We start from the raw sequence: 63,618 nt of genomic DNA, 5'->3' as shown, positions 1-63,618 counted from the left end.
GATTCCATTGGTCGACTTCTCTGTTTTTATGCCAATACCACACTGTTTTCATTACTGTAGCTCTGTGATAGAGTTTGAAGTCAGGGATGGTAATGCCTCCAGAAGATCCTTTATTGTATAGGATTGTTTTGGCTATCCTGGGTTTTTTATTTTTCCATATAAAATTGATTATTGTCCTCTCAAGATCCGTGAAGAATTTTGATGGGACCTTGATAGGAATTGCATTGAATCTATAAATTGCCTTTGGTAGAATTGCCATTTTTACTATGTTGATCCTCCCAATCCAAGAGCAAGGGAGGTCCTTCCATTTTCTGATATCCTCATCAATTTCTTTCTTCAATGCTTTAAAGTTCTTGTCAAATAGATCTTTTACTTCCTTGGTTAGAGTTACCCCGAGATATTTTATGCTGTTTGTGGCTATTGTGAAAGGTGAAGCTTCTCTGATTTCCCTCTCTGCTTCCATATCCTTTGTGTATAAGAGGGCGACTGATTTTTTGGAGTTGATCTTGTATCCTGCCACATTACTAAAGGTATTTATCAGCTGTAAAAGTTTCTTGGTGGAGTTTTGAGGGTCACTTATGTACACTATCATATCATCTGCAAATAACGAAAGTTTAACTTCTTCCTTTCCAAGTCAAATCCCCTTGATCCCCTTATGTTGTCTTATTGCTATTGCTAGAACTTCAAGCACTATGTTTTGAAGAGGTATGGAGAGAGTGGACAGCCTTGTCATGTTCCTGATTTTAGTGGGATGGCTTTAAGTTTCTCTCCGTTTAGTTCGATGTTAGCTGTCAGCTTGCTGTAAGTAGCTTTTATTATATTTAGGTATGACCCTTGTATCCCTAATCTCTCCAAGACTTTTATCATAAAGAAATGTTGAATTCTGGCAAAAGCTTTTTCAGCATCTAATGAAATGATCATATGGTTTTTTCTTTCAGTTTATTCATATGATGGATTACATTGATAGATTTTCGTATGTTGAGCCCGCCCTGCATCTCTGGGATGAAGCCTACTTGATCATAATGGATAATTTTTCTAATGTGTTCTTAGATACGGTTTGCCAGTATTTTGTTGAGGATTTTTGCGTCGATGTTCATGAGTGAGATTGGCCTGTAATTCTCTTTCTTGGTTGAGTCTTTGTGTGGTTTTGGTATCAGAGTGACTGTAGCTTCATAAAAGGAATTTGGCAATGACTCTTCTGCTTCTATATTGTGAAATACATTAAGGAGTATAGGTATTAGGTCTTCTTGGAAGTTCTGGTAGAATTCCGCATTGAAACCATCAGGTCCTGGGCTTTTTTTGGTAGGGAGGTTTTTGATAACAGCTTCTAGTTCTTCGCGACTAACAGGTCTATTTAGGTTGTTCACCTGGTCCTGGTTTAACTTTGGTATATGGTATTTATCTAAAAACGTGTCCATTTCTTTTACATTTTCCAGTTTTGTGCCATACAGGCCTTTGTAGTAAGATCTAATGATTCTTTGAATTTCCTCTGTGTCTGTGGTTATGTCCCCCTTTTCATTTCTGATCTTATTAATTTGCATATTCACTCTCTGGCGTTTTATTAGTTTGGATAGAGGTTTATCAATCTTGTTGATTTTCTCCAGGAACCAGCTTTTTGTTTCATTGATTCTTTGGATTGTTTTCTGTGTTTCTATTTTGTTGATTTCAGCCCTCAGTTTGATTATTTCCAGTCTTCTACTCCTCCTAGGTGAGTCTGCTTCTTTTTTTTCTAGAGCTTTCAGATGGGCTGTTAAGTCTCCAATGTGTGCCTTCTCTGTTTTCTTTAAGTGGGCACTTAGTGCTATGAACTTTCCTCTCAGGACTGCTTTCATAGTGTCCCATAAGTTTGAGTAGGTTGTTTCTTTATTTTCATTGAATTCAAGGAAGACTTTAATTTCTTTCTTTATTTCTTCCTTGATCCAGGTGTGGTTCAGTAGTTGACTGTTCAGTTTCCATGAGTTTGTAGGCTTTCTGGGGGTAGGGTTGTTGTTGAATTCTAACTTTAATCCATGGTGATCTGATAAGATACAGGTGGTTACTAATATGTTTTTGTACCTGTGGAAGTTTGCTTTGTTACCGAGTATGTGGTCAATTTTCGAGAAGGTTCCATGAGCTGCAGAGAAGAAGGTATATTCTTTCCGATTTGGGTGGAATATTCTATAGATGTCTGTCAAGTCCAATTGATTCATTACCTCCATTAATTCTCTTAGTTCTCTGTTAGGTTTCTGTCTGATTGACCTGTCCATTGGTGAGAGAGGAGTGTTGAAGTCTCCCACTATTAGTGTGTGCGGTTTGATGGCTGCCTTGAGTTTTAGTAATGTTTCTTTTACGTATGTGGGTGCTTTTATATTAGGGGCGTAGATATTCAGGATTGAGACTTCCTCTTGATGAATTGATCCTGTTATGAGTATAAAATGTCCCTCTCCATCTCTTCTGATTGATTTAAGTTTGAAGTCAAGTTTGTTAGAAATTAGTATGGCCACACCTGCTTGTTTCTTAGGTCCATTTGCTTGATAAGCCTTTTCCCAGCCCTTTACTCTGAGTAGGTGCCTGTCTCTGTGTTTGAGGTGTGTTTCTTGTAAACAGCAGAATGTTGGATCCTGATTTCGTATCCAATCTCTTAGCCTGTGCCTTTTTATAGGTGAGTTGAGCCCATTGACATTAAGTGATATTAATGACCAGGGGATGTTAACTCCGGTCACTTCTTTAGTAGTAGAGTTCGTGTGCGTCCCTTCTTTGAGTTGCGCTGGTGACGGGTCTCTAGATGTCTGAGTTATTGTGGTCATTGTTGGACTCCTTGGTTAGAGATTTTCCTTCTATTACTTTCTGTAAGGCTGGGTTTGTGGCTACGTATTGTTTAAATTTGTTTTTATCCTGGAAAATTTTGTTTTCTCCATTTATGGTGAATGAAAGCTTGGCTGGGTATAGTAGTCTGGGCTTGCATCCATGGTCTCTTAGTTTTTGCAGTACATCTATCCAGGACCTTCTGGCTTTCATGGTTTCCATAGAGAAGTCAGGTGTAAGTCTGATAGGTTTACCTTTGTAAGTAACTTGGCCTTTTTCCTTTGCGGCTCTTAATATTCTTTCTTTATTCTGTATGTTTTGTGTTTTGATTATTATATGGCGAGGGGGTTTTTTTTTTTTTTTGATCCAGCCTATTCGGTGTTCTGTATGCTTCTTGAACCTTCATAGGTACATCTTTCTTTAGGTTGGGAAAGTTTTCTTCTATAATTTTATTAAATATATTTTCTGGGCCGTTGAGTTGCACCTCTTCTCCTTCTTCTACTCCAATTATTCTTAGGTTTGGTCTTTTTATTGTGTCCCATATTTCCTGAATGTTTTGTGATGAGAATTTGTTGGTTTTGCTGTTTTCTTTGATCAGTGTGTTTATTTTCTCTATGGTATCTTCAGTATCTGATATTCTTTCTTCTATCTCTTGTATTCTGTTGGTAGTACTTGTCTCTGTAGTTCCTGTTCGTTTACCCAGATTTTCCATCTCCAATCTTCCCTCGGTTTGTGTTTTCTTCATTACTTCCATTTCATTCTTCAAGTCTTGAACCGCTTCCCTTAACTGTTTGATTGCTTTTTCTTGTTTCTCTTGGTTTTCTTGGGTATCTTTGAACGATTTATTCATTTCCTCTACCTTTTTGTTTGTAATCTCTAAGTGTTTATGGCAGTTTTTCACCTCCTGTTTAAGGTCTTCTATTATTTTCATATAATTCACTTTTGAGTCGATTTCTTCTATTTCTTCTGGAGTCAGGTGTTCAATTCTTCTTGTTTCGGGATCCCTTGATTCTGGTGATGTCATGTTGCCTTTCAGGTTGTTGGAGGAATTCTTGCATTGGCGCCTTCCCATCTCTTCCTTCAAATGGATCCAGGAGAGGCCTGGTATCTTGGTCCAGTCTTTGCTTTGACTGACTCTCTGGGTGTATCTCTTCAGTGTAGAAGCAGGAACTGTCCCGTCCAAATGGAACTCCTCAGCACCAAAACATGGACGCCTGGTAGTCCAATGACCCGCGGACAAAAGGTTGAAGTTGGGGGGCAGGGCAGGGAACACAGGACACCCTGCTGCACAAGCTGAAGGTGTGCATGCTCTCTTTTGGAGGGTCCTTGAGGCCTGCCCAGTAGGCAGGCACTCACAGCTCTGGGTGGGTAGCCTTAGTGTAGGAGCAGAAAATTGTTCCTGAGCAAAGGACCTTGCAAAAAACGCAGGCTTGGGGGTGGGGGGTGGGGGGGTCGTGTGTAAGAAAGACAGCCCTGCAGAAGGAGCTGGGGGAGGGGTGTTTGTGCTCTTTACCGGGACAATCTGCCCCTGGATAGCACACACTCACCTGTCCAGCTGGACCTCCTCAGCACCTAAACAGGGCCGCCTGGTAGCCCAATGATCCGGGGACAAAAGGAAGAACGTGGCAGGCAGGGCGGGGTACAGGAGAGCACAGGAGACCCTGGAGCACAAGCTGAAGGTGCGTTTGCTCCCTTACAGGGGACCTTGAGGCCTGCCTGGTAGGCAGGCACTCACTGCTCTGGGTGGGTAGCCTTAGTGTAGGAGCTTAAAACTGTTCTTGAGCACTGGTCCTAGCATACAGCAGGGCAGGGTTGGGGGGGTGCTGGGGGGCTGGGTCGTGTGTAAGAAAGACAGCCCTGTAGAAGTAGTTGGGGGAGGGGGGCTTGTGCTCTCTTCCCTTCCAGGACAATGGATAGCACACACTCACCCGTCCAGATGGAACTCCTCAGCACCTAAACAGGGCCGCCTGGTAGCCCAATGATCACAGATTTTCCCTTCTTGCAGTTTTCTATATTCTTATTTTATAATTAACGTGTATCTTTTTATAAAAATGTAAAAATCATTCTAAAAACAGAGTTTTAAATAAATAACTGTAAAAACATTCTTGACTCCTATAGCAATACTGACGAATATCTTTCATATCACCATAGAACCTTCATCTGGTGATGGATGGAGATAGAGACAGAGACCCATACTGGAGCACTGGACTGAGCTCCCAAGGTCCCAATGAGGAGCAGATGGAGGGAGAACACGAGCAAGGATGTCAGGACCACGGGGGGTGCACCCACCCACGGAGACAGTGGGGCTGATCTATTGGGAGCTCACCAAGGCCAGCTGGACTGTGACTGAAAAAGCATGGGATAAAACCGGACTCTCTGATCATGGTGAACAATGAGGGCTGATGAGAAGCCAAGGTCAATGGGAAGGGGTTTTGATCCTACTTCATGTTCCGGCTTGGTGGGTGCCTAGCCAGTTTGGATGTTCACCTTCCTAGACATGGACGGAGGGGGAAGGACCTTGGACTTTCCACAGGGCAGGGAACCCTGACTGCTCTTTGGATTGGAGAGGGAGGGGGAGAGGAGTGGGGGGAGGGGGAGAAGAGTGGGGGGAGGGGGAGGGAAATGGGAGGCTGGGAGGAGGTGGAAACTTTTTTTTTTCCTATTCTCAATAAAAAATAAAAAAAAAAAACATTCTTGAAAGTCACTGAGCAGCCCTCTTCTCTTGCTACTCTGAACTCTTTTTCCTGGGCCATAACATTAAATTCCATAGCTTTCACCAAAGTAAATGGCTCGCAAACCTAAATTTCAATTCCAGTAACTGTGTTATTGGTTCCAAGCATAAATTATTAGAAACTAGTCATCCCTTCTTGGATACTGCAAAAAAAAAAAAAAACAGTTCAAATTAACACATTCTAGCCAGACTTATCAGTTGCTCAGGAGCAGTCCTCCTCAGTGCTTCTTAATACCAACTACTCGTGCCATCTGAATTCACAAACCAGATCTCTGTAACTTGTTTTTCATCCCTTCCCTTCTCTTGCCCTCTATGTCCAATCTATCACCAAGTATATACTCCTCCTAAAATGTATGCCAAATCTGCCTCCTTATCTCCATTCCTGTCACTATCAAGCCATTGGCATCTCTTATGATAACCTCTTTTAATGTTTTTTGTCTTTTTATAATGTACTCTTTTGAAAGTACCTAGAGAGATATTACTAAATATAAAAAGAATTCTGCTCGAATCTCTCAGTGAATCCTCATTGTTCTTAAAATAAACTTCAAGCCTTTACCGTGACTATTGAGGCAGAAACTGCAGTTTTAATATCCAATATGTTTCCCCAGTTTATAGAAAAACAGAATATTGTTAGGAATAGTAATAAGGTGGGTAGATGATAAAACCTCCTCACAGTATTATTATTATAGCTGAAATGGCCATCCAACACAGTTCTGGCCAGCATAATAATAAAAAATCTATAGGATAGTATTTCCTGGAAACATTGCTTTCCTGATGGAAAGGGATAAACTCAGCTGCCACATGTTCTTGATGCCCCTTGCCATACCTTTTCTCCCCTCTGGAAGTGAAGAAACCGTCTTGGAAGATAACAATCGGAGTCACACAAAATCACAGAATAAAATGACAGAAGCTCGGATCCCTTACACTTGAACCAGCCCTGCCTGCCGGGGTGGAGGTTCATCTTATATGAGAAAAACTGCTACAACTTGCTTTCTGTTCTGTGCCCCTAAACAACCCTAAAAGATACAATTTTGGATGATACGGCCCCTGCCTACTTCTTTACTTTTATCCCAAACAGTTCTTTTCCTCTATTAACAGCCACAGTGACCGACCAGGTCTCTTTTTGGACTACTCCAATCATTTTCCTTCTTCGAGGTATTTGCATGTGATAGCCTTTTTACTTGAAATAATTTTCCTGTCCTCCTCTCCATCTTACTCCTACTGTTATTGAGCTCTGAGTTTAAGGGGCATCTTCTTAGTGTGGACTTCTCTGAGCAGCTCAGGCTAATCTGAATATTTTCAGAGCACCCTGTGCTTCTCTTTTGTAGCATATTTTTTAACCAGTTACATTATTTTCTGCTTTTAGCTTAATACTTGTCCTCTCACTATATGCTGGCCTCTCAGGCACTGTGTTTGCTTGTACACTCCTGAAACGCATATCTGTCCTCTCTAACAGTGACTGTCACATAGGGAACACTAAATAAACATATACTTGTAAATGGCAAAACTACTGAAATGTCATGTCCTTTGTGACATTTTCTTTGCTCTGCTGAATCAAAATTTATCATGACTCCTTCTAGGTTTCCATGGCATTTTGTTTTAACTCCTATTTTAATTCACTATTTTTAACAAAGAAGGGATGTCATAAAGGGTCTCAAGGAAGCATGTAGGAACTACTTATAATACAGTATTTGCAGGGCAATGGTTAAAGCACCAGCAAGGCACAAAGATGACCCAAGGAAAAGACGAGTGACCCCAATGAGCTGGTAGAGATAAGACAGAGGAAGGTAGTCCAGAAGTGGGAAGATCTAAGCCACATGTTGAGAGCTAACCAGAAATTTCCCAGCTGAACAAGGAGAAGAAAGGAAATACAGGCAATGAAGGTAACAAACAATGAGCTATGGTGTGAAGAAGCTGCATATGGTTATGAACAGAGTACTAACTATGAGAGGGGCATCAGAGATACAGTGTGATTGACACATTGGAGGAAACCATCTATCCTCATGAACATAGGCTCTCCATGGGAATGCTCTTATGACCTTAAAAAAACTTGACCAAAAAATTGCAGAGCAAATATAACCATGATCTGCTTTTGTTTTGTTTTGTTCTTTAGAATCTGTGTGATCAACTTCAGGTATAATCCTATCTCCATTTTCCTTTGAGACATTAGAATGAAAATAGAAGCCATATGTGCCTGTCCCACTACCCTGCCCATCTGTGATCACAACTGCCTCCGTGTCTGGAGGAAACTGTCCAGAGCCACAGCTAGGGAGATATAGAAACTCCAGAGCATTCTCTATCACCATTAGTGATCTATCAAATGACTTCAAGCAGAGGCGAGATTGTCCTCGGTTTTGAATGTTAAAACTTTAAAGGCAACAGAAAACAATTAGAACTATATTTAAAAAAATAAAAATAACTCTAGAGCCTTGGCTCCATCAACTGAGTCACAGTTGACTACTGTGAGAGTCAACATAGTAGAATTGTGGAGAAAATCCAGACGCAAAATTAACTGGATGTCGTAATTGATTAAGCGTGGAAGTAAGTAGAAGAGAAAGAGATCATGAGCCCTGGAATTACTGGTCTAGAGACAACCCATTGTGTCCTTCTAGTAAGACAAGAAATAGATAAGGGAGAGTGTGGTTTAGAAGAAGCTACAACTAATTCAGGCTTGGTGATGTGGCATATAATATCTTCAAATGGAGGTATCCAGCTTGCTAAACAGGCACATGGGTCCGGACCTCCAAGCGAGTAGCCCAGATGAAAGGCATAGCTTTGAGACTGGCCTGAGAGGATAACAGTCTGAGCCAGTGGGTCTCAAGCTTCCTAATGCTGTGACCCTTTAATACAGTTCCTCAGGTTGTGGTGACCCCCAACCATAAAATTATTTTCATTGCTACTTCATAACTGTAATTTTGCTACTATTAGGAATTGTAAAGTAAATATCTGTTATGCAGGATGTCTGATACGCAATCCCCAAAGGGGTCACAGCTCATAGGTTTAGAACCGCTAAGGTAATGGCCGTGACTATAGCAATGTTATCCAGTGAGGAAAGAACATCTTTGAAAGGTGTAAGAATTTAGGGCACATAACAGCCGGTGATGATGGGACTAAAATAAACATTAACAGATGGGGTGATTGCAAGGCAAACACATGGTTTCTGGTTTGAAGGCGGGGTTATTGCTCCAATGGCATGACTCAAATCTCATATGATGAAACCCTAATTTCCAGCGTCTTAAAATTTGAATGTGTGGTATGACTTAGAATTTGGAAAGTAATGTTGTACAGATGACCCTTTATTCAGTGTGACTACCTGCCTTATACAAAGAGAGCAGGGGCCTGCTGTGATAGGGCACACCTTCAATCTAAGCACTCGGGAGGCAGAGACACATAGATCTCTCTGAATTCAAGGACAGTCAGGACTACACAGTGATACCCTGAAGTGAGAGTGAAGGGAGGGGGAATGGAGAGAAGGAAGAAAGATGGCAGACTAGGATACCAACACAAAGAAATGCAAGTACCATGTGACCAACAAAATAACTGTCTAGAAGCAAAGAGAGAGAGAGAGAGAGAGAGAGAGAGAGAGAGAGAGAGAGAGAGAGAGAGATGAAGAAACAAATATGGAGCAGGCAGAAAGATTGTAAGATCCAGAGTGGATGGAGGACAGCAGGGAAAGCGTGTCTTCCAGACACAACAGGACATGCACACATATGAACTAATAGAGACTGTGACAATATTCCCAGGTCCAAACCAGATGGGCTCCCACTACTGAGATGGGGAAGTAGACAGGAATTCCCATCCCCCAATCTAGATACTATCTCCAGTTAACAACCACTTGCAAAGGAAAACTAGATTTCCCCAAGCTAGTCTCAATGGATATACAAACCACACTTAAGACCAGCCCCATGTAAGCACCAGATGACAAACAGAAAATGAATCCAATGGTATTTCTGGAGTATTTTTCCTCTCATATTGCTTTGTTTAGACACTTTTTTTTTTATCTTACTTTGCTTGTACATTGTGGTTACCGATTTTGTGTTTTTATGGGTTTTGTTTGTGTATGTGGCAGGGTATGTCTTTGCATGTGTATGAGTTCCTCATGGTTTCTTTATTTTTGTTAGTTTGTTCTTTTTTATCCCTGTTTGTTTTTGTATTTGCCTGTCTGTTTTGTTAAGGGAGAAAAAGGTCCAGGCATATGGGAAGGACCTGTGAGGAGACGATGGAGGGAAAACTAAGATCAGAACATATTCTACGAAAATAGCTTCATTTTCAATAATGATAAATTAATAAAAAATTAAGTGAGATATATGTAAGGAAGGAAGGAAGAAAACTTCTTGATCTTGGATTGTAGCCTCCAGAAGTATAAGAATATAAGTGTTTTATTTTTTTTCTAAGGAATATATTTTCTATATGCAAGTCAGTAATTCAGCAGTACTTTGTTATGGTAGGCCCAGAAAACTAATTGTATTCACCAATCAAGATTAGGATTATGGGAAAGAAAGTAGGTTGGGGGAAAGAAGTATTAAAAAAAAAAAAAAGAACGAGCTTGATAGATAGCATACTGAGTTACATCCAGGTAGAGATGCTTGCGATGTTCAAATGGCTGTGAAATTAAAAGACAGAACTGAGTTACAGATACAAATTTGGATGGCATTTCTGTATAAGTAATTTATTAACTCTAGGACTGGATGAGGTCACTTAAGCAGTTTGTGTAAAGTGAGAAAAAAATCATGAAGCAATAGAATGAATACCGGCACTGAGGGACCACCTAAAAAAGAGAACCAATCATAGAGATGGGATGAAGCAGGAAAGTTCACCACAGTTCTTCATTGTACCCTGGTTTTAATTATAATTAGTTGACTACAGAATGGTCTTGGCACAGAGAGTGATTTTACATAGTGAAGCACACATCTTAGTTATTTCTGCCTCTCCGGCACCCAGGAAAGTACCTGATACTTAATATCCCTGCAATAAATGTTTGCTTAATTGAATGGAATTGAAATTAGAACTTTGTTCTCTCTCTCTCTCTCTCTCTCTCTCTCTCTCTCTCTCTCTCTCTCTCTCTCTCTCTTTTGCTCTGTTTGCTTATTTCTGGAGTGTGCGGCATGTATTGCCACTGGTATTTTAAGTTCATAGTGAAAAATCATTTCAATGTGTCCTAGGCTTGATCCCCTTCCAACCCAACCCCCAGGACAATAGTTTTCATTATAACCTGTCTTTGCCATTCGGGATGGAATTCTGTGCACAGAAGTTATATACATATATGGGTATATCTATGTAACAAATCGCAGCCCAGGAGCCCCCTGGGCTCCCTCCGGCTCTGGTATGACATATTTGAGCCATATAAATTCAGCTTCTCCTCTGGCATCTGTTAGCCGACTCACTTGCAACTCGACCTCAGCAGTGGTCTCTCAGTCCTCTCAAAGCAGGGAAAGAGCACTGTGCACTGGGAGACTATGGCAAAGAATCCTCCAGAGAACTGTGAGGACTGTCACATTCTAAATGTAAGTGATTCATATATTTTCCCTTTTGCGCAGAAGCATGCTCTCACAGATTTATCGTATTGCAATGTGAACATTAGAAAGTGAAATCGAAGGAGACTTTGAATTACGGCTCGCTATTTTCAGGGTTATTGTGTATTGTTTCATTCTCTCTGTTCTTTGCTTAGGCAGAAGCTTTGAAATCCAAGAAGATATGTAAATCGCTGAAGATTTGTGGACTGGTGTTTGGGGTCCTGGCCTTAACTCTAATTGTCCTGTTTTGGGGGAGCAAACACTTCTGGCCGGAGGTATCCAAGAAAGTAAGTAACAGACACTTAACCCAGTGCTTCTTTTGATTGATTTTATCTAGTGACTAACATGTAAATTAATATGTAAATGAAAACTTTTAATCCTTTTTGTATTCAGTTGGAGGAGCAGAAAATGAAATCAGGGTTCTTTCGTTTGCTTATTGAGGTGAGGGGAAATTGTCTTCTGCATTTTGGTTGTAGTGCCAGGAAGCAAATTTACACACTCTTTTATGGTTGACTTTAAAGAGTTAAATCTCCCGGAAGCCTTTTCTTATGTAAGAAAGAAAAACTACTTTCCATCTTTCTTTCCATTATCTGGGCAGAAACTGATGGCAAAGTAAGCAGACAGTCACATAAGAAGGCACCCGAAAAGGCAGCAAATGGTTTTCAGGGATTATTGTTCTGGCTTACCGCATCTGCTGTGAGGACAGGCAGCGAGACAAACTCCTTTTTAAAAGAAGCAGTTCTCATACTTGAGTTCATAATTATTTATTTGTTACTTACCGAGAGTTAGAGCCTTTCAGCTCCTCAGCATTCACAACCATTGTTCCCGTGAGATACTACTGCCACAGTAAATACAGGCACCCCTAAGTCATTAATCACAGGTATCTCCGAAAGCTTCTGATATTGCGCTCATTTGGTGAGCTTTGGTTGCTACTGTAGTTTGTATTCTCATGCTTCGATATTATTGTTAGTCCTGGGCTCACATGCAATAGACAAGTTTAGATGTGACCCAAATAAAATAATAATCCTTTCTTGCTAACAATTTCCATTTCAGTGAGAATTAGATGGACAAGAGCCCATGAAGATGGGCTTTTGGCCTTGCCCTACTCTTCTCTATTTGTGGGCCGTTGTTGCTGCTGCTACTACTGGTGGTTTTGACTCTTTTGTCATGAGATGCTCATTTCTACTTGGTAGCCCATGTAGGGAAGAAAAGGCACAGATCCAGGAGGGAAAATGAAACGAGAAGAAAATAGGTTGGCATGGACCATTAGGAGCCAAAGGAGCAATAGGAGCAAAGAGTTCGTGGGGAAAAGTAGCCAAAGGGGGAGGAAAAGTAAATAAATTGGCTAACTGTCCAAATGAAAACAGAAAAGTAAAGCATAGCTACTCCGGGATGCTCACCTCTGCTACAATACCTGCTTGCATTTAGTCTCAAGGGATACCTTGCAAAGTTTAAGTGGGAGGAAGCACAAACAAGCCTGCTTATTTGTTTGCCTTTTTACTTCCATCATGTTCCAGAAAGGTTTTCAGGCATCACCCACTCCTATTAGCCTACTCCACTGCCCTACTGCTTTTGAACTACTTACTGTTCAGATGGCTTTCTAGAGAAGCCAACTATGTTAAGGCTAGCAAGGTGTGCAAAGCAACCAACATAAGAAAAGAAATTGAGAGCTAACATGCATTCCAGAACACTTACTTAGAATACCACTTAGCTAATTTCTAAAGGGATATGCTACTCCAAAAGTTGAATCACTTATTCTCTTGAAAATTGTATGAGTACAGGACCATAAATCATTTTAGTTGCTGGCTGTGAATATAATACCTTCACTGTGTGTGGTAGGTGGCTAATCATTTTGACCATTCATAGACAGACACCTGTCTGAACAAAGACAAGAAGGCCTTTTGTGTTTTCTTGTATCTATTGGCACTATAAATGCCATTCTAGCCACATTTGTGTGTTTTTCTAATCTTCCAGTGCTATTTGCTTCAGTGCAGTAATAAATGACTAGGGGTGTGGCTCAGGGCGATCTTACCTTTACCTTGTAAGAATTCACGGTCCCTAGCCAAGTTCATGATCTCCCCTACCTTCTCATTATACTAGCTTTGTTTCCCATTTCAGTTCTTGTAAATATGATTTCCAAAAATCAACTCTGTAATTCCTGAAACTAAACAAAACACTTCACCCGTGCACACATGGAAAGGGTGGGGTAGGCCACTCATTAAAGTGTACTTTAAGAGAAAAGACGAAGTAATGCATCTTAGGATATAATTTTCAGCAAAAGGAGTATAAAGGAGGGGCCAAAGTCATTATGGAAAACACATAGATAAAAAGATATTATATATCTCCTACGATAATTTTTTCTACTGTGGACAAATACTGTTTACTTGCTGTTCCATGGGGAGTTACAATATACTACCTTTCATATTTAAGCCCTGGCCTTCACCATGAAATCAGCTTGGAGTCACTGAAAATCAGGAGATCACGTAGCAATATGGAGTCCTTATTCAATCAACTACTCCATTCTAAATCCCACATAAAGAGCCTGGGAGGCTATCCATCTTCCTAGTGACCAAGACTCTGACTAGGCCTGCATCAGAGCAGTTAAGAATCTGGGGAAAATAAAAGTAGTCAGAATAGCCTGGGAAGAATATTTCTAGAGGAAAATGATCCAAGCATCTTGTACAAATTTAAGACTCTCTCTTTAATAGTATGGGCTGGAATGAAATGGTGATTAACAAAATAAAGCCCATAGTCTTCTGGACTTTGCTTTAGTCGCCTGTGGGATTTGTGAGAACTGTCGGGCCTTTGGTAGAGAGAATGACTGATGTTTTGGTGCGTGTTGATTGTAGGGATACCTTTGTTTTCCTGGGGCTGTCTCCAGGCTTTCAGTGTTTGCTCTTCCAGCCCTCCCAACACTCCTTCTTGTTTTCTTTTTCAACATCTGTTTATAATAAACAGTGTTTATTTAACATCCTACATCTGGTGTTGACATTTCCATGCTACTAAGTCTTTCCTTTCCCTCCCACCTTGGTATGCACAAAAGATCCAGATGACTGATTTCAAATGGGAATAAGCAATATTTGACTCTTTGTATACCTCAAGCATGCATGTGAGAGCACACGCGCGCGTGCGCGCGCGCACACACACACACACTTATCCAGGAGAAAAAATAAATCAAAATTAAAAGAGGATCAACTCTGAGAGAGCTTCTATACTTTCCAGGCCCCATGTTTCCTGGAAACTATACACCTAGGAGACTTGAAGAGGCTTGAGGAAAGCCAAGTCCGTAAGGCTCTGTGTTCAGCTTTCCTAACTGAGCCAGGAAAACATACTCAGTTTGAAAGATTTCGTGAGGTTGCCCTATTGAGGGTCCACTTCCAAGCAGTAACTTCCTTAGGAACCATGGAACAGACTTACTGGGGGGGGGGGAACAGTCCTACTTAAAGTTCCCTGTGTTCCACATTGAACTTAAAGAATTAGAAGCCAACTCCTGAACTAATCAAAGCAACACAGAGAAAACAAACAAGACAGGCTGCCGCTCCCGAAGCAGCAGTTTGTAAACACAGCCCAGACTTTGTACCCTGCGTTTCCAAACCATTGTGGAATGAGACAGAAACACAGAGTTATGTGACTGAAATGGCGTGTGCTTCCTGCCGTACGTCAGAACTACGTGGCAATTTTTTTTAGGACTGCTGGGAAGTAATCGCCCCCTTCCCAGCAATCAACGTATTCCTGGGGATACTCCTTCAGACTCCACATTCTAGTAGCATGAGATGAGAGGTCTGGAGAGAAGCGAGCGCTCTGTCCTGCCCATGCAACTCCAAGGGCAGGAGATCACTGACACAGCTTCATTTATGTTCCATGCCCAAGATCATCCTAGGCAGAAAATCCTTCGCACAAAAGAATTGTTTTCTTGCCAAGTCTGAGTCCAGCTTTCTTCATGACTATTTTTCTACTACTAGCATTAGCCCCAGACTTTCTTTGCTCGTCTCTAGATACACAAAGGGACAACTTTTCCCTCTAGGTTGCCTAGGTTCTTATACACACCAGTCTAGTGGGTGAAACCTGGGACTGGAGAAGCATTTATACCCTTAAGGCAAAAGCTGGAAATGTATCTGGAATCTCTTAAGGGGGGGGGCTGAGTTTCACCAGATGCTGCCACATCAGCATTTTGGGAAAGAAGGCATCTCTTCATTGTCTTTTCTTTACAAGGCCCAGGGTTATCCTTTGCAACAATTCTTACTGAACCAGTTGCTATTTTGGACTACTCAGGGGTATGTCTTACAAATTACACGATACTAGATTCGGATTGCTAAGGGTATGCTCTTACTGCTTATTCCTAATGTTGTATGTACTGAGTGCTTTATGGGGCACATGAAAGTAGAGCCTCCAAGCAATACTGAGCTCTAGGGAGAAGGAGCCCAGGTGATCAACAAGCAGTTGTAATCCAACAAGCAACCTGAAAGCTACCAGACAAATGTAAGAAAATTGTGTCTGCCAACTTCTCAGCATTGCAACCAGAAAGGGTATACAGCTGGGAGCTGAACCCTCAGAGGCATTCAGTAACTTGTCCAAAGTCACACGGCTTGTAAGGAGAAGCACAGACATTAACATTAGAACCTTTTCTGACGAGTCTTTCCTGTTTTCCATCTGAATTTGGGAATTGAGGAGAGGATTGTGGATACAGGAAAACTTCCCACCTAGTTCAAGTTTATAAATGAAGGAAATGTCCAACCTTCCTTCCTACATTCCTACCTTCTTAGCTTTTTTCTTTCCTTTTTTTCTTTCTTTCCTTTTATTCTTTCTTTTTTGAAAGAGGAATATCTGGCCCCTTATGCCAATTTTTTTCAGGGCTGAGAACTGGTGATTGAAGATGCAAAAGTCCAACTATGCATAAGAAATAGTCTGTCAGCACTGTGTTGGTAGAGCAATCCCCAGAGGCCCTTTAATTCTCGCAGGCTAGCTCCTTAATAATATGGTACAGTGCCTTCCCTTCACTTCCTTCCAGCCTAGCACCTGCTAGCCAGCTATTCCGAGCATGTATTTCACCTTTGGAGCATGTACCTCATAAACAGACAGTAAAGGATGAAGGTAGGGGGAAAAAGACCAGCTAGATTAATCACAGGTTTCGAAAAAACAAACCTAAGCCAAATGTCCTCAAATCCCTGTCAGGACAGGCTAAAGCTGCTTGCCCCCAAACAGATCCATCACACCAACGTGTGAGTCAGCTTTATTCATTATAAAAAGCTTTCTTTTCTGGTCTCAGAGACTGTCACCAACAGAGACAAGAAAGCAGGGTAAAGTGTTCACATTGCAGGAGGAAGTTAGGGCTTATCAGCTGCCCTGAGTGGAGGCCTTAGCTGGCCTGAGGACAGACATTCTGCACAGGGAAGAAAGATGGATTTGTATTTCCCCCAGATTTTGCCAGTGTGGTCTCCTTACAGATTGCCTGGGTTTTTACCACACACCCACTATTCCACTGGCCTCTCTTTCCTATTCCAGCATTTTACTCCTCATAAAGCTAGGAAGAATCACTTTGGATGGCGTGGGGAAGATGCCCCCCACATGCAGGCTCCTGGAGTCGCGGTGCCTAAAATGCCCCCATTACAACTGCATTCCTTTGAGGGAAGCATTGCATTCAGTTTCTCAGAGCGGCAAATGTCTTTTCTGTTGCTAATATCTAAATGAAAACTCATTGGTCAGATTAGTTTCTTCTCTTACATAAGATCCCTACAGCGTGGGCAGATTCCTGGTTGTCTAGACAAGAGACAAAGGCACAGATAGAAATGAGAAACGCATGGAAAAGGCTAGGAGGGTACGCAGTGAACGGGGTATGAAGATACCAGAAAGGGGGCTCATGGATTTGCTAGTTTGGCAAGGGCACATTTCATGTCACATGCGATCCTTTCTCTGTCTCGCCTGGAATAATGCTAAGTTGGGGGCAGAGACTGAGGAGAAATGCCTGGAGTCCACTCACACCTTTCTACAGTCAGCCATTCTGTCTCTGCTTTAGTTTGTTCCTGGACAGGGCAAAGCCACTTAGTTCATCTCCAGAAGGCACTTCAACCCAGGAGCCAGAACGCTTAGTAGACAGCAAAGTACTTCTGATGCCAAGGGCATGAGCTCAGGCTTCATATGGGCCAGTGAAGCTTGCATAGCCATTACCCAAGCAGTGTGCTCCACGGGGACCTGAGTGAGACAGTATGTCTGGATTTACTCAAAGCCATCCCCACACAGGCCAAAGTAAGTCATTGGCATCATCCTCCTAGACAAAGGACAGTCTGTTTCAAAAGGACACCTTTGATAGCAGAATTCCATCTGGGTGAGTATGTAGCTCCCTAGCCTACACCCTCCCACACACTAAGGATTCGTACACAAATGAAATCATTGTGATCTCACTCTATTTAAGAAGCTACCGTTGCGAACACAAAATCAACAAGCTGATTAATGGGTACAATTAACGCGGACGCCTCTTCCCTCGCTGAATAACAATAACAACAACAACACAAACAAACCCAATTCCTTGCAGAGCTGTTGAAAGTAATGCAGATCTGCTGACCTTGGCAGTTTCCAATAGTACTCATCCAGAAAGGTGTCCAAGTAAAGTGCCCTGCCAAGAGTGCAGGAAAACTCATTCCACAGAAGTACACTCAAATTGTAAATGTCACCAGCACAGTCCCATCGTCTTCTACTGATGGTTGAAAATGCAGTCTGCATTTTCTCGTTCTTTTGCCCACGTAGGCCACAGTCCAATATCCCCCAGTCTCTAACCCAATTTTTCCATTCACTAAGCCATCAGTGGTGCTACTGATGAAACAACCCCCCTAGCCCAGCCCCTGGTGGCTAGTACTGTCAACATTTGCCTCCACAACGGATAGTATTTCTGAAGAAACTACCCCCTATTGGGAAACCTGACAAGGCTGTGTCTGAAGCGGATGCCTTTGTCCTCTGCTTAAGTCAGCTGACTGAGAACTCAATATTTTTTTTTTGTCATACTTAGAAGTTTCTCTTCTCTAGCTGGCTGCAGAGCTAGAACGGAGAGAATATACGCAGAAGCAATTAGCAAGCCTAAAGGAGTTTTCTACCTGCCAAGGAACAAGGCCAGCCTTCCTAAGTTAACCCTGCAGTTACTGGAGTCTTCTCCGTACTCTGATCCTTGACCTTAAATGACCAATCGTCAAGGCACTGCTTTAGGAAGATAGGAATTGCCATTGGGGTCAGTACTTAATAACAAATAATCGCTATCCCTGTCTGAGGCACCACAGAGCCACAGGGAGGTAAACTGGCTTTGCCTCTGTTTTTCTTTTCAACAGCTCCATCCGACTTTTCATGCTTGAAGTAACACTTGTTTCTACAAACCCATCCAACTTGTTTTTTTACTTGGGTTGGGAAAAATTTGACCAGGTTAAACTAACATGCTGTCGCAGACAACAGCAGACACTAAAAACAACACAAACCAATGCACGCTCATGGAGGAGGACGCCACTAGGAACTGTGTTATTAGAAAGCAACACTGGCTCTGTAGGCAACTTGCTTCTTCAGAAGGACAAATGAATACAGAGAAATCTAACAGACAAAGGTCTCCAAGCAACGGGGAGAAGACACACTTGCAAATGGCACCATCAACTCTGGCATGGTTTGCAACAGAGATCAAACTCCTTTGGAATTGGTATTTATCTGTACCTATATGTCCCAAGTTATAGGTTAGATGCTTAACCCCAATATAGAATAAATCACAGAACTGGTCCTCTTTGTCTGTAGTGAGAGAATTGTCTATGAAAGAGCAGAAGGAAGTTTGGGGATTTGTTTCAGGCACTCAAGAAAGGCTTGATAAACAGCCTTTCAGGCACACTCTCCTTGGAAGAGTTTGTTAATTTATGGTATCATAAATTAACCAAAGTTAATCTGTCTCCACAGCTTATCTATGCAGAGGAATCTAGAGAAGCTGAAAACAATGGAATCAAGTTTAAAAAAACAGAAGCTAGCAATAACCTAAGTGGGAATAGTTGACCTATAAAATATAAGACTAAGGGAAAGCAGGTGACTGCTAGATTTTAAAGAACAAAGGAAAATAAATCAGTATAGGATAAGACTATAACTGAATATTGGCCAATAACATCTTCAGTTCCTAAAAAAGGACAAACAAGATACTATTGAGGCACTATTAAAATTCTGATAGGTATGGGAGTAGAGAGTAATAGCTAACTGCTCTTAATGTTTTCAAGTCGCTGTCCTGGATGTAATGGATTTCACAGAAGGAATGGGAAGAGTAGTCACAGAACACTTAGACTCAGAAGCAGTAGCTTCAGGAAGCAGCATAGGCTTGAGGTGATCCCTAGGCTTAACACAAGGGGAAAATACTTCACAGGCTGATTTGCAGAATATCATTTGCTACTTATCCAAGGGTGCCAAGCAAACCACTGGAATTCTTCTTAATTAGTTCAGCTACTTGGCTTCAATACAAAGCACTGACTCTGAAGGATCCCTCTATCAGTCTGAATGCCAAAAAGCACCTCAGTTTAATCACAAATGTTAAAGAATGTCCAATGGCAAGATGCTGAGATGACCCCTCAGGAGGTTCTGGAAAGTGACCCAGGTATTTCCCCAATTAAAGCACTTTAAGAAGGAGTACACAGACTATCTTAGAGATTGTTTTTTCTTCCTCTGCTCTTCCAGACCTATGACATGGAGCACACTTTCTACAGCAATGGTGAGAAGAAGAAGATTTACATGGAAATTGATCCCCTGACCAGAACGGAAATATTCAGAAGTGGAAATGGCACTGATGAAACATTGGAAGTCCATGACTTTAAAAACGTGAGTTGACTGCTTCCCCTAATAGGTTTTCTCTATGAATTCAGTCTGCCAGTCTGAGGCTCTGGTAGGTCATGGAACTCATTGTGGCTATTATAAGAAATTGACTGTATTATTGTTTTGTCTGGTTTGTAGGGATACACTGGCATCTACTTCGTAGGTCTTCAAAAGTGCTTTATTAAAACTCAAATCAAAGTGATTCCTGAATTTTCTGAACCAGAAGAAGAAATAGATGAGGTATGTGAGAAAAATGATGACGGTACAAAGAAAATCATTTACTGGCCAACCATTGGACAAAGTGCTCTGTCCTCATTGAATCCTCAGTCTTGTAAATGGGCACTGTTGTTGTTCTAGTTTTCGGATGTGAGAACTGGCACTTATGACGAAGAGTGACTTGCTGAATGTACACAGCTAGTGAGTGCACAGTGAGGTCTTGGACTGCGACCTTTTCAAAAAATTAAGTTCATGCTTTGGGGTCTTATACTCTACATTTTACAAAAATACCTACTTTAAAAACAAAAGCAAATAAGCCAAGAAAGACCAGGTGATGGTGGCTCATGCCTTTAATCTCAGCACTTAGGAGGCAAAGGCAGGGAGATCTCTGTGAGTTCAAGGCCATCCTGGTCTACAGAGCTAACTCTGTAGTCCAAGACAGCCAGGACTGTTTCACAGAGAAACCCTGTCACCAAAAAAAAAAAAAAAAAAAAAAAAAAAAATTGAAAACCTATGTACTTTTGCTCTCGAACTAATGATTTCTAGTGAGAGGAGTGAGTCGGAAGAACAGAAGCAAGCATATCTATGAGAAAGACTTTAAGAAAATTATTCTGGGGATGGAGAAGATGACTCAGGGATCCCTAGTTCAATTCTCAGCACACACATCAGTCATCTCATAACTGTCTATAATTCCAGTTCCATGGAATCCAACACACCTGGCCTTTATTCTCAGGCACATAACCCAACACCGATACATGTGCATACACATAACTAAAAGGATAATAAAAATAGGGGCTAAAGAGCTGGTTAAGAGCACTGATGGCTATTCCAGAGGTCTTAAGCTTTCAATTCTCAGTACTCACCCGATGACTCACAACCATCTGTAACTCTACCGACAGGAAATACAGTGCCTTCATCTAATGAAACAGACTACATGCATGTAAAATACCTTACACATAAAATAATAAAAGTTAAAATAATAAAAATAAATTGCACTTTAAAAAAAAAGAAACTGGTCCTAAGGCTACATAGGGGATATACCACTTCTGTCATGCTCCAACATCCACCTACTTTAAAGGTTCCTGTTTATTCACCTTACCATTTTGTGCTGAGCTGCTAGCATCATAACCCACAGTGCTCCTCACAGTGCTCCTCACAGGGCTCTTCGCAGTGCTCCTCAGGAGAAGCAAAAGCGAAGGTGAAAACTTCCACATAATATGGATTCTCTGAAAACACTGCTAAACTAAGATGCCTAGGCCGCTGCTCCTTCAGTGAATGGATCACCCCAGGAAGCCATGGGAGATGGGTCATCACTAGCTAAAATGCAGCAATCCTTACAGCCTTCAGGTTCTTTTGATTTAATTTAGTTTGTTTTATATTTAAAACTGGAAAATCTAAATTGCGACTGTGGCCATGGCATGATGAACTCTGTATATGTTGAAATATCTTTCTCTTCTTTCTCCCTTGTTCTTTTTCATGTTCTTCCAACTGCTCACTTACATGTTTTTTTTTCTTCTTTTCCTTTTTTTTAAATCTGTTCTAGCAGATTACACTATTTTGCCTATTCCTTACACAGGACCCTCAGAGCTGTTGCTAGTTCCCACATTACTTTTTCATGCTATTGCTCTCTTCATGGCTACAGAAGTTACAGAGCCCTGTTCCTAGAATACTCCTCCTCAGAAGAAAATATCTCCAGAGAGGATGCTTTGCTGCCAAGGTCTATGGCAGTGATAGATTTTTACAGAGTTTCATTTCATTTTTGATAAACTTACATTAGATTTTTCTGAAAAACAGATCGACTTAAAAGAAACTTGGTAGCAGTATAGGGGGCAATGATAGCATGAAAGGAAATTAGGATTTAAAGGATATTATAGAGCCAGGGAGAAGGGTCAGCAGGTGAAGGCACCCATGGACAAGTCTGATGACCTAAGTTCAATTCCCAGGATTTATCTGAAACAAGAAGAACCAGTTCTTGGGTTGCCCTCTGACCTCCACATGTACATTATGGCATATGCCTGCTCCTCCAACAGACAATAAATAAAAATGTTTTAAAAGGGACTATATGAAATGCCAAATGACAATGTTTACAGAAAATAATGTATCAAGCACAGACAGGCAACAGTGAGAGCCTAAATTGATGAAATGGGATTTAACCTAGATGATATAGAAGCCCATGTCTTCTCTGTGGCCTAAGTTTTTCCTCAGATAACTTGGTGGGATCTTTTAAATAACACACATATTGGTCACATGATAGTAAAATTATTTCATCTCCAAGAAAACAGAATTTCACACTACGCGTCTTTTTTAGTGGGACAAATTTGTGGTTGCAAATTACAAACCCTCCCTTCCTCTGCACTTCCCTCACCACTGTATGTACAGTGTGTGCAAGTAAAGCATGCGGATCCAGCATATAAATAGCTCTGGGTTTGCTAACAAAGCTAGTCAGCACACCAACTCATTTTATACAACCCCTTTCAATGTGTTCCAAGGTCTTAAACACTCAAGGGCAAAAGAGCCAGGGCTTGAAAGTTGTGAATGGTTCAGAGGGAAAAAAATTATACAAAGACATATTTTGTAGAATAAATAAAATGCACTGAAATCGTAAAGTCAAGAAGAAACAAAAGAGGTATGAAAAAGCCTTTTTAAGAGTAGGGCTAAAGTGTTGAAGCTTTATTGACAAGTTGCTCAGAACTAGGTATTAAAGACAACTACTCCCAGCACTAGAAATGGAAGAAAGGGGATTTTTAACAACACTGAGAAGCTCTGTGAACCAGAGTCCTCTGTGAGATAATCCTTAGGTATCTAGAATGAATGGAATTAATGAGTCCATGTTCCATAAACTGAAGACTTTAAAACATGAAAAGACAAATTTCTTGTAAATCCAAAATGATAGGCTAACTGGCTATTTAGCTGATCTGGTTAGTTTAGATTCTAGGTGGATATTTTTGTGGGGAGGGGGGAACGTGGACTGGGGTTTGTGCTGTGGGAGCTCCTTCTGCTCCTTCAGCAAATAGCCTTTAAGATACCAGACCACTTGGGCGTGGTCTCTTACACTATAAACACAACTGTTGCTCTCTTGCTCCCAGCTCTTGCTTCCAGCTGGTGGACTCCCCATCAGGGAATCGAACCCGGGTCTCCCACTCTTAAACATGCAGACATGCAGGGGGGGTTGTTTTGTTTTGTTTTTGTTTGTTTGTTTGTTTGTTTGTTTGTTTTTGGAGAATTTCTCTGTAGCTTTGGAGCCTGTCCTGGACCTAGGTCTTGTAGACCAGGTTGGCCTCGAACTCACAAAGATCCATTTGTCCCTGCCTCCCAAGTGCTGGGATTAAAGGCGTGTGCCACCCTCGCCCCACTCGTAGTGGCCTCCCTTCCCCAACAGGGTTGTTTGTTGGTTTATTTTTCATCTTGCGGTGAAATCCTGTGTTAAACCTTAGCTATACACCTAAACAAAGCATTTAAAGGGGAGAAATGTAACTCACTCATGTTCCAGATGATTAAAACTTGCATGGCCCAGGGAGTTCCCAGAACATGCTGGATAGCCTTTCAACCAAAACGATGGTAGACAATGTTCGTATTTTAGTGAGCAACCTTGCTGCCAGACCCAGAAGGAAAGGACCAGTTAGCTCCTCTATGGGCATCTACTGTCAGCATGACATGGATTCAGCTCTCCAGCAGTCATGCCTAGCACTGCAGCTGTTACTCCAGCTTAAAACATGCTGTTTGTCAGTACTTCATAATATCTACTTCGCTGTACTAATTTCTCTACAATTCCTACCCTGAACTACTTTCTTCTTTCAGAACGAAGAAATCACTACAACTTTCTTTGAACAGTCAGTGATTTGGGTTCCTGCAGAAAAGCCTATTGAAAACAGAGATTTTCTGAAAAATTCTAAAATTCTGGAGATTTGTGATAATGTGACCATGTACTGGATCAATCCCACTCTAATAGCAGGTATGGTATCCTATTCCCAACCTCCTGCTCTTTCCAATGATGCTAACATGCTAGGCACAGTGATATACCTCTGTGTTCCCAGATATCCAGGAGTCTGAGGCAGGAAAATTTTGAGTTCAAGGCCAACCAGAGCAATATAGTATCTATATTCTATATACTTTATGGATATACAGGTGTGTGTGTGTGTGCTATTATAGCAATATACAACAGAGCAATATACTATCTCAAAGAAAAGATAGTAACAGGTTAATGTTTCCAGCATTGAAAGACCACATTTCTATGAAAAAAATGATCGGTTTATACCTTCTTGGATGAAACTGTATACGCTGACTGTGGTGAAGAGGGAATTTTTCACAGCCAAGTTATAAATCAGATAAATTAATGCTGACAGGCTTTTAAAATATCTCAGGAAAGGCAACACCACCCTAATGTGACCAGTGATAGCAAAAAGCTAATCTATCTTTCTTTGTACATCGATATTCATTGCAGCAGGGATACCAGACTATTCCTCAAAACCACAGTGGACCCAACCCAAGAACTGGGGAGAGATGAGACCAAATAGTGCACTGCTGTCTCAAGAATTCTCATGTCAAATGGCACTCCCCCCAGAATATATGACAATCGTGGCAGGACAGCTTTTTTAGGAATGTTTGAGGAATCACTATAAATGGAATTGAAGGTTAGAGGCCCAGAGCAGAAAAGCACAACCTTCAATTCAAGAAGACAAAGGTCCCTAAACACTTTATTCTGTCTAGCTGACACAGATTTTGGCCTCCCTCACTTTGCACAAAGACTACTATATTACTCAAGACAGGACAGTACCAACAATGCAGGCCTCTACTGGTATTATTTACAAGTATTTTTTTAAGCTGACAAAACACAATCTGGTATCCTAGACTGAATGCTACAAAACAAATAACATGAATGAAAATATTGATAAATAAAGCTGTAGTTTAGTTAGTGGCAATTAACCAATATTTACGGATTAGTTTTGACAATTGGACCATCGTTGTGTAAGAAAGCAAGAGGAACAGAGTAAAAAAAAAATGCATAGGAACCTATACTTTCACCAAATCTTCCACAGACCTAAGTTAAAAATAAATAATACATATCACCCTATGACTCAGGAGTTAGAACACTGGTCTAGTAAAAATAACTAAGACACTGGGGGTGATAGAGAGATTTCTCAGTGGTTAAGTGCCCTTGTTGCTCTTGCAAAGGACCCAGCTTCAATTCCCAGTACCGGCAGGAGATTCACAACCATTTTCAACTCTACTTCTCAGCTATCTGATACCCTCTTCTGGCCTCTGTGGGCACTGTATGCATATGGTGCCCAGACATATATGCTGGCAAAGCACCCATGTATGTAAAAACATAAATAGAAAAATCGAGACACAAAAGAGAAGAAATGGGAGGGAAGCTGAGACCAAATCAAATCAGGCAATGAGGAAATATTTTTGAGAACTTGTAGCTAAAAACACTGAGGGAGACAGCTATCCCTTGTCTTGTTGCCAACTGACTCTACTACTAAGAAAAGGGGTAAGTGTTTCATGGCAAACGAGCAATGAAGTTGGTGAGAAGAGAAATGGCCTCTGAACTATCCACTTAGAGAGCTAGGAAATGCAGCCCACACATGCTTAAACTACAGCAGTCGAAAGACAGACAAAAATTAGCTCTCCCTAACTTTGTCCGCCTAGACACTTCTCTCAGAAGTGTTCGCAAAGTAATGGTATCACAATTTTGCGTTTACTATCTCAGTTTCTGAATTGCAAGACTTTGAGGAGGATGGTGAAGATCTTCATTTCCCCACCAATGAGAAAAAAGGGATTGAACAGAATGAGCAGTGGGTGGTTCCGCAAGTAAAGGTGGAGAAGACCCGTCACACCAGACAAGCAAGTGAGGAAGACCTTCCAGTAAATGACTATGTGAGTTCTGGCCACTGCATCATTTTCAGGGAAGAAACAAAGAACGCTCATAAAGCTTACTACCTCTCAAGGCAGTCGGAAAAATTATGACTTTAACAAGCATTTAAGAAACTTGACCTTTCCAGGGAGTACATTCACAAACAATTTTGATGCCTACGTCTCCATGGCCTAGCTAAGACATTTAATTTCTCACCAGCCTCCCAACTCAGAGTGGAATAGTCTTCTCCTGTTTGATGGGACCCCTCCCTAAAAAGTTTTTCCCTCCAACACTGTCTTCTTCTTCTTCCAGACTGAAAATGGAATCGAATTTGACCCCATGCTGGATGAGAGAGGTTATTGTTGTATCTACTGTCGTCGAGGCAACCGTTACTGTCGCCGAGTCTGTGAACCTTTACTAGGTTACTACCCATATCCATACTGCTACCAGGGAGGACGAGTCATCTGTCGCGTCATCATGCCTTGCAACTGGTGGGTGGCCCGCATGCTTGGGAGAGTCTAATAGGAAGTTTAAGTTCAAATGCTTAACTTTCTGTTAGCCGACATATAATAAATGCATGCTATCCAATGACTTTCTGTCTGTGAGGCATTTGCCTCCTTGTAGCCTAGTCTCCAGAATTACTTTTAGGTTATTCCTCTCTTCCTGTTCTAATAAACTTCTACATCATCATCAATGGCCTTGTTGCTGATGAACACAGTGGGTAAGTGTTTGCAGAGAATAAGCCTGGCAATTGGAATAGATCCACCTAACATGGACGACAAAAATGTCAGTTTGCACTACATCAACAGCCTTAGGTAAAGCATAGCAGTTTCCAGCTCCCATATTTTTACTATTTAGTTTTAACAAAGTTAAAATGAAGGGATGATGACAAAATGGCCCCAGAAGCAATGAATAAAAGCATAAAATTGTGTGCATTGTGCCAGGGCTTAATTACCTGAAAGGCATGCTGTGGACTTGCTTAAGTGTCCATAAAGCTGCTGGTCAGGCAGCTAGTCACAGCAGGCCCGTGCTAAAATATGCTAACTGTGTTAGCTCAGACTCAGCAAAGGAGAAAGGTAACTTAGCAAAGGGGGTCCCGGGTCTTCTTCCTGAGAATGGGAACTCGACTTTGGACAAATTCAACATCTTAGAACCTTGACATCTAACTTCTCTTCAGATCAGCATCTGGCTATATAATGTTCCAAGGCATTTTCTGAAACACAAAGACTAATGAATAAAATTCATAGAAGCAGACTTAAGAGATTACTAAGGTTAAGAATCAAATGTGTTTTTTTTTCCTCCCAAACTACAGGGAACTAGCAATTTGCTACTTAAAGGAGAAGTAAGACCTAGTTCCCAATCACCCCATATTTTCCTTAGGAATGGAAAAGAGCATAAAGGGGAAAGGAGAAAAACGGTTGGAGGGTAATGTTAATTTCAATGTCCCTGCATGGTTGTTTCAAAGCCCATGCTCTGCCAGCCTGTCACCCATTGCAGTTTTATTCAGAGGTAACACTCTCCATCACCAAAGCATCTGTAGGCCAGGAAGTCGTATTCTTCCCCTTCACCAGTTTAGAAAATACATACAAAGACCTATGACCAAGATTGATTTAAAATTAACAAGTTACTAATTATTAACATACGTACCACATTAGATTATTAATAGTGGCAAAAGGAAAGTACAATCAAATATATCTAGCAATACATAGCATTGAAATGTTTCCCCTTTATTAGTGACTTAAAAGGCACCAGACCTTTTTGAATTACTTCAATTATAACAGGGATTAATATATGTTTGAAATAGACAGATGAGAAAGATGTGATCAATTTTAGGCTTTATGAACTTAGTGATATTAATTATCATTTTTAAATAAATTACTCTTTTTAACACTGTTTCCAATGATTAGCCAGTAACTTTAGTTCCTGAGACATTCAAAATTGGGTAGTCTCTAGGATGCTTTATGCACGTGTGGTGTGTGTGTGTGTGTGTTTTCAGTGAAGTTTTCACAGAGTCAAGGCTGACCCAGAACTTCGTGTAGCTGAGGCTGGCCTTGAGTTCCTGATCTTCCAGCTCCCGAGTGTGTGGTTATGGCATGTGCCACCATGCCTAGCTTACTTATTTGGGTGAAAGGACAAATGATCACAGTGTCACCAGACAGACTGGTTATACCGCCACCATCCTGTCCAGGATCAGGGACTTCAGGAAAGTCTGAGCCAGTGTCATCCTCTCCAGAGTCAGCTTCGTGTCTCATGATGTCACCCTCATCTTTCGTTATTAGAAAGCAGAAACCAAACATAAGGGAAAAAAAAAAACAAGTTAAAGCAAAGAGCTCAGGGAGAAGGCAAAATGCAGTGTACTCTGGGACCTTGAGACAGTGGGTGCGACAGGAAGTGAGGGTGGGCATGATTGCCCCTTCCTTTTTGGATCTTATTCTTAGGGATTAAAGAAAGCCAGTTATTAAACAGTAGCAGGAAGGACTTACCACACAGTAAAAACATAACTTGCTCACACTGATTGTTAATTTGACAGGATCTAGAGTCACCAGAAGACAAGCCTCTGGGCATGTCCCGGGGGAAGCTTCTAATTAGATTCACCAAGGTGGGAAGATCTACCCTCAGTGTGGGTGGCCCAGTTCCGCACGCTGGAGTCCAGGACTGAATGAGAATTGAACACCACATTCATCTCTCTGCTTCCTCACTGCAGATGTGATGTGACCAGGGGGCCTGGGGTCCCACTGCTATGACTTCTCCACCTTGGGGACTATGTCTTTAAACCAAGGGCCAGAGTGAGCTGCCCTTCAGTTGCTTCTGTCAAGCACTGTGTCCAGCATCGTGTAGAGTAAGACAGCGCACACATAGACTGCCTGTGGGTGCAATGGTTCCAGGGCAGCCTCACGCTGCCTGTGTGCACTGGCGTCTTATGCTCACAGGACAGCAGGAGATAGCTCCTTCCTAGACATCAGGAGTCACTGTGAAGCCATACCACACCCGAGCATGTTCATACCTCTGACAGAGTAATGGGCCAGGCCAACCTGCCATGGAGTGGAAAAGGTAAGGAGCAGAAATGGTCATCTTGATACTTAACAGGCTGATTCTTGGGTTACACATTGGGGGTGCACATTGATACTCAAGAAATGATTAAGCAAGCATCACTTGAGCTTCCTGTATCAACACTNGTGTAACACATTTACCTATACACACGCATCCAGTATAGACTGTTCTGTGTAACACATTTACCTATACACACGCATCCAGTATAGACTGCTCTATGTAACAGTTTTGAATTCAGGATCCCTATTCACATTTTCTTCTCCTTTCTGTCCCTTCTTTTCCCTCTTCCTCTCTGGTTTCATTCTGGAATATGAACCCAGGGTCTTGCACATGTGAGACACAGAAAGCATTTTTTTTTGTTCAAATAACATACCTCAACCCACTAATAATTTCACAGGGGGAAAGTATGAGTCCTTTGATGAGGCAGACTGTCAAGATCAAACAGGGAAAGAAAGAGCATGTTCAAAGAAGCATTCAAACCATATCTTGGTTTATGGGAAAGAAAACACTGCCACAAATAATCAAACAAATCCAAATACATTGGCCTATTTCAGCTTAGGCACAGCCAGAATGGAAAAGGAGACAGTGTGAACCCACTCTTACCCCAGCTTTTTGTCCTCCTTTGAGTACTGTCTAGAGACTTTATGCCTCATGCCTCATGCCTCAGATCAACTCGATTAGAGCTAGAACAGCCTCACTTACTCCTGCCTCTCTTCCCTATGCCAACTTCTCAATCACAAGGAAGGACATTGGAGAAATACTGGCCTCCCATGTGTATGTTTAACGTGTGTGTGTGTGTGTGAGAGTGTGTGGGGGTAGGTGGGGGTGTGCGAGCGCGTGCGCTGCGTGAATGCCAAGTTACCTCAGAGGCCAGAAGAGGGCACAATATCCTGTAAAAATGAAACTATAGACAGCTATAAATGTGTGTGATTGAAACCCAACCCTAGTCTTTTGCAAGAACAGCAAGTGCTTTTAACAGCTAAGCCATCTCTCCAGCCCCCTGTATTCAGTATTTTAAGTAATCTCTCCACTGGCAGAAATTTAAATGTAGCTTTGTCTTCTACTCCAGGCTCTTACCACATGCTACCAACTCTCCCTTGTAAACTATCCCTCAGTTAGTTTATACTCAGTTCATACTCTTAGCCTTAACTGTGGCAATCTGTCCTTGCTGAAGTCTCCAGGTTGTGCATTAAAGTTAACAAATGCTTTTGCACAAAGTTTACTTTTCACATATAGATTTTAATATCATTTTCTTACCTGAAAGCTACTTATTATATTAAAGATCAGGTGTAGCTCATGTACATGGCATCCTTAACCAAACCACTCTCAATGGCCACCTCTGATCCATTTTTCCCTCTCACTACCATTTCTTCCCCCCTTGACAAATCTCTAACACCTTTCTTTCATGTTCTGTTCGTCCAGTCATCCCATCATCTCTTTTCTCTCTTGCCTACACATGAAGTCTCAATCTTCTGCATTCCAGTATCATATCTAAAGTGTATGGGGACTCCTGAATATATTTTTGTATGCAGCAAGACAGAAGAGGAGGACAACAGAAAAGAGCGGAGGTTAGAAAAGAGTCCAACAATAAAGCTCTTTGGAACATCACAAAAAGTTAGCGCTGAGCTTTGTTCAAGCTGGCAATGAATGTTTTCTTACTAAAATCCATTTCTGCATTCCTCATTCTCTGACAATTACAACAGTGAAGAATGCTCTAATCCCAGAATGATGGAATGTCCCCATTGACTGCCCACAGCCCAGTCACCTATTTCCATTATAAAACTGCGGGCTTCTGCATTTTAATACCAGGTTTCAATAATTCTAAGTATATGGGGAGGGGGGAGGCAAAAGGCATAACTTCTGCAAAATCACAAGAAATATATTACTGCTCAGATTCTTTGGGAATCTAAATTCCAATTAAGAAAAGTCAGGTGAGGCAAAGCCATCCATTGCTCCCCCTCAGCAGAAGGGCACTATGCATTACTGTGCTCAGCGCCTTCCTGCACACCTAAAATGGTTCTTTGGCAGAACGAGGGGCAAAGAAAATCTATTTTGAGTTTTTATATATAAGGCTCACTGTCTGGCTGAGTCCAAAACTGTCACTTTGGCTCCTAAAGTCTAACGCTGAAAGCTTACTGAGATAAATATGGACCTTCTCATTCAGCCTGTCAGGAAATGCATGGATCTATTTTATTTATACCCTTAAAAATGATTTCATTTTGGCTTTCCTTTCTTAAAGAAGTTTCATCTAGGGCTTAATTTTGCTGACAGCATGCTGTTCTCTAACAAGAAAGAAAAGTGACTCCATATTCAAAACCAGGTATGAGTGTATATACAAAAATTATTGTTCCTGACATCACAGAAGTCCTGCTCCAATGTCTCTTAGAGCATTTCAAATCAATTTCCATGAAAGTCACGTATCCAATAGTCACGTGATTTCTTTAGATGAATATTCTGTTCCAGTATTTATAGACTAAGAAGTAAATAGTCACTTGTCTACTTACTGCTCTGGTATTTGGTTCTGTTTACCTATATTTTTCTCTACTTTCTTAACTTCACATTTATACATATTATCCTTGGGCTCTAAAGACAGCATATTGAATCAAAGAAAACAGACCAAGCGACAAGAAATCCTTCAACCAAAACAAATGGCAACAACCAAAAGACTTCAGCAATTCCATAATGCTGAGCTGATCTCTGACAGTGATATTAATACACTGTTTACATCTGTCCTTCCCTAATTGATGCTATCCTCTGCCATTCTGAATTTTCCACTGACAGCAGTATTTCTGTTGCTCTTCCAGAGATATTGGCTACTAAAATATGACTCAGGCTTACACTGTTACCAGTCTTCCTTGAGCCAAGAGCAAGACACTTGCCAAGGGCAAGGGACTTAAGGGTACAGGACTTAGCCACAGTTGGCCAAAGAAAAGGCAGGAGTGTAAGTGCCAAGAGATAGAAGATGGGATTTGAGCTTGTTTATTTTGCAAAGGAGCCCAGATTTATTTTACACGGGTTTGCCAGCTCATGAACTCTCTGTGCCACCTGAAATCCATTCCTTGGTGTGAAGGTTGCCTATTATACAGCAACATTGTTTGAGTCGTGTATATCCAATAAGCCACTGTGCAGTAACCTGGCCCCGCTAATTTTTCCGATAATAGCCTTTGATGTCTTGGTCATGCTAAATCATATTATTCTGAAATCAGAATGGTTTGTGGTTGACCTTTTCTATTTCCTGTTCCTCTAAATTACTTCTCCTTTTAAGAGTGTCTCCCTCTAAGGTCATACCAACCTAGGACAACTGTCACACTAATAATTCCAACAGCTGAGGGATAACCAGCATTGAGCTTGACAATGAAAATAAGGTGTCCTTCTTGTTTTATAGCATTTATAAAATGCTTTGTATGATACAATCTGTGGACTTTAAACAATTAAGATACTATAAAACAGTTTTTGCTAAAGGATTCAGAAAAGCAAAAATTCTTCAAACACTCCCAGAAAACAAAACTTTTCTTTCTAAAAATAACAGCTGATTTGCTTTGAACTGAACTACCAAGTATCCTGAGAGCTTTGTAAAGCTTTATCTCCAGAGATTATTTATTTTCCTATATTGTCAGGTTCAAGTTTGGCTACAAAAAACAGAAATTCTTCCCAAGTATGTAACATTTAAATAAGATGATGCAGGTTGTTCAATCAAATGACCTGTGAACCCTTCCTCTCTCTTCCACCATCCTGATTATGTAGTTTTTACCTTCAAGTTTACCTCATGATCTAAGATCAGTCTAATAGTTGTAGTCATTCTATTCACAGTCCATACTGGCATCAGAAGGAAGATAGAAAGGATAAAATGTCATCATATCTTTGGTGTAGACTTCCATTTATATTTCCTAAGCTGAAATGTAATCATATGACTAAATAGAGTTCAGAAAGAGGGTTGTATTACTCTTATGATTGCACCAAATGAAATCAAGATGCTGTTCGTGATGAAGTTCCAAAGATACAGTAGAAAGGGTAACTGGCAACTTGGCAGTTCTCTGGTGACTGTCGTCAGATCTACAATCTCAATCTCAGCTAATGAAGAAGCACCTCTTTGACCCTGACATGCTACTTTTCAAAATCCCTGTTCAACTCACTTATATGACTTGCAAATGGGTAAAAGTCATTAACAAACTAAGACCTGTTCATATATGTTCGCAAACCAGTCTGATTAACTTTATTTCTGAAAAATGAAAGCAAAGGGGAAACGACAGCACTCATGAAAAAATGACAGCTATGTTCACAGACTGTGAATTCAAAGCTACACAAGGCAAGGCTAAGTGTTAGCAAGATAATCAAAAGCGACTTTACTGACTCTGGCTTTGCTACAGCTTCATTGCTTAAATGCAATGGTATAAAATTGCTACAATGTACAACTCACACCCAAAGTCAGAAGACAAATAGAACAATTCCTCTACTTTTAACATTTCAGAGGCTTTTATATGTGACTAAGGAGAAAGCATGAAAAGACTTAGAATTGGATGAGGAAGCCTTTTAAATAGCTTACCTAGGTACCCTGGAGTCAGAATATGATATTGTTTTGGAGAAAACTTGAGGGACAGGTTTTGTTTCTCAAAACTCATCAGATTTTTGAGTAAGACCTTCATAAGATGATACTATTCATTAAAGGGCTTTTATTTTGACAAAGTTAAATTGACTAAAGAAAATGTTGTGTTTTCCATGGTGGAGAATCAAAATGCGTCTAAAAGAACAGAGTAAATCTCATGACATATTATACACAGAGCAGATGTGAAAGGCTGAGGCCAGAAAAAGTTTTATTTTACTGTCATTCAAGGAAATCTCTCTTTTCTATCAAAAGCCAATAATCCACACATATTTTCCAAATCTTCATCTTTTATGCCATCAGTACATTTATCAGTCATGCCAATGAATATGGATTTGAAGATATGAAGGCTGTAACCAACCAGTCCCCAAAGTAGAAACTTTTATATTCACAGAAAGTACAGTGATTATTAAGACCTTAGTAAAATAACAAAAATTATTAGTTTGACACTTACTCAGTTTTTGGCCCAACCAACAGAAATTGATTCTCTGTCAGCACATTCGTTGTGGATACTCAACAAATATTAACCAACACCCTGCAGCGTGGTAAACCAGTATTATACTTAGGTATCTTAAGAACGAAGCCTGTTCAAGTGCTGAGATTATTTCACAGAAATTCTATTTGTCTTACGTTCAATATATTTCTATTATAAAACATGTTCTTTTCTGTTTGCCTACATCTTATTCATGAACCATTCCTTCTCTTTGGGTTGTACAGAAAACACCGAGACAAGTTTTTCATTTGAGTGTGGTACTATTTTGGTCTCAGTTTGATTTGTGGGAGTTGGGAAAAAAGGAGAGAATCATGATACATATTTTAGCTTATTCCCAAAGCCTCCAAACCCATTCTTATCCAGTATTCATTGTAGATGAAAATTAAGCAGTGTTCAGTAGCTGAGAAGGAGGGGGAAACTCCAATCACAGAAAACTTTCATAACGATCCTCATATTAAAACCGTTAGTAATTCAGCATCTCCTAAGTTTCCTTACACATTTCTCAACTTTTCACACCCCATTTTAAAGCACTCACTCATAGCCTGAATTACACACAAAAAGAGACCTCAATTTCTTCGTCAAGTGACAAGTGTAGGAGATATTTTTCTGTGTTTTTACATAGGTATTAGATTCCATTCTGTGCTATCTTTGAAAAATGAATACCACAACCTAGAAGGTTACATTCCTGCCCTCATATAGAAGCGGCCCTTGTCTCTTTCTATCCAACTAGGAAGAAAAGAGACCCATGTGAAAAGGAAGAAAATAAACATCTCAGCCTTCTTTGTTTTACAAAGCTTAAGATCAGCAGACTTACTGTGCTCTCTGCTGGTAAAATCAAGAGCTACAGGCAGCATCAAACACTCGGGGAAAGCTCTATAGAGCTGGGCGTTAATGATTACTTTCCAGCGCCCAGAAAGAGGATATCTTGTTGCTGGGTTCAAAAATCTCAGAACAGCATTAGCTGGAGAACAAAACTAGTGGAAGCCAGAGCTGCTCCAGGGACAAGGTGAATATGCCAGCACCATTTGAGATCATGGTCTGTGTCACCAGATGCTACTGTGTGCTAGACAAACCATATCTAAATATACTCTGGCTCAATGGTTCTCACACTGGAATCTGTATCAGAAGTTCCTGGGGTGCCTGTTCAAAGTATGCAGCTATAGCTCCATGGTTCAGCGATTCTGAAGCTTTGAACAAGGCTCAGAGATTTGTATTCTATCAATTCTTCCCTCCACTAGTGATTCTGACACATACAGCCCAGGAATATTTTTTAATTACTATTTATTTTTAGTTTATATGTATGGATGCTTTGCCTGCATGGATGTATGCGCACTGCATGCATGCCTAGTGTCCTTGGAGCCCAGAAGAGGGAATCAGATCTTCTGAAACTGAAGTTACAAATGGCTGTGAGTCTCCATATGGGTACTGGGAACCAAATCTTCATCCTCTCCGAGAGCAGTCAGTGCTTTTAACTGCTGAGTCATCTCTCCAGCCCCGATCATTAATACTTTTGAATAACACTGATACATTTTACAAAATATCCTGATAGGATCATTAGTGACATAGAGTTAATCAGAAACTTTGACATTTCTTAGAAACCACAGTTGTGCCCCCAAACACAAACATAATTGAAGACAGCAGTTCAGAGAAGTGAGGTGCTTTCTTTACCATCAGCATAATCATTCTCTCTCTGAGCCTCACCTGGCATTTTGGTATGTGGTATCTTCAGCTGCAGACCTTCCATTTCTTCCCTCTGCATCCTCCCGTCAAACCACTATTTTCTTCTCTCTGTTCTCTGCATAAAATACTTTTAAAACACAGACACGATGGTCTTCCTCTCTGTGCCTCTATAAAACAATGTGTGAGCTCAAAACACGCAATTCTTTCTAGGTGTGACTATGAATGCAAAAGATGACCAAGAAACAGCCAAACTGTTCGCAAGAAAATATATGTTCCATTTGGAGTTCATCAGAGTCTGAGAGCAATTGATGAAGGGAGCCCTGCTTATGTATTTTTTTTTACATTTATTTGTGACAGTGAGTGTGTACATGTGAAAGTCAGAGGACAACTTCAGGAAGTCGAGTCTCCTCTTCAACCACGGGGGATTCAAGGATTAGACTCAGGTTATCAGGTTTGGGAGCAACCATCTTTTCCCCCTGGACCAGCCACTGGCCTGGGAGCTGCACTTTAGCTACAGCTAAAGAAGTGGTATTTTAGACCCACTCTGGAACAGTAAATAAGTCAGACATGATTTGTTTCCTCGTTTTTGTTTTTCTTCTGTTTAGTGACTTTCCAGGACGAATTCCATAAGGTTCATGTTACCAAAACCATAAGACTATGTTTCTGCTCAATTTAGTATTTTGCAAATGATTTATCAGGAAGTTCCTGCGATGACCTAAAACAATTTCTCCACCATTTGCCAGCAATGATGCTCTCTGCCATCTGGGGGCACCCTTTCACTGTTCTCATTTTCAACTCTGCCTTAGCTTTCACTTTGGCTTGCCAGGGCCTTCAAGTTTGCCAGCTGTGAATTGAGATGGCGGTTCTCTCAGGTCCTTCCCGGGATTTAGACAGCTCTAAACATAAAGGTTAGAGCTTAAAATAGATCCCTTAAAATAGATCAGCCCTCTTTAAAGTCCACTACTAATGATGAGATCTTTCTTTTAGGTGTTTGGCCCTGTCACACAGAAGCCATCTTAAAGAGCCTTAGCCATAGTTGATTCTTCTTGACATCTGCACTACAGCTAGGGCCTATCTCACGGAGAAAAAGCTCTGATGCGGGTGAAATCATGAAAATATTTTGTAAATGGGGTTTTCTCAGGGAGCCATGAGACAGGCCCAATGGTCACATGCTTCGCAAGAGCTTCAAGCATCGTCTGCCCATTCTCAGCTCTGGAAAACTGTTTCTTGTCACAGGTGCTACAATTGCGATTCTGCAGGTCTTCAAGGTGACTGTGGAGTTGGGGAGAGGCGCATGGATCTAGGCCAGGTTCAAATACTAGCAAGTGTTCTCATGGAAACGCAGTTTTTTTTTTTTTTTCCAAACGAAGTCTTCCTCGGATTACTTTAGGCCTCTGATAAATTTCCAGATATTTGGAAAAGTTGAAGTTTTCATTTTTCCTTACAGTGTGCTGCTGCTGTGGAGGATTAGATTTATGTGGGATTTTACTCTGCTCAGGCTGTCTCATCTCACTAGCTATTATTTGATTTTGGAAGCTATTCCTAGGATTGTTTTCAACTTCCTCCCTATTGAACCATGTCTCTGGAAGGGTTTTATACTAGGCCCTGCCTACCCTATGTAGTGTTTCAGAGTGAGCATGGAACACAATTTATTTAGTTAAGGCTAAAATGCAGCTACTGGGTCTGTGGAGGGAGGGAATAAGATACTGAGTTAGCAATTTATGTCATCTAAAATATCCATTTTCAACAACTATTCAAGAAAGTTCAGATGAGATATGAAGACTAAAAACAGTTTGATAAACGCATTCAGAGGGCTAAAAGGACTTGTGGCTTTAAATTTTCCAAAAAGAAACAAATAACAATGATACCTTATCATTTGAGCACAGAGTTTCAACGCAAATAAACATATGACAATGATACCTTATCATTTGAGTACAGAGTTTCAACGCAAATAAACATTTGTAAAGATTCAGAGTAGAAGTTCTAAAGGAACTTGCACCAGGCAGAGTAGTTACAGCACTTGGGAGGCAGAAACAAGAAAGAAAGGTGATTGCAAGTTTTAAACCAGTTATATACAAAACAAGTAGAAAAGACATGATAAAAGAAGGGAAACGGGAAGTGGGGAGGAAGAAGAGACACGGGGAAAGGGATTCTAAAGTTTAAAAGTACAGTAATGAAGGATTTCACGAGAAGGTTTCAACGACAGACTTGAACTTCAGAAAACATTGGAGAATTCAAAGATAGACCATAGCACAGTCTGTGTAACAAAAAGTAAAAATGATAAAACAAAGGAACAGATCCTCAGAGTCCTGTAATGAACCACTAAATATACCAATGGATTAGGAGTAGAAAGAACATTTGGTGAAATAATGGCCACTATGAAGAACTTTGATTCACATATCGAGATTCAAATTGGGCTGGACACAATATATATATACCGAGATAGACCATAATCACAATGCTGAAAGACAAGCACTCACTCTTGAAGACAACATGAGGGAGGCAACTCATTATGTACAAGAGATCCTCGGTAATATTAACAATGGTAGTCTCATTAGAAACTGCAGCAGCCACAGTGCACTGAGAAGATATACTCAGGGTGAAAGGAAACCAAGTGCCTACTGAATTCTGTATCTGAGAGTAAATGTACATCTCAATGCTTAAGAGCACTTGGTGTTCTTGCAGAGGACCCGGGTTCAGTTCCCAGGACCCACATGCAAGCTCGCAACTCTCTGTAATTGCAATTCCAGGGCATCCAATGCACTTTTCTAATCTTCATGTGCACCAGGCATGTGTGTGATGCATACACATACATCCAGGCAAAAGACCCCAAGAACAATGGCAATGGGTTTTTGATCCTACTGCACGTACTGGCTTTGTGGGAGCCTAGGCAGTTTGGATGCTCACCTTACTAGACCTGGATGGAGGTGGGTGGTCCTTGGACTTCCCACAGGGCAGGGAACCCTGATTGCTCTTTGGGCTGACGAGGGAGGGGGACTTGGTTGGGGGGGGGGAGGGAAATGGGAGGCAGTGGCGGGGAAGAGACAGAAATCTTTAATTAATTAATAAAGAAATAAATTAAAAAAATAAATAAAATAAAATAAATAAATCTAAAATTATTTTAAAGAATTTTAGATTTGATAAAACTATCTATCAAAACTAAAAAATAGGGGCTGGAGAGATGGCTCCGTGGTTAAGAGCATTGCCTGCTCTTCCAAAGGTCCTGAGTTCAATTCCCGGCAACCACATGGTAGCTCACAACCATCTGTAATGAGGTCTGGTGCCCTCTTCTGGCCGGCAGACATACACACAGACAGAATATATTATACATAACAAATAAATAAATAATAAAAAAAAAACTAAAAAATATTTGATGCATTATTAGATGAACAAAAATGAAAAACACAAAGTACTTTCACTAATAAGCTACATATATAATAAACATGAAAAAGGGTCTTTCAGTGTGTAATGAGACTATGAAGCAATAACTCAATCTACACAATGACTTCACAGATAAACATAGGACAGTGGAAATGCATTTTATAACTTTTATCTTCTCTGACCCTACCTAAAGTATATCAAATAAGCAAAATATTTAAGAATGTGTGTAGTACACCCACAAAAACACCTTTCTGGAAATGCCCACAGGAGCATTCTTCAAAATTGCCCCCAAACAATATAAACTTAAATGTCTATCAACTGTATAAATACAAAAGAACACTACTCAGCAGCAAAGAGGAGCAGACTACCACACATGCTCCATCTTGGATCGCTCTTTCATTCTATGGAGTAAATTATGTTCAACCCAAAAGTCTATAGAATAATTGTTTATATAAAATGCCTAGAATGAGAAAGTGGATTAATGACTGCATAAAGCTGAGTGTAGAAACAATGTTTAACTGAGAACAAAAGCAAGGGATTTTGTGGAGATCAGAAATGTAAAATGACTTCACCATACAGTAATGTTAGTAAAAGACTGAACTGTACAGTTGAAATGACTGGATTTCATGATAAGAAACACCATTTCTATACCTTCCTTGTAAACATTAGACATTACAGGCTTTAGTATGTACCAGACATTGTTTTTAGTACTTGGCACATAGCAATTCACTTAATCCTCACAACAGCCCTATGAAGTAGATAGTATAATTTGTTCCACTTTCATTAGTGATGAAACGGAGGCACAAAGATATGAATAACTCGCCACAGAGCATGCAGAGCTTGAACATGAGCCCCATTGGCTTGGCTTTATACTTTGTGATGTATTCTAAACCGTGACGCTATTTGTACAGGGGAAAGCAGAAATGTATAGACTGCTATAGGACAGTGTACAGGAGAAATTACAAGGATTGCTTGATAACAACTCCCTAGGAAACAGGGACGAGGGGGCCTGAAAGGGACCCTTCTATGTATTATTACTCTTTGAACTCTGAGATCTTATACAATTTATAATAATTCATGTATTCTTTTTGTAGATGACACAACTATTTTTACATCAAAGTGCTGGTTATCTTTGTTAGAGTACACATTTTAAGTTTTCCCTGAACATTTTTATATCTTTTCCCAGTTCTTTGAAGAATGTTTTCAGGAGGTCAAATTCTCCATTAATTACAATGACACACTTTCTGCTACATTTCAGCCTTCCAATGTCAGAGCCACAGGGTGCTCTGAGGCCAAGAAAAAGGACTGCATAGGGCTGAGACACACTTCATGAAAGAAGAGCCTGTGCTATTTGCACTGCTTCACAAAACCCTGAACAAATTGGATTCAGGGCTACAGTGAACTCTAGTATAAAGTTCCCAATCCCCAGAATATCCTGGGTTCCTACAGGGGTGCTGGCTGCCTGGAACATTACTGCTGACCAACAGGGGAAGATATTCTCGCATGCATTTGCACAGAAGAAAAGAAAGCCATTTAATGAAAACTGTCTGGATTTGTGCCTACAGGGTGAGAGTGATTCTGCCTCTGGCATATGTATGTCTGTACAGTAGAGGTTTATTTATTTATCTTGTTTTCTTTTCTGCTCAAGATACTCTCATGGGAATAGACTATGAAAACAACCAAGAGATGGGAAGTAGCTTTACGATCACAGGAAATAATAGCTTGTAAACTTTTAACTGTGTGACAAGACGGATAAAATTAGTGCTTAATGTTTAAACTAGAATAAACTTTTTGTGGGCCATTCCTTGATTCAGTAATTTTGAGGGGTCCACTAGGAATAACAACAGGGCGAGTTGCTTTGTAATAATGCACTTACTGTTTACTAACAGCTTTTTCATGGGCATGCCATGAGAAAACAGGATGTCCTTCTCATGAAGACCTTTCTATTGAAAGATTTCACATTTAGTAAAGGCTGATGAAAAATAGCTGGAAAAGAGAAGGGTTTTGGTTTTGTTTGTTTGTTTTTTCTGTTTGTTAGATATAGGCTATATCACACAATCTCCTTTGATATTAAGACACAGCCAAATCAAAACAAAACATTATATAGGGTTAGGAGTGTCTGGTTCAACTGCAAAACACTTTCCCTAGCCTGCCTTGAGTTCAGTTCCCAATCTCTCTCTCTCTCTCTCTCTCTCTCTCTCTCTCTCACACACACACACACACACACACACACACACACACACTCAAGTGACACACAACACATCACAAACAAATGTGGTAAAAATCCAATGAAAAAAAAAACATAGGTGCAAAATCTGATTTATATTCAAATCCAAGATCTGTTACTAGAAGCTATATGAACTTGGACATATTGGATAATCCAACAATCTTCATCTTTTTTAAGGTGGGAAATGGGACCTTACTACCTACCACCCTATCTGTGGTAGTCAGTTAACTGGAGCAGCTAGTGAGATCTCAAGAAGCAACAATGCTCTCTCTCCTCTGGAGGAGGACTTGAGTTAGGAAAGAAAATCCTTTGGGCCAATGGCCTACTTTCTCTTAATATGCCATTTCTCTTCTAAGAAAGTTATAGTCTTTGCAGACAGTGAAAATACAATGCAGCCAACCTGTACCTCTCAAAATCTCCTATGCCATACCCAGGTGTATTCCCCCAGTTTTACACAACGGAGCTACTTTACAAGCTCCAGCTGATTGAGTAGCTGGTCCATCCACTGTAGACCAAATGCACATATTGTGAATCAATTGTGCCTATCACACCAAATCCATTTGACTTGCTTTGGGATATTGCTACTGGACTTAATGTTTTCCCAGAAGAAGTGGTGAAGAGCTTCCGTGTTTCAACACAGATAAGCCCTTCCAAGTCACCATTTGGTGTGGGAGAATTGTCTGTATTCTGTCAAGTGTGTTTTAAATAAATGCTGATTGGCCAGGCAGAAAATATAGGTGGGATGACCAGACAGGAAATAGAAATGAAGTAATGAGAAGAGGAGAATTCTGGGAAGGAGGAAGTTGATTGCTAGCACTCCTGCCCAGACCACCGAAGCAGCAGGATGTGATCTGTTCCACTGAAAAAGGGTACTGAGCCACATGGCTAACATAGATCAGAAAAATGGGTTAATCAAGATGTGAGAGTTAGCCAGTGGGAGGTTAGAGCTAATGGGCCAATCAGCTTTATAACTTATAGAGACCTATGTGTGATTTTCTTTGGGGATAAACATTTGTGGGGTACTGGGCAGGACAGAAACTCAAACAAGCAGGTCTGGTACTTCATGTTACAGATTGGCACCCACGTGGATAACTGAATCCATAGAAAGCCTGAGAAAGCTTGGGAAAGACTAGAGTAAAAAATTTTGGTTTTCAGCTGTAGCAGGAAAAAAGCTGCTGTTTTAAAATGTCAGCTTTCTAGGCCATCCTGCCAGGGAAAACTGACTCTTTCAAGCAGGCGGTCTAGACTATGGAACTATGGACACAATGGGTGTTTTCCTTTTTTTTTTTAAAGGGAGAAGTGGTGTGGGAGAATTGTCTGTATTCTGTCAATCATGTTTTATATAAATGCTGATTGGCCAGGCAGAAAATATAGGCGGGATGACCAGACAGGAAGTAGAAATGATGTAATTAGAACAAGAGAATTCTGGGAAGGAGGAAGTTGATTGCTTGCACTCCTGCCCAGACCACCTAAGCAGCAGGATGTGATCTGCTCTACTGAAAAAGGTACTGAGCCACATGGCTAACATAGGTCAGAAAAAATGGGTTAATCAAGATGTGAGAGTTAGCCAGTGAGAGGCTAGAGCTAATGGGCCAATCAGCTTATAATTTATGGAGACCTATGTGTAATTTTTCTCTGGGGCTAAACAGTTGTGGGGTACCAGGCAGGACAAAAACCCCAACAAACAACAAGCCAGGCCCTCCATGTTACAACCATTTCAATGTTCTTAAGCAAAACCTTTTGAAGATATGGTGATGATAGTCTCACCAGATCAGGGATGGCAATCCTACCTAAACAAATTGTGATCACCTGGGCTGAACTCCCAAAGTCCAGTTAAAGAGTGGGAGGAGTGAGAACATGAGCAAAGAGGTCAAGGTCCATGATGGGTTTACCCACTGAAACAGTTTACTTGAGCTAATAGGAGCTCACCAACTCTAGGCTGACAGGGAAGGAACCAGGATAGGACCAAACTAGTCCTTCTGAATGTGAGTGACAGTTGTACGGCTGGAGCAGACTTTGGGGCCACTGGCAGTAGCACCAGGTTTTATCTCTAAGGGCTTTTGGGGAACCCATTCTCTTTGGATGGATACCTTGTTCAGCCTAGATATAGTAGGGAGGGCCTTGGACTTTCCACAAAGCAATGTGCTTTACCCTCTCTAAGGAGTGGATCAGCAGTAGGAGTGGAGGGGAAGGTGGAGGAAATTGGAGGAGGGGAAGGAGTGGGAACTGGGATTGGTATGTATAATGAAAAAAGATAGTTGGTTTTCTTTTAAAAATAAAATAAAAAGAATTTGTGATCACCAAATAAAAGTATGTGGCAGAGCCAACGAGGAACAATTCTCATCACCCTAGTGAAAGAGACACTTCAGAGAGCACCAAATGTGTACCTGTTACTGACTGTGCTTCAGATGTCACAGAAGGCTGTTAGGGAACATTTGCCTAGTCAGAGTGCTAAGCTTCTAGCTGTCAGAGGGCAAGGGGAATGCAAATGAGTTTCGAGGACAAACACAAAACAGAAGCACGTAAGAGATAACCCCGTTTGTCATCTACGTGGAGTTCCTCGAGGTAACGTAAGCAGAAGAGAAGAACAGAGAAGCAAATGCAAACCCTCGCAAGGACACCAGAAAAGAGGAAATTCCAGTCAACTGGAAAGATCAGTGACCGGAAAGAAGATCAGCATTTCAGGCAGTCAAAATCAAACAAGGGGGAGGGGGACTTTCCGTGGCATCAAATACAGCAAAGGACTGGAGGAAGAAAAGTAAGAAGTGATCTGACCCTGACCGGGGGAAGTTCACAGTGGCTTCTGAGGTTAAGCTGTTTCTGGGTAGGTAGGTAGAGGGTTTCTGTTATATAAACACTGGCTTATATAGAACGAGGTATTTAGATCAACCTCTTGTTTTTCCCCAGAACATTAAAGAGTCATTATAATTAGAGTCACTCATTCATTCATTTATTCCATTAGCATTTATGGTGCTCTCATAAGCGCCTAACTCCACTAAGCTTCATGGGGTAGGTACCTAATAGAAAAGCCATAATTAAATCACAATGAACCTTCTTAGAAGTAATCTAGGCAATGTTTTCAACTAGCGGCGTCTTAAAAAATGAAAGTCTCACTTCCCTGTAGCTATTTTTAATTTGTATATATTTTTTCCTTTCCTTTTTTTTTTAATTAGGAAGGTTAGGTTTGCCAATCTAGAACTGGGGGCATCAATTTGAAGGAAAAAAATTAGTAAAATCAGAATACTATGGGGAAAGGCAGAAACGGTATTTTTATCTTGTGCTAGATTTTACCCTACACAGAAACCCACACAACATAGTCTAAAGGAACCAGATCAGTTTTACACACACAAATGCTTATATTGCCTTCCATCAGCATAACTTAAAAGACGTGTTTGACCACGCCACCGGCAAAGTGCGAATTTAGATGTTGATGGGGGAGGGGGGGTAGCTAAAAAGAGAAAATCTCAAAGAATCTCATGTGTGCTCTGAGGGAAACAGAAATGGCATTTATACCTTGTATTAGGTATGCATGCCCACAACTTTGATGCCTACAACATAAACTGACCACTCACATGGACTAGGCCATGGGAAACTACCAAGCATTCCCCATTTTCAGAAAACATGCCTAGAGAGCGCTGGTCTCCGACTGGAGCTCAGAGCCCCGTGCAGTGCAGAATCTGATTCCTGACAGGAAGGCGGCCCACCGGATGCATTCAACACACCAAAGATGGTCGTTTGAAATATGGGTATGATATAGAGAAAAAAAAACAACAAGTTTGTCAGATTTGTACAACAACAAAGCTTCAACAGAATTTTTTATGAAGACTCAAATGCAGGCCATTGTCAGAGAAAGAATTCATTCGCTGAACTATTACGGGTGTCAGCTCGAGAAGGGGCACCAGTGGCAAGTGTCTAATCTTGCCCTGCATCACTAGAACGCAGGTTTACAGCCCAATGTGCACAGGCATATGGCAGCTTTATGAGTGGCCTCGTGTACTGTGCCATCCAAAATGAGCCCAGCTGAAAACTAACCAAGCCACTCAGAAGTGGATAGGGAGGTGTAGTATTTTTTTTCTTTTTCTGCTTCCCATATTTTAATTACCTACAGCTGTTTTTAGTGAGAAGAAAAAAAAACCTTTTTACAAAAACAAAACCTTAAAAGACTTTTGGAGATAAAAATGTCTTTGAAAAACTATTGTGATGACCCTTGCAATGCTTTTTTTACTTAGTGTCATTAACCCCTATGCCTTGAAATCGGACATCGCATTGGGAGTGACCCTGCCTTTGTATTCCTAGCATTCTTATGTCCAAAAGCACACATATCCAAAATTCAAGAATACCCTTTTTACACTTCAAGCATCTCAACACAACTACTGAAAGTTCATTAACCACATTTTTGTTGTTTTTAGCATCTACTAATGCCCCCAAATGAGTTTCATTATGAAATTTTGTGTTTATGTACATACGCTCATAGTGGAGTATGCACGTTAACACCTCAAGTGTCAGGTGCCAGCCATCTTTTTTTGTTTCTTGAGACAGAGTTCCACTGGCATGGAACTCACCAAGTAGGTGAGGCTGGGGGGTCAGTAGGCCCCAAGGATCTTCCTGTCTTCCCCTCCCCCGCACTGGGATTACAAGCGTGTACCACCACACCTGGCTCTTTTAAAGTGGATCCCAAGGATAGAACTCAGGTCTTTGTCTTTGTGTTTTGAAGCCAAGGCAAGCAGTTTAACCGAACTAGCTCTCCAGCACCATAGGTTGTTTTGGTCTTGTTTTTCTTTTTCTTCCTTCCTTTCTTTCTTTCTTTCTTCCTTTTCTTTCTTTTTTTTTTTTTTTTTTTTTGAACAAAGAATTAGGGCCTCATGCCTGCTAGGCAAATGCCCTGGACCCCAGCCTTTCGTTACACTTTTATGCATGTATATAATATACTCAGATTATATCCCATTCATTACCCTCTCTTGTGCCCTCTTCCCCTCCAACTGGTCCCCTTCCTTATCATAAACTGGATAGTTTCTTGATCATTTTATTGAGAATAACTGACTCATCACCATGAATCTGGGGACTCTGAGATGAAGCAGCGTTCACTACTGGATGCACAAACAAAAACTCAGAAGAATAATTTCATTATTCTAATAACACAGCTTACATGATTTCTTATGCAACTTTCCAATGTAAACTATACCACCAAAAAAGTCTGATCTCTTAAGAAAATGCTAAGTACACTTTATTTAATGACTTGGAATGTGATTTCATCAGAGAAAACACTATTTTTAGACAGTACTCCTTTTTTAATAACAGACTCAAGGCCTTGGCTTACCTTTCATTCCTAACCTAAAAGGGGGGCTACACGTGGAAATGCGGGGCTTCACTTTCTCAGTGGAAAACAACCATTCCAGGAGATTTTATAAAAGTTAGAACAATTCTTTTAGAGGAAATGCAGTGTTTATTGTGTAAAAGGTTTATATTTATTAATCAAGGATACAAGCCAAAACAAACACTACTAAAATTAACCAAGATGGTGACAGTTGATGTGAACTATTATTTCAGCTTGGTGAGGAAAACCTAGCTAAAGTTAATTAAGATAAGTTCCATTAAATTCATAAAGGAAATACAACTGTTCTGATACCATTAAAGTAATAATAACCTTTCAAATAATGAAGTATAATCCATATAAATGCCTTAGTTTGGAGACAAAAATACATACACTGTGTGCTGAAAGCTGATGTGTCACAGAATGTGGGCAGTGGCTCTTAAGTCTTAGTGCTTTGCACTCAAAGCCTGAGACGCTTACCACCCCCCCAGGAATACTAATGATGGGCACCACCGATGACGACCTGGAAAGAAATTAGACAATATGACTCTATCAACAGAGACTAATGAAACATTTTCCTTCTTGGTGCAGATTATACAATCAAGCCACAGATTCTTGACTAGCAAGAGGCCCACCCAGGGAAGCCAATTTTCTATCATACTACATCAACAGCAAATTCATAGGGGTTAAATTGCCATCAACACTGTATCAAAATGGCAAATTCACAGCACGTTTTACAGCCACCACACTGAGAAATAAAAATCAAGGGAAACATGGGGCATTATTTCAGTTACAATTTACTAGCTCTTCCAGTGTTCAGATCCAGGCATGTAAGAATAGGACAGAAAGTGGACATAGACACAATACACAAATGTCTTGATCGAATCAGTCTCCTGGTATAGTTCTCCAGGCTAGTAAGATGTCAGTCTCCATCCAGGCGACATTAAAACTCGCAAGGGTAACCTTAATATCCAAAAATTAAAGAAAAAACGGTTAATTTGGTTATTACCTAAATTTCACCACCTGCATTTCCCCACATTCTGGTCTATTCCCACTAATGACGACTTCCCCATGTGCTCCCAGTTAAAATATGACAGGCACACTAGATTCAACCAGTAACAGCTGCCCCCCATATCTGCTTTCTGGTTTAAGCCAGATGAACTTAATTCACCTACATCTAGTCTATCAGAAATATTTTTCTACCAAGCAACACTTTAAGCACTGGCTAAGACTGTATGGCAAATGAAAATTACGATCTAGGGGCAATGCCAACATTAGTCAAGAGCAGGGCATATTTCCCCTAACACTTCGTGAATTAAAGCTCATGGTTATATTCTTTGTTTCTCCACACTCTAGGTCAAAATACATGAGAAAGGAGACCTCTTGGGATCTTTAGGTTGACATGTGGAGGTGAGCACTTAAATCCAACAAGTTCTTTTATTGAACAAATGCTTGAAAAAGCAAGCACGGATTAACTAATACTTTCAGACCAGCCTTGCAGACAGAAACATGACCTGCCTATACAGTGCTTACACAGCAACAAGAGGACTTAAACAAGCTACTAGAAAACACCTTGGAAAACAGTTCATAATTCCTACGCACAAGCCACCATAATATCAATATGAACAGGGTTAAGAACCAAACTGAACACACCTTAAAGTTGGAGAGGAATAAGCCCGCATGTATACTGCTTATACTATTTCATACTGATTATTTGTTATGGCACGAGAGAGGCAGTAGGCGAGAAAGATTCCAATTAGCTGGAGAGAAAATAAGAACAAAATTTAAAACACACACATATAAAGGAATTAAAGTGCTCAGGCTATGAGTGTATCCTCATCTTATTTGTAATTCATCAATGATTTTCTTCCTTGAGTTTCCCCTACATGACGAAGTTAGCTACTTCTTCAGCGCCTACGTCACATTCAAAGAATCTAAAATGCCTTACTACTAACCATGACCCAGAACGTCACAACAAACACTAAAGGGAAATTCAAGGGTCATGGGTCAGCTACTGAAAAGAAAATGAGGGTAATGTTTATAATACACATCAAGTAAAATCCCAACCAATGTGAACAAGTCATTTCTTGGATGTGCTTGTGCGTGCTGTTCAGTACAACAGACATTCGACTTCTGTGGCTGCAGAGTCAGAACTTCTGTTTGACAAAGTCAGAACAACTGGGGTTTTAATCTTATCTACTCCTCAGAATGAAGGTGGCTAGTAGCTGCTCCAGTGGTGCAGATTGAGATAGTAAGAAATGCGACTTTAAAAATATATTGGAACTATCCTGTTAGTCTTACTTCTATAATGCTTAAGGTAAAAAACAAATAAAAGCTTTAAAAATTCACTCCAAATCACACAAACTTTTTATGTTACAGTGAGCAGCACAACTCAGGAAAAATTCAGTCTAGAACATAACTAGATAACAGGCACATATGAAATGGAGATTGGTGGGACCTATTTCCAACCTGCCAGCCAGTTGGAGCCCAGGAAAAAAGACTTTATAATAAAGTTTTAGAACCCTGACTAATACTGACCACAGAGTAAAACCAAGATTCCTATCAATTCATCTTTTGACCAACTATGAGAATATTGTGTCTTCCCACAGTTAACTGCTTTCAGATAATATGTACTGGACCTGGGATATGGCTCAGTGGTAGAGTGCTTGCATACTATTGGTTAAGACTCTTGTTTAAGCCCCCCCCCACACACACACACGCATATATGTATGTTGTATACTTACTGGTAGGATTAAATTCTAAGTCTTACATTTATAGATTCAAGGCATGATTGGCTATGACAATGGGAATTAAAATTTAGATTTATTTGTATTTGTGTAAAACATGAGTCAGAAAACCCTCCACTTAAAAAATAAACTAAAAGACTCAATTGCAAGTCAAAATCAATAATATACACCCAAAGTAAGTCCCATGACGTCACCAAAAGTTAAGCCAGAGCATTGCTATCCTGTGATGGATAACTGACTGCTTTGTGAGAAATAAGACTTCCCTTCCATTGCCCTCACTGTTCAGTCCCCTGAAGTAAAACCTTCCTGTCCTAACAGTGAAACCGAGCTGGGTGTGCTGGCACATGCCTTTCATTACATCCCTTGAGAGGGAGAGGCAGCTAGATCTTCTTGAGTTCGAGGACAGCCTGGTTTACATTTTGAGTTCCAGACCAGCTAGGACTACATTGTGAGACTCTGTCTTAAAAAAAAAAAAAAAAAAAAAAACACAAAAACAAAAGTAAAAAGTAAAAATCCCTTCTCCTGCAACTACAAGAATAAGACATTTCCCAAAGAGCAAAGAAAACTTACCTGAAAGCAAGCAACTCCAAAAGAAATTCCAGCAACGACTCCCATTTCTGATTCTATAATTGTCATGACCTTTATGAAACAACCCTAATGGCAGAGGAAAAGGCATTGAGTACAAAACAAGAAAAGCTATGCTGTTCTTCCTGGCAATTACTGTTTTGATCACTCAGCTGTCCACAGAAGATGGCCTTGGGCAGCTGCTAGCCTTTATCATTGTACTGAAATCTAGCCTGTACATCTGCCCCCAGTTGCAACTAGTTCCACCTTCTGGATTAAACATTGGGCATTCACTTTCTAGTTGTATGGAATGAAGTACCAGCTCCCCTACAATCTTCAGAGTAAGTCTATTCCTGCGAGTTAACACTTGTGTTCATTTGGTATTCCACTAAATCCTCAAATACCATCAGATAAAAAGTCCTAAGAGGGTCCTTACTTCTTTGTTGACTTTATCTTTGTCTCTCTGTGGAGTACAACCTTCCAGCTTACAGCAGCTCTTGGGAAATCCTGTTTCTGAGTAATAATTAGTATCTTCCCAGTCTCCAGAGTCGGTGACACCACAACAATGCAACTGAGAAAAAAATTGTTAAAAGCATTTGTAGTCGTTCGCGTTACTGGTTTGCAGCCAGACATTTCACCTTCCGTCATCTTCTATTGTACTATGGGACCAAAACAATATACAATACACTAATATACTCGACGATTGCTCTTCTTCATATCCTAGAGACTGGCATTTGATTCCAATGATAAGCATGAAAGTTTTCAACTGGCTTTCCTGCACTATTGTAGTTGGCACTAACAGTATTTGTCTGTGATGTAAGTGGAGAGGAAGGGAACAAGGATACGTAGGTAGACCAGCACACAGCTATGCAGTATCGTCCCACACTACTTTTCCATAGCAGGAAACACCTAGAAGCCCAGCTCCATCCTTTCCTGTGAGGCAATAAAGAATGTGCTTGGCTCCTGAAAGGGCACCAGCTCCAACCACTTACCGTACTTTGGATCTTGTCTACGGCTTCGCTCCTATAATCCCTTGTGGAGTTGTACTCCTTCAGAGCGTTTACATAATTACTTTTAAAGCTGTTCTTGATCTGTATTGGAAAAGTGAAATGCCAATAAACAAAGATTCTAGAAACTACTTTGCGTTTCTCTATCAAATAAGAAATTCTTAGGTCTGGCCAATGGTTCTATCTTTGATATGTGGGGTAATGAACTTCCATGATCCAAGCCGGTCTCCTAAGGGATATAGTTTGGCTGAAAGGGCGATTAAACAAAACATTACAATATAATACCTACAAGTTCAAGGTGCTGTGAGAGCATGTACATTTATCTTTCTCCACGTAAAAGTCTGACGCCTATCGAATCAAGTTGCAAACTTCATTTGGAAGACTGCACTAACAGTTCAAATGGCACTCAAATACACCCTCCCTACTTGATGAATAGCTTCTCAGTAGTGCTATGCTTCCTGGATTTTAATATATGACTATTAATGTTTTGATGATTTACATTAACTATAACTTTTCAAAATGTGACTTATGAGAAGGTCTTAATTTTGTTATAAATGCTGTATTTTACTTTCCCCTTAGTAACGCTATAAAGCTCCACTTTAATAGGTGTTTATTCATCAAATTACAACTAGAAATTAATGTGATTGCCGTATCATTTTCTTCTAGTGATTATCATCCTACAAATTTTTGAATGTTCACTTACATTAAAAGTATGTCAGAGTTTTTACTAGAAATTCACTGTTTTCAGATGCAGATTGAAAGCATAGCTTGAAATAGAGCTTGAAGTGGGGTTTTAAAATTAATGAAAGCTGTTGAATTGCGCTACTTAGGCTACCTGAGATAGGAGGATAAATTGGAACGCAATATGATTGTCTAAGTCGGGCTTACCTCATGTCTGAACACAAATCCTACAATGGCGGCAACTAGTTCGACCAAAAAAATGAGGGTCAGAAACATCGCGTACTGTGGGGTAAAAAATAAAAAAAAAAAATAAAGTTCAAGTTAGTATAAATAAGACTCATCGCAGCTATAAGGGGGAGATGGCTGGAATTCTGAGCAACCAGTTCAACAGAATTTTTTTTGCAAAGAACAAGGAAAGTAGTATCAAAATATGCAGTCTACTTAAATATGGAAGCCTGTTAGTTTCTTCCATAAGGAATGGGGAAAAGTGTAAAAGCTATGGTTAGCTCTGAGAAATGAAGACACAAGGCTAGAACATCTCAGACTTTTCTAGGGAAATCAAGACTAGTTTAAAGAAACCAAGGACTCACCAGTTTCAGCATCCATGCAGAGGCCCGACAGGTAGCAAAACAACCAAAGGTGCCCAAGAGAATAATGACAGTGCCCGTGCCAATGAGCACAAAAGGGACATTGGTGGCCTTCTCATTTAAGAGGGAAAAATAATTTTCCAGGCTCACCTTGCCCCATATGCCAACGGCAAGAAGGATAACACCAGTGATCTACATGAGAAATCAGAGAAAGAAACAATGAGGCACTGTACAAGCTTGTATCTTCTATCATAAACTCAGGAAGTTTCTAAGACACAATGCATGTGAGAATTAATTTAGCAGTCTGGTAGTCACAGTGCGGTGGCTAGGATAAGGGGGTGGGGGGGCCAGGTACTGACGAGGTAGGAAAGGGTTCTGCAAATAAAGGAAGCGTGTGAACAAGGCATCTACTCAAAATTGCATAAATCCATCTGTTTTACTGTATCTAGAGATCAAAATTTCCTTAAGCAATTTACTCCAGTCTGAGAAAGAAAGCCATCTTGTAAGGGGGAGGGTAAAAAGCGTTTCTGGATTCCAGAAACTTCTTGCATCCCCCATCCCCAAATCGGGGATGGGGATACAAAGGGATGGTACACAAAAGAAAAGCCAAGGATAGACTGGCAGGGATACAATCACACCATACTTACTGTGGAAAACTCCCCTCTTATGAAGCAATGAAAAGAGAGATATTATTATGCAAAAGACCCCTCAAAGGGAAGGAGAGAAGCCTCGCCTCTCCTCTCCGAGGTTCAGGGACACCTCCTGTGCTCTAACTCCGTTCTTCATCTCTCGCTCTGACCTCAATCTCCTAAGACATCTGGGTCCCACTTCAACCAGGCATCTCACACCAAGACCCCAGCACCAATGCTACAACGCCCCGGCTCCAATCTCGGAGACCCCGTCACTATGGCCTAGGCCACACGTCGCCAGCGCCAGGGTCTCCTGACCACAGCCGCCCAAACCTCATCCCATTCCAGACCTGAGGTTCTCTGCTCCGGGTCACACCCACCACCTAAGCCAGGGTTCCCCAGTCGTTCCCGTGTCTCACCCAAAAGATGAAAGTGTAGATCAAGAGAACGCTTTTTAAACAAGTAATGACTGGTTTAGTCTGCAGCCTCCGAGATGGGGACGCCATGACTAGCCCGACACCCTGCTCCTCCGCACCGGGCAATCTCTCGAGCCAGCCAGGCGCGGGAGTTCCCGAGTTTTCCCGGAAACTGCCGAAAACTTACGAGTCTCTGCAACTGAGAAGAGCCGGAAACACACCACGATTTTCTAGAGGGTCAAGTCTAGGAGGCTGTCCGGATCGCGACAATTTCGGAGCGCCCCCTGCTGAAGGTTACTAAAAACTGTATCTAAAGGTTCTAGTGGAGCGTGCTTCATTTATTTTTTTGTTCCTCCCATGGAATCTTCCCCGTCTCCCCTGTGTTTTTTTTTTCTTTTTCTTTTTTTTTTACTTCATCCTAAGTGTCTATCACCGCCCGCAGTGCTGGAAGGTCCGGCCTCCCAGGTCCCTAGTGTCCTAAAAGAAAAGAATAAAAACAAAAATCAGATCACCCTCCACTTAGATACGATTTTTGCTTCTCATGGGAATGACAGGGTAGGGATATTTTATTCTAATCAAATTCACAGCATTTACATAAAATGCACATAAATACAAATGAATTAATAAAGTGGTATAGGCACCCTGATCTCCCCTTTTACTGATGCATTAATTCATTCTAGTGTTTTCTTTCAAGAAACGGAGAAGAGTAATAATGGGGAGGAGGGGGCTGTTCTTGGATGCAAAGACTCAGTGGCAATATATTGATTGATGTATATTCCTATTTCCTTAATAAAATATACCCTTTCATGAAAAAATGGTAATCTCTGGAAAATCTGAGTTGAAACAAACACCAATCATACAAATTTATATATTCCTTTGTCTATACAGTAAGACATAGCAGTAAAGTTTTATAATTGGATATCCAGACATTTAAAATGTAAGAATGAAATATGCTATTTTCTCCTGCTAAATCATGGGTGAAGGTACTTGCTTTGGTGTTATGTATTATGAACATATTGATCTATATTGTTATATCACAGAATGCATATTGAGGACCGGCTTCTTAATTAAAATGCAAGCTCTTTGAGGGCGGAGATGATTAAGTATGTGCTATCAATATTGGTCTCTATGCAATATACCTTATATTCAACACAGACTTAACAGCCAGCTTATATATTCACGGAAGACAAGTGGATGCCCAAATTTTTCTACTAGAAACTTTGCTTGGAACACACGCCACCACAGAAACAGAGAACAAGAAAGTTCCATTGACTTGACCATGCAGAGCTTTCCTGTGCTTTAAATATTGACCTAGGACCAGTTCCTGTAACATCCCACCAGACGTCTGCAGTCCGGGGAAGCAGCATTTGGAAAATGAGTTACTTAATTGGCAGGGTTTCTGCTAAGTTTTATCACCAAATTGCAAAGGTGTAATACACAAATGCATGGAAAATGGAGTGTGTGTGTGAGGGGGGAGGGAGGGGAGAGAACATACTCCCATAAACACTTTGAGGTAAAGTCCTCAGGAAACGTCCCAGACATCCAGCTTTTAAAATACATTTACCATAGCTACATTGTGGCAGCTGAGGGAAACCGGCTCTTTCCTTCTTAAGCTAACTGACCTCCTCTGAGGAGTCCTGTATTAAAAAACAACAAATATCAAAGGAAGTTTTGCCAGCTCCTTGTCATTCTAAACAGAAAGTTTCCTCTGAAGTTTAGATTTGTTCCGTGGCCTAGGAGGGATTTTCATTGTAAGCTTGAGAGCAAAGTAATATTTTTGTGTCTAAAGCAAAAACAAACCAGCTCAATCTAAAAGGCACATCTTATTTCCAAGAATGTGTTGACTTTCCTTCTCCCTTCCTCTGCCACTTACAACGCTGCTTTGTTTGAAGTACAGTCAAAGCCAAACTAAACCGAAAGCCGACATGGAAATTAAATACTCCTATGGCCACACCACCTTGTGCCAGTGCCTCCTGCCTGGCTACGCCCACTGTCTCCCTGCTGTGCCACCAAATCCTAAAGTTCAGTTTAGTTAACACCTAGGCTAGTGTCTGGACCCAAAACCAAAATGACAGTCAATCCCATCTAAAGCAGCTTAACATATGCTTCTCTAGGCCATAAGATAAACGTATTCCTTCAAGTATTAATGGCTGCAGTACTGAGCACCACGTACCAACCACGGCTGCTAAGCCCTTGATACCTGCTGCCTCTTACCTACCACACAAACTCCCTATTATGAGCTCAACTGCCACTCTCCTCAGTTTACAGTTGAAAGGCCAGGTTCAAAGAGGCTGATTAACTTGCCTAAGACCAAGCCCCGCATACCTCTGCTTCCTTCAGCAGACACAGGGCGCTCTCTGAAAGGAGACATGACTAATGTAAAAACAAGCAGTTCTCTTGTCTCAGATGGAGCCAAGATCATTGCTGCTCAGACTTTAGAATCACAAATAGACGCTCCACAGAGTCCCTGAAGGGCCGGCTGCCTCCAGTTCCACCTTGTTCTTGGAGAGGGGGAAGGTTCGGTTTTGCTTTTGCTCTAACAGTCCACTCACTTACGTAGTACCACTATCTCCAAGCAGCAAGGCAGAGACTCCAGTCCTTTTCTTTTCTAGTTCAATCTGTTATTTTCTCTGCATTTTTGGGCAAAAAGAATACACTTGATGCCAAGAAAATATTTTCCTTAAATATTTTGCTACTTGTGTTGCATTTAGTAGAGATTTGAGTCTCTTTCCTATCAAATTCCTGTAACCTTCAAGATTAGGTTTAAATGATTTTCTTTGGCAGGCATTGGGCATGAGAAACGTTATAAATAAAAGCTCCCTCTTAAGTCAGATGTCCTCCATGGCACCCCAATTCCTTACCCCTATTGAACTCAAACAAAATCTTAACTCATTCCCTACTGCCTTGCCAACATGAAATGTCTCTTGCACACCAAGCCCAATAGGATTATCTTCTGAACAAGACTTGTTCCCTATTCCCTGTCAACCTTTGAACAGTAAAGCTATTTCCTCCATTCAAAGTCCACCTTCATCCCAACTTGCCACCCTAACCCTTCACCCCAACAGCAACAATGTTCTCCCTCTCATATCCCAGCCCTCTAACATTAGTGCTTGTAGTCTAGCCAGATTCTGATCTTCACTTAGACCGTTAGTCCGTTATCAGAGTTACTCACCTACTCTACAGCCTGCTATGTAGATGTGCAGACACTACAGGAGAGCCTGTGGGCCAGGGCCACTGCACCTCCTTTTAAACCCTCTGAGCACCTAGGACATAATGCTTAATTGATGACCTCATCCAGTTTTCAGCCAATCCCTGTTTAACACGTGGCTCAATAAGATCACGGCTGGTCTAGAAGTAACAGACTCAAGGGCTGACTATTGAAATTAAATAAGAGCTGTCTAAATCATTCTAGTATTACACTGTCACAAAACAGGGAACTTAATCTGAACTGCTACATAATGTCTTCAAGCATTCTTAGTCTGTCTTTGAAACCAGTAAAAAGTCGGAGTATATTTTATTTCATATTCACATAATAACCTTAGCATTTTTACTTTCTTATCCTTTTTCTAACATACTTTCACTTTCCCTTGGCTAAACACATAAGATAAAATTTAAACACACCTCCAAGCTTTCTGAAATTTTAATATTGGCTGTTACACAATTTTATATATTATAATTTCATCAATTCCTGCCCGACCCCTCGCCACCCCATCATTGCCCCCTGCCAGCCACACCACCACCACCACCCTGGCCATGTCAACATTCTTTTTGCTTTGTTTTTTTTTTTTTTGGTGGGGGGGGAGTTTTTTTTGTTTTGTTTTGTTTTGTTTTTTTGTTTCTGAGACAGGGTTTCTCACTGTAGCCTTAGCTGTCCTGGAACTCATTCTACAGATCAGGCTGGCTTTGAACTCACAGAGATCCACCTGCCTCTGTCTCCTGCATGCTGAGATTAAAGGAGTGTACCACCACTGCCCTGCCCATATTAACATTCTTAAGTTGAAAGTGATCCTGAACTTCAATAACTCTAGCATGTGCTTTGTTTATATTCTCATCTTATCTTTCCAACCAAACACAACGAAGTGGTTTTGTTTAACTGTATACTCCAAAGTATCTAGCATAGTATTGTCCACACAAAGTAGGTGCTGCAGAAGTGTGTGTGTGTGTGTGTGTGTGTGTGTGTGTGTGTGTGTACCCCCAGCTGTTCTGGGTGAGGCACATCATTCTCATCCTTGTGCTTCACAGGAATGCTGTTCCCTCACGAGGCCTTCTGGAACATTCTCATCCTAACCTATGTCAGGCTCTCTACTGGGAGCTGGAAACATAAAGAGTAGAGCTAAGAACCTGGCACACTAGGCCCTCACAGTCTATTAGGGGTCAGTCAGAAGTCAAGAACAATGGCAATAGGGGTGATGTGTATGCAGTAATTAAGATGCATGCAAACTGCTGTGGAAGGCAAAAGAAGGGAAGGAAACTCCCTCTGACTGATTGAGCTGGGGCCTCTCAGGAGATGAGGCTTTCAGCTGGCCAAGAAAAGAGGGAGGGATTTGTGAAGGCATTCTGTCTGTACAAGTTCACAAAGGTGTCAAAGAAAGGACTCAAATCCCAGTGTGCTGGGAGCAAAGAGTAATGAGATGAATGTCCCACTCTAGGCTGAAGACAGATGTGGATGAAATGCCCCACTCTAGGCTGAAGACAGATGTGGATGAAATGCCTCAGTCTAGGCTGAAGACAGATGTGGATGAAATGCCCCAGTCTAGGCTGAAGACAGATGTGGGCTTGCTTGTAAAGGAACAGTATGATGTGCCATGGTATGATGTGTCCTGCCATGTCGAGGAATGACTGTTCCCTAGGCCAAGGCCAAGTCAGAGCCAGAGCCGGTGCCAGTGAAGGAGTTATTTTAGGAAAGTCAACAACCTGGCAAAAATTTATTTTGCCTTTTCCCACCCATGACGGGGGGGGGGAGAGCGGGGGAGGAGAGAGAGAGAGAGAGAGAGAGAGAGAGAGAGAGAGAGAGAGAGAGAATTCATATATTCACTTTTCCTACTCATGACTTAGGATATTCTGACCCTTGTTTATTTATTTAACTTTGTTTACTGTGACTCGCCTGAACCATCTCACCAACCAGTCCCCACAACCTATCGGTGAAAGCTCAGTTTATGTTATTTCTTTTACCTGAGAATAGAGATGCCTAATTCTTCCACCCCACCCCCTTCCTCTGGCCTCCTCCTAGAGTCCATAGAGACTGCACTATAACTTTTCGTATTTTATTGCTACTGGTGTATTGTTTTCCAGTTGTCTGGGCCATCCTTCTCTCCTATGCTCACATAAATTGTCTGGGAACTGGATGCAAGATCTATATGGCCAAAGGAACCACATTCCTTGCTCAACACTGTGTCACTGATGCTAACCTTATTTGATCTGAGCAACCAAGATTTCCCGAACACATTCAGTGGTCATAAGCACATTTTTGTTTGTTGTGATTTTTTTCCTACTTTTTTTCACTGAAGCTTTTCAAGTGTCTAAAGCAATATAAGGTACACAGTAGATGTTCAATATATATTTTTGAACTAATTAAAAATGAATATCAAGATATCAGGGATTTTATGTGCTTTATCCACCATTCTGCCCACCACCCTTTCACTTTAGATACTTGAAAATTTTATTAAATAATAAGGCACAATCAGCTCTTTTACTTTTTTTATATAGTGCCACACTTTGAACCCATGGTAGATATCCAATACACATATCTAACTGGTAGTTTGGAAATAAAATAGATTTCAGGCTTACTATTGAACTTTGTAAAATTATGGACCCATTCTTCCCTTGATAATCAAGATGTTATAAATGCACTTATACACACAGAGCAATTTTTTCATCTACAACTACTGATTTTTTCCTTGGTGAAAGAATACTAATTTTTAGTCAACTGTGGTGGTGCATGCCTTTAGTACCATCACTTTGGAGGCAGAGGCAGGCCGGGCTCTGAGTTTGAGGCCAGCCTGGGCTACGGAGTGAAGTCCAGGACAGCCAGGACTATACAGAATAACCCTGTTTCGAAAATAAATCAAAAAAGAATACTGATTATTTCACAATTTTATACAGACATAAAAATTTATTTTGTTACACACATGAACTACTTACATAAATCCTACAGAACCCATTCAGTGGTGTTCTTACATGCACATATTTGGGGCTGCACACTTGGGACTGAATAAGAGGTTACGCATTTTAGAGGGAACTATGAGGAGGTAGAAGGCTTTCAAAAGAGAGAGAGGAGGCGTGGAAATTAATGCAAATTCTCCAAAAGGAAAACTGAGTTGTTGTTGTTGTTGTTGTTGTTGTTATTGTTTAAAAGAAAGGGATGCGCTTTGATCATATAACCCTCTCTTAGCACCTCACCAGGCACCAAATGACACCAAATTCCTTTTTGTTCCCAACAAGTCCCTACTCTACTTTCATGTCTTTTTTGTGCGTTGAATTAGGGTTGCCGAAATGAGCAAGAGTGGGGATACTGATGAATGAGGCAGCTCACGAGGGGCTGCACCATTGGAGAATATGACTTTCCTCCCCAGGAGCCATGAACTCTCTTTGGGGGTGGGGGTATCTGACAATTCCCTTCCCTCCCTTGATGGGATGTAGGTCTTGTGCTTGCAGCCACTGCTGCTGTGAATTCATGAGTACAATAGCAATGTCACATCCAAAAGACAGCGTCTCACAGAAACTGCTGGTTTCTTTCTGATATCCCAGGATATCCTGGGACTCATTCTGCAGTTTAGGCTAATCTGGAATTTACCGTTCCTCTGCTTCAGTCTCCCAAGTGCTGGAATTTTAGGTCTATACCACCAGATCCATCTAAACAGAATTTTCAAGAGATAGAAATGTTAACTGTGATTAGATAAAGGGTGTAAGGTGGTCTACACTATGTAAAAATAATGTCATTACCTGACAATGAGATGAAGAAAGCTTGCTTAGTGAAGAAAAAAAATAGCCTTCCATCTGAGACCACTGAAAAACGGTTTAGCAATGGGTATCACCATGCCATGCATAGATTATTTAGGTTGACTTAAAGAGCCTTCCAGAAAAGCCTCACTAAGCATACTTTCCTTCCATTCATAGTATGGTAAATTAATCTTGGTTCTTCAGGCAAGTGTTGGTAAGGGAAGGGTATACTTCAGTTGTAGAATGCTCACGTGGCATGTGAAAAGCCCCAGGTTTGCTGGTCGGTTGTGGTGCACACAGTTAATCCCAGCACTTGGGAGGCTGAGTCAGGTGGATCTGTGAGTTCAACGCCAGCCTAGTCTACAAAACAAGTTCTAGGACAGCTAGGATTGTTACACAAAGAAACCCTATCTCAAAAAATAAGAAAAGTCCTAGATTTGATTCCCTAAAACTACACACACACACACACACACACACACACACACACACACACACACAAACAAAATGCATGATATTTTTTGTAAACATAATCTTTTCATAAACTTATGGCCAGAGAAGGTTTTTTTTTTTTTCTTTTAAAGAGAAAGAAAAAGAACATAAAATTGGATGGGTAGGCAGGTGGGGAGAATCTGCGAGGAACTGGGGGAGGGGAAAACATGATCATGATGCATTGTATGAAAAAAAAAATTCCAAAAGAACAACCACAAAAAGAAGTCAAGTCATTGATGGAAAAGTTTCAAAGTGGTCTAGCCCTGTATATCATGCCTGTGAAAACGTAACTGGGAATTTGGGAGAACTAAAGAACTTCAGGGATAATTTCCTAGGGAAAGCCAAAGTCAGCTACATGCCCCCGCTCTCTGAAGCTGGTGAGATTCCTTTTCATTCAACCCTGACGTCATGCTGAGTCATAAAATGTAGTGTTCCTCCTGGACACATCTCTGGAAGTCCTTTGTTAGTCATCACTACACTCAGAGCTTGGGGCCAGTGTCCCTCACACTTGCCCTGTTCTGCGGCAGACAGCCCCAGCTCCTCTAATCCTCCTGTTTCTCCTCCCCCGCCTAAAACTCTCTTCTTGAGGAGTAACAGCTATAGCTTTGTGGATAATATAGCTTTAAGACAACTTTTGGCAGATGCAAACGTCCCAACATCTGGGCAGTGTTACCAGAATCCCAGAGGCCCTGACAGACCAGGAGCCACTGGTTCTAGGAATGTTAAAATAGAAGGTCTTTCCCCCCACGACTGATGAGAGGAGCAGAGAGCAAAGAGAAAGAGGAGAGAGAACGAGACCGCAAAAAAATAAAATAAAAAACAGGTAAGTACTGTACTTAATCCCTCACAGCATAGTGCCCCATTTCACAGCAGTGGAGAGGTCAGCAGACCCGGGACTCAGATGCTGGGCCTGGCCGTGGAGGGGGAGAACGGTTTTTAATGAAATTGGATCATACGCTGTTTACATTTGTGCTGGCTGCAGATGCATGTTCCTGCTCTCTTCTCGGCTTCCAGCAGAAGGATGGCTCCCTCCGGTGAGTCCAATCTTTCAGTCTGAGACTGGGGAGGAGGTGGACAGGTCATGGGCTCTAAGAGTCTGGGGGCTGACACAGGAAAACCTTTATTCCACTGCAAAGGAACTGTCTGGGGGCTGATTATGAGACAGGTCAGTGATTAGCTCATTTCCCTGGCTCTTTTTTTTTTTTCCACTCTTTTTTAGTTCCCTCTTGGTGATTGAATCCATCTATTCCCTTTATCTCCTTTAGACATTCTTTTCTTGACAGCATCCTTAGCACACGGTCTACTTTCTTTACCCCCTACCTTATTCCCACTTTTCCCTCTCTCCTATTTCATAGCCACTGTAGATATGATGTCAAGGAGTGATGACTTGGTAAATGAAGTTTTGGCTTTATCAGATGGCCCTTTAAGGACCCTGCCCAGAATCTTCTGTTGTTTTTTGCTCCTCCATTTCTGAGAATTGTTTCTCCTCTGAGCATGGCACTGCGTGGAAGGCACGTGGGTGAACTGATGCTCTTGAAAGGCCCAGCGACTGGTTTCTGTATCGATGGGCAGCAAGTTCTACTACTGCTACTTGGGGAGTGTTTGTCCAGTAGCACCACAGATTCTCTTATCTCCTCTCATTAGTGTGAAGATTTCCCCAGAAAGGAAAAAGAGACAGCAATAGGAGCTTGGGCATACTGTCCTTGTGGGCCTCATTAGGTCCTCTTCGACCTCTCTGCCTTTCTGCTAGTTCAGCAAGGCAAAACTGGAGGGGGAGGCTAGACTTAAAAGCCAGAAGTGACTGTCCAACCACTAAGCCTCAAAACCCAAAGCTAAGAAGAGAGCAGAATTATAGCTACTGCCTGGAGGCTAGAGAAAAGAAACGCCCTGCCTAGTCTAATGTGAAGTTAGCAATAATAACGTGGCAAGAATATATCTCATGAGCTAGTTACTATTGCTCCTGGTTTATGTGTGAAAAGACAGAGGCTTAGAGAGGTTTCCTCATTTGCTAGTTGGTGACAGAACTGGATTCATATCCAGATCTGCCTCATTCTAGAGCTCAAGGTCTTGGACTCTATACATGGATGCCTCCCCAGCTTTGTGGTTAAGAAACAATGAGTAGACAAAATCCATAACTGTCGGCCTTTGGATTTCCAGACTCCCCCCCTCCCCCAGTTCTATGTGACTTTATGTTAGCATGCCCCTGCTCTCAGAACTCCAGTGTCCCTCCCTGTGACTTGGATCATGCAATTGTCACACTTGATGGCACCAGAGTAAGTTGAGGATTAGTTGCTTAATGCCTTCCTCTTCCTGCCTGGAGAAAAGGGACCATAAATTCAAATAAGTCTTATTATCCTATGAAGCAGGAAAGGTTTCTGAGGCAGATTATAAAACTGGAATTGATTAATGTTAAAATTTTCCTCCCCACAGATCCCATCTATCTGCTTATTCTCACTTTTGCAAGTTCATAGCTGACTCGGTTCTGAGAGTCATTTTCCCTTACCCCGATTCTTCGAGCCACCTAGCCCCCCCTCTTCTGAAGCTTCCCTGTTAAGGATGGCTGGTCAACTGACTCAAGGAGGTGCTCTCCCCCTGCTGCTCTTCCTAACGCCAGCAGTGACCCCAACATGGTACGCAGGTGAGTCCTGGGAGCTGTTGTCCCTTCCTTCTAGGGAGGTCAAGAACTGTTATTCCAAGACATAGAAGAAGGAAGAATGGGACTACTAGATGCAGAGAAAAGCTGTTGGGTGGCAATAAAGATGACCAAAGATTAAAAAGGGCTACCAACCACAGCCCATGAGGCACCCCAGCAAGAGGTACCCCACCCATTAGGGCTACACTAACTAAAGTGGAAGAGTGGGACAGGGTGACCTTTGAGGCGATGCTTCCTGTTTCCTTCTTTTCAGG

At 41.1% G+C, this 63,618-nt stretch overlaps 3 protein-coding genes across 5 annotated transcripts in view; 2 read left to right on the top strand and 1 right to left on the bottom strand.

Moving 5' to 3' along the window:
• The first annotated feature begins 10,911 nt into the window (after window positions 1-10,911).
• Tnmd (tenomodulin) lies at window positions 10,912-26,531 on the top strand. Its single transcript, XM_050127287.1, has 7 exons — window positions 10,912-11,019; window positions 11,184-11,315; window positions 19,705-19,845; window positions 19,978-20,079; window positions 23,854-24,007; window positions 25,766-25,932; window positions 26,222-26,531. The coding sequence occupies exons 1-7, from the start codon at window positions 10,972-10,974 to the stop codon at window positions 26,429-26,431; spliced, it is 954 nt and encodes a 317-aa protein (XP_049983244.1). The 5' UTR covers window positions 10,912-10,971; the 3' UTR covers window positions 26,432-26,531.
• Window positions 26,532-47,431: 20,900 nt separating this feature from the next.
• On the bottom strand, window positions 47,432-53,471 carry Tspan6 (tetraspanin 6). Its single transcript, XM_050127292.1, has 8 exons — window positions 53,287-53,471; window positions 52,242-52,430; window positions 51,859-51,933; window positions 50,956-51,054; window positions 50,400-50,534; window positions 49,970-50,053; window positions 48,306-48,412; window positions 47,432-47,615 (listed from the first exon to the last, which is right to left on the bottom strand). Exons 1-7 carry the CDS (start codon window positions 53,371-53,373, stop codon window positions 48,344-48,346), a joined length of 738 nt encoding a protein of 245 aa, XP_049983249.1. The 5' UTR covers window positions 53,374-53,471; the 3' UTR covers window positions 47,432-47,615; window positions 48,306-48,343.
• A 7,731-nt stretch (window positions 53,472-61,202) lies between these two features.
• The window catches only part of Srpx2 (sushi repeat containing protein X-linked 2), a 26,337-nt gene continuing 23,921 nt past the window's right edge, over window positions 61,203-63,618 (top strand). The window contains exons 1-3 of one of the 3 annotated variants that reach the window (XM_050127293.1): window positions 61,203-61,534; window positions 61,694-61,745; window positions 63,142-63,349. In XM_050127293.1, coding sequence (XP_049983250.1) covers window positions 63,268-63,349 — 82 coding nt within the window. In that variant the 5' untranslated portion in view covers window positions 61,203-61,534; window positions 61,694-61,745; window positions 63,142-63,267. The other 2 variants (XM_050127294.1, XM_050127295.1) reach the window with 2 other exon arrangements.

This window comes from Alexandromys fortis, unplaced genomic scaffold, assembly GCF_014885135.2.
Source record: "Alexandromys fortis isolate MF-2015 unplaced genomic scaffold, M_Fortis_MF-2015_v1.1 scaffold_241, whole genome shotgun sequence".
Taxonomy (NCBI): domain Eukaryota; kingdom Metazoa; phylum Chordata; class Mammalia; order Rodentia; family Cricetidae; genus Alexandromys; species Alexandromys fortis.
The sequence above is the reverse complement of the archived record's forward strand: the minus strand, read 5'-3'. Positions and strand labels throughout refer to the sequence as shown.

What these genes read in the sequence shown, in the direction of transcription:
- Tnmd (XM_050127287.1), top strand. Translation starts at nt 10,972, where the DNA reads ATGGCAAAGAATCCTCCAGAGAACTGTGAGGACTGTCACATTCTAAAT. An exon ending in AAGTCCATGACTTTAAAAAC is followed by an intron (nt 19,846 to 19,977) that starts GTGAGTTGACTG and finishes TCTGGTTTGTAG; the next exon opens with GGATACACTGGCATCTACTT. An exon ending in ACCTTCCAGTAAATGACTAT is followed by an intron (nt 25,933 to 26,221) that starts GTGAGTTCTGGC and finishes TTCTTCTTCCAG; the next exon opens with ACTGAAAATGGAATCGAATT.
- Tspan6 (XM_050127292.1), bottom strand. Translation starts at nt 53,373, where the DNA reads ATGGCGTCCCCATCTCGGAGGCTGCAGACTAAACCAGTCATTACTTGT. An exon ending in TCTACACTTTCATCTTTTGG is followed by an intron (nt 52,431 to 53,286) that starts GTGAGACACGGG and finishes TTTCTCATGTAG; the next exon opens with ATCACTGGTGTTATCCTTCT. An exon ending in CTGCATGGATGCTGAAACTG is followed by an intron (nt 51,934 to 52,241) that starts GTGAGTCCTTGG and finishes TTTACCCCACAG; the next exon opens with TACGCGATGTTTCTGACCCT.